We start from the raw sequence: 72,089 nt of genomic DNA, 5'->3' as shown, positions 1-72,089 counted from the left end.
AGAAAGTGAAAGATCATGCATCTCTTAGCATTTGCAACAAATCCTGAAGAATCCCTGAGGCTACCCTAGAAATTGAGGTCAAGACGTTTAGTAGCTAGGTCCTGTGCAGCAAGTCTTCTGAACGAGTGTAACAGAAATCTCTAAATATCTCATGCCATTATGTTTACATTACAATTTGTTTGTAGCACTGTGGAAAACTGATATGTAAGAGCTTTCTATGAATTCCATTTTCAATAGTGTTTTCCTTCCAGCATCCTTTTTAAACAACTGCAACAGTCAAGCAGGGGCTGTTACTTAGAAAACATGGGCTAAAACAGATTTTCTCTTCCTGTCAGAAAAAAGAAGTATGTCCTATATGATGACTGTGTCTTAAAAATCTATTAAGTCTTCCTCTGTGATCTATTTACACCAGACACCAGGCTCTTCTGCCCCCAGCAAGGTCCTACAAGCTGAGCACAGGTAGAGAAAACAAGCAAGCTGGGCAAATCACCTCACTTGCAACTTACATGAGCTACAGCTCTCAAGATTTAACCTCCTGAAATAAAGATCATTTTTCTTTACAAGAGAATTTTGGGTTCAGTGTTCATGACTACAGATCCTTGTCACATATGAGTTTTTTAACATTAAAACAGTGTAAAACACATATTTAAAATATCTGCTGCATAACCTTTCCAAAGTCCCTTACTATCCCTTCCCCCTGGCAACCATAAGTATGTTTTCTAGGTCTGTGAATCTCTTTCTGTTCTGTAAGTAATTTCATTTGTATCATTTCTTTTTAGATTCTGCACATAAGGGATGTCTAAACAGATAACCAACAAAGACCTATGGTATAGCACATGGAACTCTGCTTATGTGCCAGCCAGGATGGAAGGGGTGTTTGGGGGAGAATGAACATATGAATATGTATGGCTGAGTCACCTTGCTGTTCACCTGAAACTATCACAACGTTGCTAATCAGATATTTTGTTGTTCAGTCACTCAGTCGTGTCCAACTCTTTGTGACCCCATGGAATGCAGCGCTCCAAGCTTCCTTGTCCCTCATCATCTCCTAGAACTTGCTCAAACTCACACAATCCAACCATCTCGTCCTCTGTTGCCCCCTTCTCCTCCTGCCTTCAATCTTGCCCAGCATCAGGGTTTTTTCTAATGAGTCAGCTGTACGCATCAGATGGCCAAAGTATTGGAGCTTCAGTTTCAGCATCAGTCCTTCTAATGAATATTCAGGGTTGATTTCCTTTAATATGGATTGGTTTGATCTCCTTGCTATCCAAGGGACTTAGAGTCTTCTCCAACATCACAGTTCAAAAGCATCAGTTCTTTGGCGTTCAGCCTTCTTAATGGTCCAACTCGTACATCCAAACATGACTACTGGAAAAACCGCAACTTTGACTAGTTGGACCTTTGTTGGCAAAGTAATGTCTCTGCTTTTTAATATGCTCTCTAGATTTGTCATAGCTTTTTTCCAAGGAGCAGCATCTTTTAATTTTGTGGCTGCAGTCACCATCTGCAGTGAGCAGTGATTTTGGAGCCCAAGAAAATAAAATCTGTCATAGTTTCCACTGTTTCCCCATTTACTTGCCATGAAGTGATGGGACCAGATGCCATGATCTTTGTTTTTGAATGTTGAGTTTTAAGCCAGCTTTTTCACTCTCCTCTTTCAATTTCATCAAGAGACTCTTTGGTTCCTCTTCACTTTCTGCCATAAGGATGGTGTCATATGCATATCTGAGGTTATTGATATTTCTCCCTGCACTCTTGATTCCAGCTTGTGCTTCACCCAGCCCAGCATTTCGCATGATGTACTCTGCATATAAGTTAAACAAGCAGAGTAACAATATACAGCCTTGAAGTACTCCTTTCCTGATTTGGAACCAGTCTGTTGTTCCACGTCCTATTCTAACTGTTGCTTCTTGATCTGCATACAGATTTCTCAGGAGGCAGGTAAGATGGTCTGGTATTCCCATCTCTTCAAGAATTTTCCTCAGTTTGTTGTGATTCACACAGTCAAAGACTTCAGCATAGTCAATAAAGCAGACGTAGATGTCTTTCTGGAATTCTCTTGGTTTTTCTATGATCCAACAGATGTTGGCAATTTGTTGTCTGGTTCCTCTGCCTTTTCTAAATCCAGTTGGAACATCTGGAAGTTCTCGGTTCAGGTACTGTTGAAGCCTAGCCTGTATTGGGGATAGTCAGCTATGCCCCAATTCAAAATGCTTTTGGTGTTAAAAAATTTTAATTAAAAAATTTTTTTTTAATCTGCTGCAAAGGAAGCAATATTTTGATTATCGGCAGATATGTTATTTGGCAAGACATAACCATCACAGGGGACCTCGAATATTATAACTAACGACTGCCTATCAAAGAAAGTTCCAAATTCCAACGTAACAAGCTGGGGGCTAGAGGTGGGGGCTTATGGTTAGATCTTCCTTCTGCCAAGGAGGAAGAAGCAAGTGGTACAGGCTAGCACTGCAGTTAGAGCCAGGTCACGATCACTGAATGGAGAATTCCTTTCACAAGAAAGCAGTGGCTTCCTGTCAATAGAATTAAGTCTGTCTCCAGGGGCCCATTAATTTAAAGTCAAGGGCAGGAGTTTGGCTTCTTCACAAGTCTTGAGGTTTTCAGTATAGCAAGAAGGAGGTCTTCTCACTCATCCAGTGCGATGGGAACAATAGGACCCAACTGAAGGCCTGGAAAATGGCAACACAGACTGCCTCATAAACAAGACTGTGACTCTGGATTAGGTTATCAGAATAATTTAATACAGCAAGAGCATTTTGGGGGTGCTATTAAATACTGAAACATCTAAAATTTGCCTAGTAATTGAGAAATTTTTAAAAAAGTGTCCTATTTTGCCTTAGATATTTGATTCAGTATTGCATTACATGCAGAATATTTTAAGTCTTCCCTTCATTTCTGGCCTTATTCTGAATGCCTGTATAGGAACCTGAGAGAGAGTTTTTCAGAAGGTGGATGTACTCACTAAAGGATACTTAAAATCATTCTTACACCAAGTGACAATGAGCAGAAGCAATTTTGATTAAAAAGAAAAAAGGCATGCATACATTTTATTGCAGGTCTTTTTTAATAGGAAGCATTGTTGTGTCTCTCCTCCAGGCCACAGAGAGGGTTTAATCTTGTTGGCAACAACTTTCTAGGGCTTTGTTCACAGTATCCCCCAAAAATGTTTTGCAAATAAATAAGTGAACAAAAGAGTATGGAGGTTTGGAACCATTAGTAGCATGGTATTTGGTCTGCATGTGAGCTTACAGCACTGTAAACAGCTGTGCTAACGTCTACATCCTTCCAGATGTGTTCAGTTCAGTTCAGTTCAGTCACTCAGTCGTGTCCAACTCTTTGTGACCCCATGAATTACAGTACGCCAGGACTCCCTGTCTATCACCAACTCCCGGAGTTCACTCAAACTCACGTCCATCGAGTTGGTGATGCCATCCAGCCATCTCATCCTCTGTCATCCCCACTCCTCCTGCCCCCAGTCCCTCCCAGCAACAGAGTCTTTTCCAATGAGTCAACTCTTCACATGAGATGGCCAAAGTATTGGAGTTTCAGCTTTAGCATCAGTCCTTCTGAAGAACACCCAGGACTGATCTCCTTTAGAATGGACCGGTTGGATCTCCTTGCAGTCCAAGGGAGTCTCAAGAGTCTTCCCCAACACCACAGTTCAAAAGCATCAATTCTTCAGCGCTCAGCTTTCTTCACAGTCCAACTCTCACTCCATACATGACCACTGGAAAAACCATAGCCTTGACTAGACTATAAAAAAGATATTCACAACCAAGATAATCACAATGATGTGATCACTCACCTAGAGCCAGACATCCTGGAATGTGAAGTCAAGTGGGCCTTAGAAAGCATCACTACGAACAAAGCTAGTGGAGGTGATGGAATTCCAGTTGAGCTATTTCAAATCCTGAAAGATGATGCTATGAAAGTGCTGCACTCAATATGCCAGCAAATTTGGAAAACTCAGCAGTGCCCACAGGACTGGAAAAGGTGTTTTCATTCCAATCCCAAAGAAAGGCAATGCCAAAGAATGCTCAAACTACCGCACAATTGCACTCATCTCACACGCTAGTAAAGTAATGCTCAAAATTCTTCAAGCCAGGCTTCAGCAATACATGAACCGTGAACTTCCAGATGTTCAAGCTGGTTTTCGAAAAGGCAGAGGAACCAGAGATCAAATTGCCAACATCCTCTGGATCATCAAAAAAGCAAGAGAGTTCCAGAAAAACATCTATTTCTGCTTTATTGACTATGCCAAAGCCTTTGACTGTGTGGATCACAATAAACTGTGAAAAATTATGACTGAGATGGGAATACCAGACCACCTGACCTGCCTCTTGAGAAACTTATATGCAGGTCAGGAAGCAACAGTTAGAACTGGACATGGAACAACAGACTAGTTCCAAATAGGAAAAGGAGTGTGTCAAGGCTGTATATTGTCACCCTGCTTATTTAACTTCTATGCAGAGTACATCATGAGAAACGCTGGGCTGGAAGAAGCACAAGCTGGAATCAAGATTGCCGGGAGAAATACCAATAACCTCAGATATGCAGATGACACCACCCTTATGGCAGAAAGTGAAGAGGAATGAAAAAGCCTCTTGACGAAAGTGAAAGAGGAGAGTGAAAAAGTTGGCTTAAAGCTCAACATTCAGAAAACGAAGATCATGGCATCTAGTCCCATCACGTCATGGGAAATAGATGGGGAAATAGTGGAAACAGTGTCAGACTTTATTTTGGGGGGCTCCAACATCATTGCAGATGGTGACTGCAGCCATGAAATTAAAAGACGCTTACTCCTTGGAAGGAAAGTTATGACCAACCTAGATGGCATATTCAAAATCAGAGACATTCCTTTGCCAACAAAGGTCCATCTAGTCAAGGCTAGGTGTGTTAGATGCTAGAATTCTTATAGCAAAGTCTGAAAGGACAAACTTTCATGCTTTATGGAACCTGAGTGAAACAGGTAAATATTCTCCCAAATAGAAAAACCTTTTCAAGCATTCAGCCCATTGTGTCTATCATTCCTGTCAGTAACATCTACTCCTTGCCCTTGAGCTCCTTATAATTAGTAACAGCTTTTTCAAAACTACTGACATTTTATGCCCTGAGCACTTGCGCTTCCAAAGAAACATTCTGACTTACATCACAGGGAGGTTATATGCTGGTTATGTATCAACACCTGCACTATCATTTTCCTCCTGCTTCCAGAAAAAAAGGGAAGAAAAATCTAAATGCTAAAGGAAATTTTGCAAAAAAAAAAAAAGTCTTATTATTTCAAAGACACAACTTTCATTATTTAAATGCTTGGAGCCATGAACTAACTTCATTCAGCCTGTAGAAGTGATTTCCTGAAGGGGTGTGTGTGTGTGTGTGTGTGTGCACGTGCACGCATTCAGTCATGTTCCACTCTTTGCTGTCCCATGGACTGTAGCCTGGCAGAATCCTCTGTCCATGGAATTTCCCAGGCAAGAATACTGGAGCGGGTTGCAATTACCATCTTCAGATGATCTTCCCAACCCAGGAGTTGAACCCACATCTCCTGCATTGGCAGGCGGATTCTTTACCACTAACGCCACCTCGGAAGCCCTTCCTGAAGGACAGTCTCCATTACCTGTTCAATCAATGACAAGAAAAACTTGAGAGAGCTTACACACAGGAGTGTTTTGCAACAATATCATGGATTAAAGCTCCACATCCATAATTAGCTTGGCATAGAGACAGAGAAAAAGTTAAGCAGTTCTCATGTCTTTGCTGGAAATAGCTGGTCATAGGAAGACAGGCAGTAGGAGCTAATTTAAACAAAATAGGTTCCCAGGTCAGTACATTACTCACCAGAGATCCACTTTCATATACCACTCGTTAAATGACTAGCAACCATTCTCTCCTCCCAATAACTGGAGGCAAAAAAATACATGACAATTAGTTTGGAAGAAGAAGCAAATATTCAACTTCAACTCCTCATACTTCTTCAGTAGTTTCTTGGAGATCATCAGTCTTGCAATAATAAACCCAGAACACTTCCCATCTCTTATTTTTTCAAGTGTATTTCTAAAAGTAATATGGGGAAGAGGGCGGGGTGAGTGGGATCCTTGTATATTAACCTCCTCTTTCTTCCCCAAAGTTGATCCTATCTAGCTGGATGATAAAGAAGATCCCACCAGGATGGCTCATTAATCTGAAGACACTCAGAATCAATAGCAATCATCAAATTTTTTGTTTATATAACCTTAATTTTTTCCTTCAACTCCTCACATATCTCTATGTATCTGACATCAAGAAAAAGATGGAGTAGTTCCAAAAGATGCTAATTCTCACTGTATTATAATTACATTTAAAAATAAAACTGCCACATTACTCTTTTAAATATATCCATCGGGCGCCTGGTGGGCTGCCATCTATGGGATCACACAGAGTCGGACACGACTGGAGAGACTTAGCAACAGCAGCAGAAATCTAAATACAGTAGTGAATCCATCAGCATCTACTAAAACAGACATGAACTATCATGACTTCAAAAGTCAGAAATTGTGTGTAGCTTCTCTCTTTAAACTTACATTGACATTTCACATCCCCCAGAGAATTGCATTCTCATGTATAGGTACTTTTTTTCTTAAAACTTCCAAACTACTTTACTTCTTTGCAAAAATCTGTCTAAAATTTAGACTTTTACTTTCTGTCACTCTCTGTCATTCTTTCTGCCAATACTCACATCAGTATTTTGAATGCTCCTTTCTTTGGTCCTCCAAAGAAAGACTAAAGAATGGTCCTTTGTGGTAAAAGTCACATAACATAAGACATACTGCTTTAACCATATTCAACTGTACAGTTCAGTGGCTCTAAGTACATTCACACTGTTGTATAACTCTTGCCATCATCCATCTCCAGAATTTTTCACCTTCCTAAACTGAAACTCTGTCCCCATTTAACATTAATTCCCCAATCCCCCTCCTAAAACCCCCACCCCCTGGCCCCTGGCACCTACCAACGTACTTTCTGACTCTTATGAATTTGACTGTTCTAGATAGCTCGCATCAGTGGAATCAAACAGTATCTGTCTGAACCTAATGTATATTGGAAGGTGTTTTTAAGGTTAACTTAATATATGTCCTACAAACAGACTGCACTGTCTTTTTTCTTCCCCTGTGCTAATCTTACACATAGTAATGTCTATATGTCAATGCCAAACTTCCAATCCATCCCACCTCCCTTCTGCCTCCTTGGTGTTTATATGTTTGTGCTCTCCCTCTGTCTGTGTCTCTATTTCTGCTTTGCAAATTGGTTCATCTGTATTACTTTGCTAGGTTTCACATGTATGTATGAATATATATTTATTTTTCTCTCGACTTCACTCTTCACTTAAAATATTACTTTTTTTTTTTTTACTTCTTGGAACCACACATGATGGTGAAATTAGAGATGGGTAAAAGGTCAGTTTGTATTTTGCAGAGTCGGAGGATGGAATTTGAGAACAAGGATGTGGGGAAAGACCCCATTCCAAACACAGGTGTATTTCAGGCAGATCAATTTTATGGAAGACTGAATGGAAGCTGAGGATCTGGAAGCTGATCCTCCTGAAAGGCTTCCCATGCAGGGCTCCCTTCTTGGCCTGCCACTCAAATGTGGTCTCAGGCACTGAAATGATCAAGGAATTGGGAGTCAGACCCAGGTGGCGCTAGGAGTAAAGAACCCGCCTGCCAATGCAGGAGACGCGAGAGACACAGGTTCCATCTCTGGAGACGCGAGAGACACGGGTTCCATCTCTGGGTCGGGAAGACCCCTGGAGGAGGAAATGGCAACCCACTGCAGTATTCTTGCCTAGAGAATCCCATGGACAGAGGAGCCTGGTGGGCTACAGTCCATGGGGTCACAATGAGTCCAGACACGACTGAAGCAACTTAGCTTGCTGATATGAGAGGGCTTCTCAGGTGGTCCAGTAGTGAAGAATTTGCCTGCCAATCAGGAGATGCAAGAGGTGGAGTTGGATCCCTGGGTAGGGAAGATTCCCTAGAGAAGGAAATGGCAATCCACTCCAGTATTTTTGCTTGGAGAATCCCATGGACAGAGGAGCCTGGCGGGCTACAGTCCATGGGGTCCCAAAGAGTCAGACACAACTGAGCAAATGAGCACACACACAGACATGAGATGAAAGCACAGATCTGCCATGGGTTATCAGAATGAACTAAATCAAACTGATTAAACCTCTGGGACCTAGTTTCCTCCACTTACAGAGGAAGCTAATAATACCTGACTTTTGTGAGGATTAGAGGCAATATCCTTTTGAAGTACAGAGCACACTGCACAAAATACAACTGTTTGCTTTGCCCTGTCTGCTCTCCCCCATAGGTCATCCAGCAACCCCCTCTGCTCATCTCCCATCTCCTTCCCAAAATACACATATCTAAGTCAGTTCTACCTTAAAGTTAGGATATAAAATGGCAAGAAACAAACACTGCATTCTCTGCCGGTTTACATGTTCTGTTCTGTTCTTGTTTGATTTGGTTAAGCTTTTAAAATCAGTCATCAAAACATACATATAAGCAGTAGTTCTTCAAGGGCTGAGATCACAGGTATAGCCCAGTGGTCAGATGAATTCAAGGCAAGGAAGAGGCTCTCTGTTGCCCAGAAATCGTACTCTATTGGTTGTTCCTGACTCAGTCTGGGTGCTGGGACACCTTGATTATGACCTGGATTGATCACTGAAGTCCTCAGGGCCTGGAGAGGGACAGTCCCAATATTCACAGTGTTCCTAGGGTACCACCATTGTCCACCCCCACCCTCAGCTTCTTGACAGGGTCTGGAGCAGAGGGGTCACATGTCTGGTTAATGATGGGGCTCATACAAGTCTGTGTGGATCTAATTACACAACCTCTAAGAACAGGCAAATAGAACCAGTCTCTCTGTTCACCCAGTGTTTGATCAGATACTCCAAGTAATGGCAATATCCATTTCTACTTTATTTGACCCTCAGCATCTTAGACTCTGATGCTGGAAAAGATTGAAGGCAAAAGGAGAAGAGGGCTGCAGAGGATGAGATGGTTAGACATGAACTTGGAAAAACTCTGGGAGATAGTAAAGGACAGAGAATGCTGGCATGCTGCAGTCCATGGGAGTCACACAGAGTCGAACAAGACGTAGTGACTGAAAACAACAATAATCTTAGACTAAACAGCTTACAAACCAACAAATAAAAAATAATAATAATAAAAATAAGAACCAAGCTCTAAGCACTCTAGCACCCACTGTAGAGTAGAAATATCTATGGAACGGAAATACTTTCTAAATGCTTTTCAAACACACTAAACCTCATATAAAATTGCTCTTTTCTTCAGTTTTAGAATTAATACCTACAATTTGCTTTGTGATGTTTTAAGTATAGATGTCTTCTCTGTCCTTTAGCCTAACAAAAACGGCTTCCTTGAAAAGGTCATATGGAATTTAAATACTTATCAGAAATGGCCAATATTTTGCTTTTAGTCATATGGAATTGAATCCAACGCCATCTACTTTCTTCTTTAAGTACATTTTTCTGTTAACTGAACATTCACTTAAAAGTTTCCCGCCCCTCTTAACATTTAATTGTCTCTCACACAAAGGGATTTTATAAAACAGTATAAAGAGGGTCAATTGGAAAAAAAAAGTATAGCCTGTTTTTATTTTAAGAACACAATAAACAACTTATGCTGCTAGGTCATCAGGTTGACACCAAATTGACACTAGGTTGAATGTGTATGAACAATCACTTTCTATTTTATAAAATAACACCTTTAGAATTTTTCTTATGGCAATGTTTGTGGAAATAACTTATAATTGAGGTGTAATATGCAAGACATATATTTCCAAGCAGAATTGTGGGGTTTATACAAGTTTCAGGGATATCCCATTCTGTCTCTTTCAGAGTTTATCGCTTAGGCATTGCTTGGAATTTTTGGAGATCTACTAATATGTAAATATTGTTCATTATGAATAACTGAAGCTGCGTCAAAGAACGAAGAGTATCTCTCTTGAACTTCCTGCTAAATTATGAGGCAGAACATGCTTCTATTTCAGACAATACAAAGAATCTGAATGATATTCATCTACATTTAACTAAAAATCATACAAACACACAACTTGAAGGATATAAAGTCCCATGCTTGGAGTCTTTGGAGGTAACAGATTGAAGGACTTGGGAGATTATAGGTCTAGGATTAGCATTCATATGACAAACAAGTTTAGTACTTTTCTTTTGAAATATCACTTAGACCCTGTTAACTACCAACTTTATACAGTGTGCCCTGACCCCAGTAAGCGATGGTTTTATCTTCTGCCATGGATTAGAATTTAATATATTTGCACCTCGGTTTTTCAAACCCTTCTGAATGTGACTTGTATCTACATTATCAAAATAGGAAGCATTTACACAGAGCAGGTTTCCTTCTCAACAAACAGATGATGCTTTTTATAAGCATATATACTTTATAGAAACTGAAATAAAATTTTTTCAGCAAATCATTTTTCAGTGTCATCCTTATAACCTTCTGAATCATGATTAAACGCATTTGTTTCAATTTGGACATATAACAGATGTCCAAATACTATTATTTTTAAAATTCAAACTCCAAATTTAAATGAACACCATTTTTATAAGACAAAGCCACTTTTGGTACATGGATTGAGTACAGCTCCATAATGGTGGATACTTTGATTTTTAAAATGATACAATTTTTTCTTTAGATAAAACATCAAAATATTTTCAAACACATCTGAGTCATAGTAACTTTTGAGATAACCTGGAGCAAATAATAAAGGCCTTTAAATTTCAATATATGGTTGTTTATATGATTGATTCACTTTTCCCAAGAATGAGGCAAAATAATGTCTATTTTATTATGAAAGTAAACAAATACCTCCTGCCATTTGTTAATGGACTATCCAGCAACACACCCCAGTATTCTTTTCTGGAGAATCCCATGAAGAGAGGAGCCTGGTGGGCTACAGTCTATATGGTCACACAGAGTCAGACACGACACTTAATAGGCACACGTATACACAGGTAGACCTTCAGCTGTGAAATGCAAGGCTTTTCAGCAGATCTGCACGTTCTGTTTCTAAATCTTCTCATGCACTTGCTTATTTCCCTATCTCGGCTGATGGGACCTATATTTTTATAGTAGCTGACTTACCATCTAGACTCAAGCTCTTTGAAATACAAGATCCCTGCTTCTCATTTGTTGCCTACAGTCAACTGATTGCCAGGTCCTATTGATTTTATTTCCACCATGAACCATGAGGATGACCTTTCACGTAGAGTACAATTATTCTAGTTGACTGTTCTCATATCTCTTCCAAAGATGCTGCCATGTACCCATAAATGTCCATATCCAGATGTGCAGCTGGCAGAATAATCTTCCTAAAATACAGTTCTTGATCATGGCCTTTTCTGACAAACCATCAAACTCTTCACATTGCTGTGTGAATTTAACTTTTAATTCCTTAACTCAAAATTAAGGCTTTCCCTAGCCCCAGACTCAGCAGTCTTAACAACCATGCTTACCTCATGTCCCAGCTGGAAGGAAATACTAGTACAAATCATTCCTTACAAATACCAAGTTTGAAGTTGCCATATTGTCCTCAGACATGAAGACTGAGGAAATCTGGGTGGCTGAGGGGTCTGTCAGGTGAACAAGCCTTTGAGGTACAACTGAATAGACCACTCGGAACTACCACTAGAAAAAAAAATAAAAAGGTATGTGCATGCGTGCTCCGTCACTAAGGCATGTCCGACTCTTGCAACCTTATGGACTGTAGCCTGCCAGGCTCCTCTGTTCATGGGATTTTCAAAGCAAGAATATGGGAGTGGGTGGCTACTTCCTCCTCCCGGGCATCTTCCCAACCCAGAGATCAAACTTACATCTCTTGCATCTCCTGAATTGGCAAGCGGATTCTTTACCACTGAGCCATCCGGGAAGCCCATCAAAAAGGTATACTTTTCTTTAAATAATTTTTAGAGCAACTAGCTGCTCCCACAGCTATCTGAGAAGACAACCTTTGGCTCTGGTGTCAACATAATTATCCAGCCAAATCTGCCCTATCTGCTCATCTAAGACCACAGCTTCCAACTCAATTCTATGTTCTGACCTGTTAAACTTATCTCTAAGCCTGAGCACCACCATCAGTTCTGACCAGCTCTATTTGGCTCATTCTATCTCCCCATGACCCTGCCTTAACCCCAGTGCCCTGATGCACCTCTCCACCCAATTTAAATTCAGCCAACACAGTCCTACTATACAACCCAACCCAACCCAGAACATTCTAGCTAGAAGTGTTCTCTTTCTTTGACTATAAGAACACTTTGTACAATTCACATAAGATTTCCCACATTCTGCCTAGAGTTGTTTTTTCTTCTTTTCTCCACATATTTAATAGCACAACAACTTGAGGCCAAGCTTATGCTTTCGGCATCTTCCACAAAACCCAAAACAGTGCTTGCACACAAAAGAATCCTAATGCATACTTATGAAGTTAAATAGAATTTATATCACAAATGAAAAATATATTTAACCCTTTACTGCATATTTTGATTATGTACCTCTTTTTCCTACAAGATTATTAGGATTTTTTCCTGCTAGTATTTATAGTGTCAGGTACATGAGAGTGCTCAAGAAAAATACATGTAGAAGGGAGGAGAGGAAAGAATAAGGAAGCAAAGACACATAAAGAGATAGGAAAGGAAGGCAGGAGGGAGGGAGGGAACAAAAAGGGACAGAGAGAAAAGAAAGAAGGAAAGAGAAAAGGAAGAGGAAATGAAGGGGAAACAAGAAAGCAAAGAGGAAATAAAGTGAACATTTTATACATGAAATTTTGGCTTGTTGGTCTCACTGAATTTCAGAACAGTGAAGCCATTTGTGCTAACTTTTTAATGGAATGGAGTGAATTAAAACATAAGGGGGGAAAGCTGTGTCTTTTAAAATGATTAGGTAAGATAGCATTTAAAATGGAATTCCAGGGACTTCCCTAATAGTCCAGTGGTTAGGATCTTGCCTTCCAATGCAGGGGGTGCAGATTCAATCCCTGGTCAGGGAACTAAGATCCCACATGCCTTGCAAGCAAAAACAAACAAACAAATGAAAACATAAAGTAGAAGCAATATTGTAACAAATTAAATAAAAACTTCAAGAATGGTCCACATCAATAAAAAAAAAAAAAAAGGAATCCCATGCAGGTGGTCAGTGTGTCACCAGGAGAAACAGCTGCTCAGCTACCCAAGGTCTCTGGGGGACGGGAGGAGAGGTGACGAGCAGATTGACCTGGATAGGCCCTCAGCTCCAGAGGCACGTGTGAACTGTGTCTCAGGCGTGGTGTGAGTGTGTGTGTGTATGTGTTCGTCACTCAGTCGTGTCGACTATTTGTGACTCCATGGTCTGTCCATGGAATTCTCTAGACAAGAATACTGGAGTGGGTTGCCATTCCCTTCTCCGGGGGTTCTTCCTGACCCAAGGATTGAACCCGGGTCTCCTGCAATGCAGGCAAATTCTTTACCATGTGAGCTACCAAGGAAGCCCCTAAATTTAGAGTCTAGCTCAGTGTAAAGTGAAACTGATAATCGCTCAGTTGTGTCCAATGGACTGTAGCTACCAGGGTTCTCTGCCAATGGAATTCTCCAGGCAAGAATACTGGTGTGGGTTGCCATTTCCTTCTCCAGTGTCTCAGGAGGGTATTCAAAATACCAAGCTCACAGAAGTCAAATGGTAGACTTAGGATGCAACATGACTCTTCTGATGTACACTCAGAAAAGAAAAAAAGAAACTATGGCATAACTGATGAGGCCATGACCCCCACACACTCTTCTGTGGACACACCTGCATGGGTTGGCCAACATTAAAGTGAAAATTTCTTGGTGAACGCTGGGATCAGAACTAGGCATGTTTGTCATAGGATCTGAAAAGGTAATATCATGAATCTAGGATCATTTGCAGTGTCTATCTGCTTACGATGTCATTCATCCTGAACATGGAATTCTATTATCTGGCTCTTTGGCCAAACATACCACTCCACTAAAACTAACAGTTACTGAATGATCAGTGTCAAAATTTTGACACTCTGATGCTTCTTTTTCTATGCTCTATGGCCAATCAATACCTTTCTCCACCCCATTCCCCCATACACACTGCCTTCTGATGATCGGCATGGATAAAGCCTGTCTTTATCTTATGAAAATATTCAGTCAGGTATTTCTTTGGCTGGGAAAAACTATCTCATTAAGGCTTTCATAGCTCTGCTCGTTCTTATTGCATTTTGCTTTAATAGTCCAACTTATGGAGCTGTTTTATTGCTCTTAATTCTAAGCTCTTGGGACATATCCAATTATTACCCACTACCGCATACAGCCAAAGGTGGAAAAAAAAAAAAGTCCTCCTTTCAAAAACTCAAGAAGTCTGAAGGTCATCAAAAGGTACAAACTTGCACTTACAAAATAAATGTCCTGATAATGTAACATACGGTGTGGTGATTGAAGTGAACAATACTGTATTGTGTATTTGAAAGTTGCTGTGAGAGAAGATCTTTAAAGGGCTCATGACAAAACAAAAGCTGTGTGGTGATGGGTGTTGATTAGACTTACTGTGGTGATCTTTTCACAATGTATACCCAGTGACACCACCACACTTACATACTGTGAGATTTACAGGCTGTTAAACAGGCATTTTTAGGGAACATGCAGAGAGAGACGATCGGCTTCCACTGTCTCTAGAAAGGAAGTCAAAACTTGCCCTTTGAAAAAATTGTGGCATCTAGAGGACATGAAAGCAACTTAGATGTCCTTTAACAGATGAATGGATAAAGAAGTTGTGGTATATATATATATACACACACACACAATGGAATATTACCCAGCCATTAAAAGGAAAAGAGCCTGATGCTGGGAAAGACTGAAGGCGGGAGAAGAAGGGGACAACAGAGGATGAGATGGTTGGCTGGCATCACTGACTGGACATGAGTTTGAGTAAGCTCTGGGAGTTGGTGATGGACAGGGAAGCCTGGCGTGCTGCAGTCCATGGGGTCGTAAAGAGCCAGACACAACTGAGCAACTGAACCGAACTGATAAAAAGGAACAAATTGGAGTTAGTTCTAGAGAGGTGGATGAACCTAGAGTCTGTTAATACAGAGTGAACTAAGTCAGAAAGAGAAAGACAAACATCAACAGTAAAGCATATGTATGGAATCTAGAAAGATGGTACTGATTAACCTATTTGCAGGGCAGCAGTAGAGACTCAGACCTTGAGAACAGACTTGTGAACACAGCAAGGGAAGGAGAGGGTGGGACTAATTGAGAAAGTAGCTTTGAAACATATACATTACCATGTGTAAATAGATAGCTAGCGGGAAGTTGCTGTATAGGGCAGGAAGCTCAGCAGGGGCTCTGTGATGACATAGTGGGGTGGATGGGGAGCAGGTGAGAGGGAGGTTCAAGAGGGAGGAGAGACATGTGTATACCTATGACTGATGCATGTTGATGTATGGTAGAAACCAATACAACACTGTAAAGCAATTATCCTCCAACTAAAAATAAATTTTAAAAAATAGCGGGATCTACGGGTGCATTTGTCAATAAGAAACAACAAAGACAGTGAGCACTCCGTGAGCTGTTCTGGTACACGTTTATTCTAATTAACAACTGTATTCCACACTGAGATGAATTTTTAAGGTGGCTGCAGTTTTTGCAATATCCTTCTGTCAAAATTATATCCACATATATTATGAAATTGGGCTTTCTGGTGGCTCAGTGGTAAAGAATCTGCCTGTGAAGCAGGAGACGTGGGTTTGATCCCTGGGTTGGGAAGATCCCCTGGAGAAGGGAATGGCAACCCACTCCAGTATTCTCGTCTGGAGAATCCCCATGGACAGAGGAGCCTGGTGGGCTACACTTCATGGGGTCACAAAGAGTCAGACATGACTGAACACAACATATTATGAAATGCCCTAACTCTAATTCTATTTTCTCCTAAAACCCAATTTCTGCTGAATGATCTCTAACCATTAAAGCTTTAAAGTCATATTTAATAGAAATATGTTTTCAAAATAGTTACCAGCAATAAAAATGGATTTGTAACTCTGAGGATTGATAGATTTTAAAATGCCTTAAATGTTGTATAATCAAGGGTGAAGGACATACTATGGTAAATATGATGCTAAGAATTCAGTGTTTATGGAGAAACTGTTCTGTGCCAGGCAATGTGCTATTTCCTTTCCAGACGCTCCTTCTGGTCACTGAAATATCCCATAATTATTTCACTTCACTGACCCAAAGTCACACAGCAAATGAAGCTCAGAACCTGAGATTTAACCACATTTCCCTCCCATTCTTGGAACTATAACTGAGACTTCCCAAAGCAAAGTCTGGGTCACCTAAGAATGGATGTTCTTGTGGTTCATTAAGTAGCTTGTGCTGACCTATGAACTTCACCATGGACAACTATACACCAAGGACACAATCACAGCAGGATGCTGTGACTCTAGGCAAGTTAGAACGGAGGCAGATATTTTCCTACGGCATCCAGTGGTGCTTAAACACCTTATAAATGAAACAATTAAATCCAGACTATTAGTCCCAGAGTGGTTATGTCATCAGCCCAGGGCCCAGGTCAATTAGCAATAGTAAGACTAGCCTTTTACACCTGCTGGCTCTCAATGCCTTGTGCCTTCTTCATTCTAATTGCATAAACATTTCCGCAAATATGTGTTACATGTCTGTCTGCCTGTGCGAGGTAAATCAGCTTTGATGATTCACTACGCATTTGAAAATAGCTTCTCTGGCACTGTTTTAGGACAAAGTGAACTGGACCTCCTCTGTCCCCTGATGGGGATGGCAGAGCGCTCATAACTTCCAGCATTGTTTTCCTTTCTGCTGGATTACATGCTTAAGCAGATGGATTTGGACAAGTAGACAATTCAGCAATGCATTTTCATGCCATCCCCTGGGATGTATTTCTGTAGCTGACTATGCTTGCCCTGTGGGCGTGTGCATATGTTTCGGTGTGTTAGTTGCTCAGTCGTGTCCGACTCTTTGTGACTACATGGACTGTAGCCTGCCAGCCTCCTCTGTCCATGGAATTCTCCAGGCAAGAATACTAGAGTGGGGAGCCATTCCCTTCTCCAGGGGATTTTGTTGAACCAGGAATTAAACATGGGTCTCCTGCCTTGCAGGTGGATTCTTTACCATCTGAGCCACCAGGGAAGCCCAGGCTTGCCCTATTCTACTTTAAATATAAAATCAATGATTTGCTCAAGTTCCTGTAACTGGCTGGGGACAAATAAAGTCTGTTCTTTTTTATACTTTCCTACAAATTCTGAAAAAAAGCAGCTCTAATCACACTTAATTTTAAAATATGAAATCAGAAAGAGAAGATTATTAGATACTCCCTTGAAAATTAAATCTATAAAATTGTAACTTTTGTGATTCTATGTTGGTTAGTTTTATTCCATGCATTTATAATCCTGTAATACTAAATTAAAGCATTAGATTTTGTGTTTTAGATGTTGTATTATTTTTATTAATCAATCAATATTTCCAATATGTATTGTACAAGATTCTGCAATCCCAATAGCTTAGAATTTGAAGTTATTTTTCAAGTTTAAATTTTTGAAAAATAAGTTGATTCCAACCTAAGATGCTTTATATTCAAGTTGAGAGAAAGCACTCAAGAAGAGTGCCTGTCAGGGGTATGTGTTAGGAAGTCAACTATTTTCTCATAGCTTCCACATCATGCATTTAAGTTCATTCACCACATTAAGCTACAATTTCCAAAAGGGTCCTCATTTCAAGGCAATTTGTTCTGCAATTAACATGATCTGGTCCCAGATAATGCTCACCTGGGTACCTTGAAGCATAGTTAGGTGTTAGTAAACACCTGTTTTGGGGGGAGAATCTTATTAAAAAAAATGAGTGGACAAAAACTGCATCACCAGTCATTGGCTGTTTTTCAAGAGTCCTGTGACCACTTCAGCAAATTGGAATAGGAAGCCAAACTTACGGTGGAATTCTTCCAAGGCCATGAGTCTCATCCAGAGATCATTCAACATTTTCACACATTTCATTTTAATTGTCACAGAATCCATGACCAAAGAACACGATTGTTTTCAAAAGAAACAATCAATCATTGGAGAACACATTTCCCCAGTTGTCCTTGAATTCTACACCTGATTTTTAATAGTCCAAAATCATGACCAAGGCACAAAACTTCTTTGCTGCAAGCTCCCTCAGGCCACTCCAGCTCAGGCAGGCAGCTCAAGTGATGTGCACGATGAACTTGTTACCACGCCATGGCTTCTCCAGAGGCACAAGCGGGAGGGGTAAAGAGTCCAAACCTCCATGTACCATCCTACTGTAAAAAAGAAACCCCAGGGATGAGCAGCAAAAGTAAATACGAATCTTCTGACAAAGATGTCCTAGATACTGTTTTCTTGTGATCAGATTAAACCCAACCATCACTAGTTTCCTCTACCGCATTTGTTTACTAAGAAGAAAACAAACTCTGTGACATGTTCTCTGGAGGTGTACTGTTAGCTTTTCTCACCTCTGAAAAAATGCAGTGGACAGGATTCACATCTTTAGCTGACGAATATTCACTGAGTGCTTTCTGTGCACCTGGCACGAGGACAAAAGCCAGAAATCGCTATCAAATTCCCAGGGGACAATACTGACGTCCCTGAGAGGCTCAAACATGGGCCACTCCGCAACTCTAACAGAGGATATAGTTGGTCAAAATGATAGTTTAAAATTCATGATTATATTTTCCTTGTTATTGATACAGCTTCTAAAGAGAAGCGAAAGAGAAACCGAGCTTTTGAGTAATGCACTTTTATTACTTTTCTGCTTAGCACCGAAAAATAATGCCTAGTCTTTGAAATACAACCTGTAGATTTTCCTTTGATAAAAAGGACGGCAGAAGAAGTTGGGAACCCAGCTGAGGAAAGAAGAAAGGTGCCTTTTATCCACATGGTTTAGGGGAGTAGAAGAGACTAATCAAAGGATAGAAAGTGCTTTCTTCCTAATGAATAGATGACCCACGTGAGTGCCCCTGGTCTACCCACTTGGCAAACCAGACAGAGAAACACCGCCAAGCCATGCCTCCATGAATAGCTTCGTTAGAGAATTCTGAGCATGGCAAGGGGCATTCTTGAACATGTTTTTATTCATCTTGGAAGCCTTGTAGGGTAATTAGGCAAGAGAGAACACTCAGACTGCGTAAGGAGTGGTATTCAGACTGTTTGTAGGATAGCCTGTGGTAGCAGCTGTTGAAAACCACAATAAGGCAGAAACATAACCCTACTGGAGAGGACGTGAGGAGGAGCATGGATGGGGACGTACCTGGAGGTTTGAGAGTGAGTGGTTAGGGTAGCTCAGGCCTGACTTTTATTCAGTGTATGAGAAGCCATTAGTGACAAAAGGACCTCAAGTGACTCATAGGAATCAGAATAACTACTGTGAGGAATGACAATGCACACTCTTCAGAACAAGAAAATAATTCCCCTGACAGTTGTATGTTGCTGTCCAGTCACTAAGTCGTGTCTGACTCTTTATGACCCCATGAACAACAGTACAGCAGGCTCCCCTGTCCTTCACTGTCTCCTAGGGTTTGCCCAGATTTATGTCCACTGAGTCAGTGATGCTATCTAACCACCTTATCCTCTGCCACCCGCTTCTGCTTTTGCCTTCAGTCTTTCCCAGCATCAGGGTCTTTTCCAATGAATCAGCTCTTTGCAGAGTTGTATGGGTCTAGCTAGATGGTAGACTCCAAGTATCAGCCACAAACTACACAACAGTGTTATTTTCTTCATAACATTCCAAACCAGAGTGCAAGTGGAAGGAAGGCTAGACTGACTCAGGGATGATGACTTGTAGGGTAGCTGTAGCAGACTGATAAAGGGCATTGAAAGGATGGATGAAAGAACAGCTGAACTCTGTATTCACAGGAAATGTAGAAATGGAAAGTATTCCAAAGTGAGAAAATAAATTAGGAGAAGAGGAAGGTGACAAGGGATTTGATGTGGAATTTTGATGAGGTTGAGAAGCGGGGGTGGTGGGAGTTGATGTTGAAGCAGTGGAACAGAATATAAGATGTTAGAGCCTGGACAGTTCCCAGTGACACTCGGATGTGATTAAGACACAGGATGACTATCAGGAAGGGAGTAGGTCCCTGCAGAAGGATATCTTTGCCATCCTTCATGAAGTAAGAACTCAAACCTCCCAGGGTTTCCAATGAGGAGAACTGTGAGGACCAGGGGAGCCAGCCCTGATGCGCTGACACCTGTTCCCGGTGACTTTCGCTGCCACACACCTCTGATCTCTTCTGCCCTCACATCGCTGCATCAAGTGAAGACTCAATTGTGTCTGACTCTGTTGAGAGCAGTTCTGAAATAGTAAGACTATTACAGACTTAGTGAGACAAAAGGGAAATTGGTAAAGGACCATCAAAACCAGATACTTTTCTTTTCTTTTTGCTTGGCTTTTCACTTTGTTTTATTTTTTACTGCAATTCCAGTATGCCAGCTTTGGTTCTCCCTACATGGAGATCTTCCTGTCTCATTCCCTGCTCCAAGGAAGTCATTAAGACTCCCTACACCTTGGTTCCCTCACATAAAAATATGGCTAAGCCCTTCAGATCTACGCCACACAACTTGTGAGAATCAACTCAATAAAATGAATCCTAAAGCACATTAGAAATTTTTATTGTTATAAGATGCACTAGGTTATCACTAATTTATATTATCTCCCATTAAAATATTTTGATAATGTAAAAAAATTTTCATAAAGTATAATCTTTACAGTTAAACTGTAATTGTGACTTTTACTTCCTGGAAGACATGGCAGATAAACTAATTTTGTAACTGTATAGAGCAATACAAACTCATTGCTTCTGCAGTTTACACCCTTTCCCAAAGTGCAAGCCTCTGCCCATCTGACCTCATCCCTCCCTCTACTAGAAAAATTAAGTCGTCCGGAAATCCGGCTGAAGTTATCACTGTCGTCATCATCAGTGTCATCGTTGTTAGTGCTTAGCGCCCAATGTGTTTAAAAGAAAAATCATAAATCTTTACTAGAGAGAGAGAGAGCTCAGACTAACCCACAGGGACCTGCAGTGGGACAAGGAGAACCCTCTTAAATGGGGCAGCATTTTTAGAAGCCATAATTCTTAATTATAGGATCCTTCAAGTGAACCCAGGAGTATGTCCAATGGCTGAGTCACCAAAAATAAAGAAGAGTAGTAGTCCCGGTTTCTTATCCCTTAGGACTCAAAATTCTAACTAATACGGAACATCCATTTTTTTAATCCATTTCAATATCCAGTTCACCTCTTTAAACTAGCATTTCAGGGTGAGATTGAGATTTCAAATTTTCCCTTTCAACCTCTATTTTTGGGTAATGTCACTGGTCACAGATGTAATTAGGGCCAAGAATCAAGAACCACCATGCACCTCCCTATTTGATTGGCATTTCTCATCGCAAAATATGCTGTTCTTTTGACACACGCCAGTTCTTTTCAGGAAACGCCTATCAAAAGAGATGCAAAAGCAATTTCTTGAAAGTCAGCAACCAAAAAGATCTATTCACAATAATATATATACAAATGTGTACATTCTCATATTTTCAACATTAGCAGAAAATAGGTTCCCAAAATGTATCAGTTCCCAAAGCACTGTAAGATGCAGATGATTAGTCATGTCTTTTTCCCATTCATGAAGTCATAATATATATTCTCAGGGCTGCCTTAAAAGTTTCCTAGAAAGGGAAAGCCATTGACCACATGCACATATCACTGCAGTACTACTTATAATACCGAGGACATGGAAGCAACCTAAATGTCCATCAACCGATAAATGGATAGAGGAGATGCGGTACATGCGTACAATGGAATATTTCTCAGCCATATAAAGGAACGAAATTGTGTCATTTGTAGAGATGTTGTCAATTGTCATTGCTATAGACTGTCATACAAAGTGCAGAAAGTCAGAAAGAGAAAAATATATATAATAAATACATGTTAAATCTAGAAAAATGGTAAAAATGATCTTATTTGCAAACCAGAAACAGACAGAGACACAAAGAACAAACGTATGGACAACAAAGGGGGAAGGGGTTGGGGTGGGATGAATTGGGAGATTGGGATTGACATACACACACTATCAATATTATGTATAAAATAGATAACTAATGGGAACCTACTGCACAGCACAGGAAACTCTGCCCAAATCTCTGTGGTGATCTAAATGAGAAGGAAATCCAATAAAGGGGAGATGTATGTGTATGTAAGGCTGATACATTTTGCTCTGCAGCAGGAACTGACACAGCAATGTAAAGCAACCATCTAGTCTACAAGGTTTCCTATTCATCCTTCCCTACATTTCTTATCAGTTACTGCAGTACCACTCACTAAGTAATCCACTTTACCTTCTTTGTTTCGTAAGACCTTCTTCAATAATCACTAACTTCTAACAGTTAGTGCAGTACCACTCACTAAGTAATCCACTTTACCTTCTTCATTTTGTAACACCTTCTTCAATAATCACTAACTTCTAAACTCTGAAGAAAATTTCTGGGAACACTCTTCTGTTTCATAGGTCTATTTCTGTGCCTAAACCAGACAACTCTATAGATTAATTTGCCTTTTACTACATCTATGCTTGTTATGGAGATGTTTCTCTTAAATAACATTTAAATTTTAAAAAAATTACTAATGTTTTCTTCAAGTGAAGTGAAAGTAAAGTCTCTCAGTTATGTCCAACTCTTTGTGACCCCCTGGACTGTAGCCTACCAGGAAACCTCTGTCCATGGGATTTTCCAGGCAAGAATACTGGAGTGGGGTGCCACTTACTTCTCCAGATCTTCCTGACCCAGGGATTGAACCCAGGTCTCCCGCATTGTAGGCAGATGCTTTACCGTCTGAGCCACCAGGGAAGTCTTTCTTCAAGTGAACTTTAGAATAATTTCTTTGAATTTACAGAATTTCCTTGTTAGATTATGACTTAATATCATTAAACTTATGAATTAGATTTCAGAGAATTCATACTTTCATATATTGAATATTTTTAAAATAAAGCAATGACCATTCTGTTTACATGCTGAAATCTTTATTCTTTATGAGGTTTGGTGGTCTTATGTTCATAGGCCTACACAACAGCTACTAAGTTTACTGTCAGAATGTACATTTTATTTGCTTATAATATACTCTTTCTCATTATAATTGGTACTTTATAATGGTTAGTATATTAAGGGAAATTCAAAATCTAAGTGAGAAGAAGCAAAAGTACACATTTAAGGAATAATAATGATACAATGAACCAAATGTCAGCTTTTTGACCCCAATGTACCCTCTCTGCTTCACCAAAAATGTTCCTTGATGGTTGACTACAAATTCTCTAAACCTTTCAAATTATTTATGTGAAAAATATGCCTTGTCATTTTTCCCATTTGATGTTAAAAGTTAAAATTTACAATAAACTGTAAAAATCACAATAAAAAACATACTCTGGCTGAATCAGTTCAGTTCAGTTGCTCAGTCGTGTCTGACTCTTTGTGACCCCATGGACTGCAGCACGCCAGGCTTCCCTGTCCATCACCAACTCCTGGAGCTTGCTCAAACTCATGTCCATCAAGTCAGTGATGCCATCCAGCCATCTCATCCTCTGTTGTCCCCTTCTCCTCCTGCCTTCAATCTTTCCCAGCATCAGGGTCTTTTCCAATGAGTCAGTTCTTCACATCAGGTGGCCAAAGTATTGGTGCTTCAGCTTCAGCATCAGTCTTTCCAATGAATATTCAGGACTGATTTCCTTTAGGACTGACTGGTTTGATCTCCTTGCTATTAGAGGGACTCTCAAGAGTCTTCTCCAACACCACAGTTCAAAAGCATCAAATCTTTGATGCTCAGTTTTCTTTATATTCCAACTCTCACATCCATACATGGCTCCTGGCTGCTGATTTTGGCTGAATAGCACACTTTTTAAGCTCCTTTTATTCATTCCACCTGTACTATTTTTGTTTCATGATTGATTTAGTTTTAATTACTAGAACTATACATTTTAGCAGTAGCAATGAAATTATAATTGAACATGATTTTTATTTTTTTCTAATTAGAAATTAAACTTTTGACTGAAGTCTGTCCTTGCTTTTCCATTTGAGAGGATAATCTCATTGCCATCCATACCTACCTTTATCAAATTACATTCCCCAGACAGAGGTAAGTGACATATCAGTAAGATTATAATTTCATTTGTTGCTTCTTCTTTAATTTAATTTTGATAATACAGCTGTTCCAAAAAGGGCTCTTCTTGTCTATTTTGAATTAAAATAATAGAATTATGTTTGATGTTATTATAAACATCTTTTTCATGTTTATTGCAGGTTACCTCTCCAGAGGGATTTCCCCCACCCCTGCCAACTGACATACAAACACCACCCCTCCATCTCACATGTAAATTCAGGTTCAACTGCATGATACAAATGAAGCCTCTGGTCAAGCAACAACATGTCACAGCTGATACAAGATGCAAAAATCATTTTGCCACTCAGATTCCATTAATGACAGGGAAATAATAATTCTTCTGATTATAATTGTTGGTAGATAGCACCTCCATTCCTCAAATTTCTAATTTAGAATTAACTGATCAACATTCAAGTTCAAAGTCACACATTTTTTAAGCTAAAAATATATGACAAATTGATAATGAAATACAGTGTAGAAATGCTGCAAAGGCAATAAAATCATGGTTTTCTAAATCTACATATTGGACAATTGGTGTCACATGCCAGGGCGTGCATGTGCAGTTGCTCAGTCGTGCCTGACTCTTTGCAACCCCATGGACCATAGCCCACCAGGCTCCTCTCTCCATGGAATTCTCCAGGCAAGAATACTGGAGTGGCTTGCCATGCCCTCCTCCAGGGGATCTTCCCTACACAGGGATGGAACCCATGTCTCCTGCATTAGCAAACAGATTCTTAACTGCTAAGCCACCTGAGAAACCCATCATATGTCCAAGAGTAACTTAAAAAAAAAACCTTCTTTTGATATATTAAATGTGGAAATTACTGTAAAGTCTGTTAAATAAAGGAAGCAACAAGACATGGGGTAATATACAGGGAGACTTTCCTTTCTGAAAGATTATTAACTTCTAAATTCACATAGCTTTTGTTTTTCTCAAATTATCTTGACCACAGATCCTATCCGTACATGAAAAAGTGTAATGATAAAATTCATTTACATTAAACTCTTCTGTGAAGGGGGAAATGTTCAGAGGAACTGCACTTCAAACATAAAGTATTAATAGATAACTAATAAGGACCTATTATAGCACAGGGAACTCTACTCAGTACTCTGTAATGACCTATATGGGAAAAGAATCTAAAAGAGTGGAGATATACATATATATACTGATTCACTTTTCTGTACACCCAAAACATAACACTATAAATCAACTGTACACCAATAAAATGTTTTCTAAAACAGTAGGTGAAGCAGTCATAGAAAGGTGGACTAGTGGGTGGAAAAGAGAGACCAATGAGATGGCCCAGAGATGATGGAAGGCCTAGTTGATGGTCATATTTTGGGATGGGTGAGAGTGAGAAGTGGGGCAGAAAACGAGGTATAACAGCCTGGAAGGTCTGAAGAAGGTGGAGAAATGTATGGAAGTCACTGCAGTTTGAAAAGTCAGAGAAAGTTAAAGACCCTCTCGAAATCAGTGATAATTTATAGCAGCACCAATAAACCCAGAACTTCCCCAGTGGCTCAGATGGCAAAGAATCTGCCTGCAATGCAGGAGACCTGGTTTCAATCCTTGGGTTGGGTAAATGCCCTGGAGAAAGGAATGGCTACCCACTCTAGTATTCTTGCATGGAGAATCCCATGGACAGAGGAGCCTGGTGGGCTACACAGTCCATGGGACTGCAAAGTGTCAGACATGACTGGTACTTGCACCCACATGTGTGTGGGCACACACACACACACACTCATACAGACACACACAGTCCAAGTGCAGATAAACGTCATTGACTTGTTTCCATGAGTTGCTTCCATGAAAGCACCTAAGTGCCTCAATTGTGCACTGAAATGAACAGGTTTCTATCCAGTTAAGAACACAGATCAGGCTCCTAACCCACCCACCACTGAAGGTCAACCTTGCCTCTTCATGTCAGGATTGTTTCTTTAGTCAAAATCACTGACTAGCTGGGCTACATGTACTTGTTAGAGACTCATGAACTGATCCGTGCTGGGAATTTGCCAAGAACAGTAATATTTGAAAATGATAGTTTAATAGAGATTCATTCATTTAAATTATACAAGTTCTGTCATAGTAAATTGTAATATAAATAGAAGATTCCTGAACAGTATTATCTCTGGTCCACAGAGAATTCCTTCACTGAAATGGGATGGTGTCGTATTGTGCCTTCTCCATTTGAGAGTGGGTACATGAGAATTGTTCATTTAAAAATATTTCTGCATCTTCTTTCATACAAATAGAAAGAAAACATAGTCAAGGATACTGACCATTACATTTCTTCACTTCTTTACATGAAACACGCTTAGATAAATTTTATATTCTCCTTATATCTTTTCAAGGTAAGGGTTATATGCTGCTTTGTCAGAAACTAAATCACGAACAATTTATCACAAAGGGAATAGTGTGCACAATTTAGGAAGCTCAGAGGCAAATAATGGTCCAATGACAACATTCTGTTGCAGACATTTGGTATGATCATTTCCTTTCTTTAAACTATCTTTGCTCAGTGGAGGCAGGAGAATAAGAGTTGGGGATTAACTTATACAAATTACTACATAAAAAATAATCAACAAGAACTTACTGTCTAGCCCAGAGAACTCTACTAAATATTCTGTAATAACCTACATGGGAAAGAACCTGAAAAACAATAATATATGTATATGTAAAACTGAACCATGTTGTTGCACTCCTGAAACTAAAACAACACTGTAAATCAACTATCAGTTCAGTTCAGTTCAGTTCAGTCGCTCAGTCGTGTCCGACTCTTTGCGACCCCATGAATCGCAGCACACCAGGCCTCCCTGTTCATCACCATCTCCCAGAGTTCACTCAGACTCACGTCTATTGAGTCCATGATGCCATCCAGCCAAATCAACTATACTCCAGTATAAAATTTGAAAATATTTAAAATGTATTTTAAAAAAATCTTTGCTCTACTTTAGGCTCAATTTGATTCCATAAACATTAATTATCAGCAGGATACCAAGAACTTGGCTAGACATTTGGGATGTATATATAAATAAGTACCTTATCTTGCATTTAAAAAGTATGTAAGCTAACACAAGTCTTGGAATGGAAGGGTGTACACCATAAATAAATACGCCCACATGCAGAATACACAGATTCAATTTTCTTGGAGAAAAGTTATGTCTAATTTAGTCTTTCTTTCCAATAAGCAAGTATAGAAAATTGAGTTGATAAATCATGTAAAATCCTAAGTGAAGAAAACTGCAATTGCTTTCAAGCTTCCTAGTATAGATATTTCCATGGGGTGTGTGTTATCCTCGTCTATCAAGTCCAGATAGGGGCTTCCCTGGTAGCTCAGATGGTAAAGAATCTTCCTGCAATGCAAGAGACCCAGATTCGATCCCTGGGTCCAGAAAATTCCTGGGAGAAGGGAATGGCAACCCACTCCAGTATTCTTGCCTGGAGAATCCCATGGACAGAGAAGCCCTGTTCTGGGCTAGGGGTTGCAAAGAGTCAGACACGACTGAGCAACTGAACAACACATCAACTCCAGAGGAAAAGGAACTGAATGGCGATGGATTCTGAAGGCCCTCAGGTGTCAAGTTTCATTCACAGTTTAGGAGGTGGAATGAAAAAGAGGCAGTGGGGTGAATAACAGTGGTGCCACAGAGAGCTCTAAAAGCCACTAGAAGGGGAACTCTAAATCCTACTGCAGAGCCCAAGTGGGGACACCAGAGAGACCAGGATGGAAGTCAGGGAACCTCTGATGAACTGCTCCCTAAAATCTACTCCAGCCTCTGCTGGTTTAGGCTCAGACTCTTAAACTCTAATTCTCATTCCAGGGATACCTTAAGAGATTCTATTAATAATAGTTACTAATAATGGGATATCCCAAAGCTAGTATTTCCAAGAGAAAGCAGATGGCTATGTTTGTAACTGAGCACAACATACATTTGTGTATTCTCTCAACTTTCCTTCATATCATAAAACACACAACTCTATAGAAGCATTATTTTGCCAAGATTTCACAGCCAGCAATTTCAGATCAATGGCTTAGAAGACATCCATTCTCGATTTTCCAATGATTTTGTTTTCTCTAGTGAATATCTATATTTTGGTGGCTTTAGCATTTGTGAAGCCTGGGCTATACCAGGAGAAAGATTAAAGGAGAAGTTTTATGGTGCATATTGAAGAGGGCTAGGACAGTGTCTCTTTATTTTCTAGCAACAGTAGTATACTTGAAATTATAGAGTCATTCTAGTGTAGTCCTGGACCAATGCTTTAAATCACTGTGTTGCTATTCTTCACTAAAAAATCTGAAAACTAAAAGGTCAGTTTCTCTGCCAGCTTATTCACAGATGTATGTCTAAACCACTGAACTTAGATGTCCCTGAAGCCATTTGTACCAAACTTATCTAGGAATTTTGATTGACTTCTATTTAAATAATTACATATATGGGATTTTCCCATTTGGGGAGTTTATTTTTGCATCTCATTCATATTTTACCCTTTTCCTCTTGGTAAAATCCTACCAACTGTGTATCATTGCTGCTGGGTCTTGAATGAGCCATACTCTCTGAAACTAAGCACCATACATCCACCATCTTAACCAGAACAGGAAGGACAACACTAAAGAAAATATAAGAAGACTGGACATCCTTCTAGTGGAAAACCACTAGACCATTCAGGCATGACCTAAATCAAATCTCTTACTATTATACAATGGAAGTGACAAATAGATTCAAGGGATTAGATCTGATAGACAGATCTAATGGATCTGTGGATGGAGATTCGTAACATTGTACAGAAGGCAGTGATCAAAACCATTCCCATGGAAAAAAAAAAATGCAAAAAGGCAAAACGGTTGTCTGAGGAGACCTTACAAATCGTTGAGAAAAGAAGAGAAGCTAAAGGCAAAGAAGAAAAGGAAATATACACCCATCTGAATGCAGAGTTTCAAAGAATAGCAAGGAGAGATATGAAAGCCTTTCTAAGTGAGCAGTGCAAAGAAAGAGAGGAAAACAACAGAATGGGACAGACTAGAGATCTCTTCAAGAAAAGCAGAGATACCAAGAGAACATTTCATGCAAAGATGGGCACAGTAATGGACAGAAATGGTATGGACCTAACAGAAGCAGAGGATATTAAGAAGGGGTGGTAAGAAATCACAGAAGAACTATAGAAAGAGATCTTCTGACCCAGATAACCATGATGATGAGACCACTCACCTATAGCCAGACATCCTGGAGTGTGAAGTTAAGTGGGCCTTAGGAACCATCACTACAAACAAAGCTAGTAGAGGTGACAGAATTCCAGTTGAGCAATTTCAGATCCTAAAAGATGATGCTGTTAAGTGCTGCCCTCAACATGCCAGCAAATTTGGAAAGCTCAACAGTGGCCACAGGACTGGAAAAGGTCAGTTTTCATTCCAATCCCAAAGAAAGGCGATGCCAAAGAATGCTCAAACTACCACACAATTGCACTCATCTCACACACTAATACAGTAATGCTCAAAATTCTCCAAGCTAGGCTTCAACAGTACATGAACAAAGAACTTCTGGATATCTAAGCTGAATTTAGAAAAGGCAGAGGAACAGGAGATCATATTGCCAACATCCACTGCATCACAGAAAAAGCAAGAGAATTCCAGAAAAACATCTGCTTCATTGACTATGCTAAAGCCTTGACTGTATGGATCACAACAAACTGTGGAAAATTCTTAAAGAGATGGGAATATCAGACCACCTTATTTACCTCCTGAGAAATCTGTATGTAGGCCAAGAAGCAACAGTTAGAACTGCACATGGAACAATGGACTGGTTCCAAATTGAGAAAGGCATATGTAAAAGCTGTATATTGTCACCTTGCTTATTTAACTTATATGCAGAGTACATCATGTGAAATGCCGGGCTGGATGAAACACAAGCTGGAATCAAGTTTGCAGGGAGAAATATCAATACCCTCAGACATGCAGATGACACCACCCTTATGGCAGAAAGTGAAGAGGAACCAAAGAGCCTATTGATGAAAGTGAAAAAGGAGAGTGAAAAGCTGGCTTAAAACTCAACATTCAAAAAATGAAGATAATGGCATCTGGTCCCATCACTTAATGGCAAATAGATGGGGAAACAATGGAAACAGTAACAGACTTTGTTTTCTTGGGCTCCCAAATCACTGCAGATGGTGACTGAAGCCATGAAATTAAAAGGCACTTGCTCCTTGGAAGAAAAGCTATGACCAACCTAGCTAAGTCACTTCAGTTGTATCCGACTCTGTGCAACCCCATAGACGGTAGCCCATTAGGCTCCCCCATCCCTGGGATTCTCCAGGCAAGAATACTGGAGCGGGTTGCCATTTCCTTCTCAGTGCATGAAAGTGAAAAGTGAAAGTGGAGTTGCTCAGTCCTGTCTGACTCTTCACGACCCCATGGACTGCAGCCTACTAGGCTCCTCCGTCCATGGGATTTTCCAGGCAAGAGTACTGGAGTGGGGCGTCATTGCCTTCTCTGATGACCAACCTAGACAGCATATTAAAAAGCAGAGACATTACTTTACTGGCAAAGGTCCGTCTAGTCAAAGCCCTGGTTTTTCCAGTAGTCATGTGATCATGTGAGAGTTGGAGCATAAAGAAAGCTGAGCACCAAAGAATTAATGCTTTTGAACTGTGATGTTGGAGAAGACTCTTGAGAGTCCCCTGGACTGCAAGGAGATCCAACCAGTCAATCTTAAAGGAAATCAGTCCTAAATATTCATTGGAAGGACTGATGCTGAAGCTGAAGCACCAATACATTTTGGCCACCTGATGCGAAGAACTGACTCATTGGAAAAGACCCTGATGCTGGGAAAGATTGAAGGCGGGAGGAGAAGGGGACGACAGAGGATGAGATGGTTGGATGGCATCACCAGCTTGATGGATATGCGTCTGAGCAAGCTCCAGGAGCTGGTGATGGACAGTGAAGTCTGGCGTGCTGCAGTCCATGGGGTCACAAAGAGTTGGATGTCACTGAGTGACTGAACTGAACTGAATGTCCCTCAGGGACACCATCTTCTTTCCCTAAGTCCTCTTCACAAGGGTTATAATGACCAAAAACTAGACAACTTCCCAGAGTCCCACAAACACAATTTTCTGAGCCAGTCAGCACCAATGCTATGTTAAGAAGAGATCTCCTTTCCATACTCTTTCAGGGACCACCCTTTCCGGTTTGAAAGTCATCCAGAAGTAGAGGAAATAGGTAGCATTCTGGACTGTGGTCTCAAGATCTAAGAAAGGAAAAGTAGAATAAGGAATCCATAGTGAACAGTTAGGGAGGCACTGTAGCTTTTCCAAGTATAAGAAGAATATCTCCCAACTCTAATTTTAATATATCAACCTTAATAATTATTGCTACTTTTGTGCTGCTTGCTGTATGACTTCTCTTTAAGTCAACACATTATTAAAAATAGACAAATATATCTCCAAAGACATCAAAGAATTTCATGGGGCTGTTATATTTATTCCCAGAGTACATAAAACACAAAATTTTAAAAAGCAAAATGTTTGCCTACGTATCACCAAAAATGTAGACTATTTTAAGTCATGGCTTGAAATTAAGCACTTTTCAATCTTTAAGTTTTGGCAAGTGTAAGCATAAATAGCATCACATTATTTGAAAATTCAGGAAACAAAAACATTCCAGAATATTGGTTTCAGGAAGGTATGTAATGAGCACGGCTTCCATTATATTTGGTGTGGTTTCAGCAGCTCTGATTTAAGCACTATCATACTTCTCTTCTCTTCTCTTTTGATCTGCAGAGCCATTAAAGCACCACAGGCATCTTCCTTAAGCAGGCCTGTGTCCATGTATATATATTCTGTCAAACGATTTGCCTAATAAGCAAAGTATTTGAAACTCTAAGGGGGATTACATGTGTGTATTCCCTATAGCCTAAAATCCTCAAGACAAACAAAAAGCAAAGCCAGACCTTGAAAGGAAGATCATCTAATTACCCGTTTTTCAGGAGTCCATGAGAAATTTATTAGCAATCAATTGGTCATTACAGAGAATGGACATTACAGTTAACAAGATGGAAGAAATGGTCTCTGCACTAACATGCTTTCTACTGAAAGGACAGAATGCAGAGCTGACTTAAAGGCGTGCTTAGCCACTCAGCCGCTTCCGACTCTGTGACCCCATGGACTGCAGCCTGCCAGGTTCCTCTGTCCAAGGAGATTCTCCAGGCAGGAATACTGGAGTGGGTTGCCATGCCCTTCTCCAGGGGATCTTCCTGACCCAGGGATCAAACCCAGGTCTCCCACGTCGCAGGCAGACTCTTTACCATCCGAGCCACCAGGAAAGCTGACTTAAAGGCTGAAAGTGAAAAGTGAAAGTCACTCAGTTGTGTCTGACTCTTTGCAAATCCATGGACTATACAATCCATGGAATTCTCCAGGCCAGAATATTGGAGTGGGTAGCCTTTCCCATCTCCATGGGATCTTCCTAACCCAGGGATCGAACTTGACTTAAAGGCTGCTGACAGTGAAATGTCTGCAGTCATCAAAACGAGGTACTAGGAAAGCTAATTAGCAGGTAACTGAAATACGTAAAGATAATTTTTATCAAATGAGAAAAACACAAAATTCAGAGCTTTAAAGTGTTAAGAGGGAATCTACACTGAACACTTAAACATATGTTTGAATGAAGAAACACACCAGAGAAATGCAAAGATCTTGTTTCTACAATTACATGCAATGAGTTGTGACAAATGTCTACAGCCCTTTAGCCAACCGAGATAGACCTTTCTCCATTCCCACTTGCCACCTTCCATAGCTTCTTCCTGCTCCCCCACCCAAAAGGAACCACCATTACTATTTCTATTCCTATAAAAGTTCTTGAACTTAAACATATTATGCAGTAAGAACTCCCAGTAAGAATCTTCTAGAAGATTACGTCTGTCTCCTTTCCTTCATTATAGTATTTTTGAAACTCACGTTCATATTATTGAGTTCATCAGCAGTTCATTCAGAAATTTGGGGATATTTGGGTTGTTTGTAGTTTGTGAATATTTTGAATAAATCTACTATAATAACAATTGTGTAAAAGGTTTTGTCTTGATGTATATTTTTTTCTGTGTAAACACATATGAGTGTAATTCTGGAATCAAGTAAGGATATGTTTAAATTTCTGAGAAACTTCACATTTCTTAAGTTTCCCTTTTTACAGTCTTCCAACCATATATGAGCCTTCCAGTTGCTCCACACCCTTACCACCATCTGTGTTGTCAGTCTTTTAATAGCTAATAAATAGTATTTTGCTGTAATTTTAACTTGATTTTCCTGATGAACAATAACTGTGAGAATTTTTTCATATGCTTGCTGTCATTTGTATATGTCCTTGAGTGTTTATCTCTTCAACTCCTTTGTCTATTTTTAAATTCAGCTTTTATCTTTTAATTATTGGTTTGTATTAGTTCTCAAAATATTCTAAATGCAAGTCCCTTCTTAGGAAGGTGTAATGCAAATACTTTCGACATATGTCTTATCTTTTCATTTATAAAGTTTGTCTTTGGATGAACAGAAGTTTCTTATTTAATGAAGTACAATTTATCATCTTTTTCCTTTTATCTTTTGTACGCTGTCTCTGCCTGTTCAAAAGTTTCAATGCTATTCTCTCAAGTTTACTTTCAGAAAGTTAGAAGCTCAGCCTTTATGTTTATGTCTATGATCCATCTCAAATTAATTTTTGTGAATGGAATTAAATACAGGTCAAATTCATATTTTTTCATATGTTTATCCAATATTCCAACACCATCTGTTGAAAGGTTTTCTTTACTCCCTTGAATTGTCTTGGTGCCTTTGTCAAAAGTTAATAGACCAATTGCATGCAGGTCTGTTGTACATCCTTTATCCTAATTAGTATCATAATGTTTTTAGTAAAATATAAGAATTTTACAGTATAATTCCATCTATTTGAACCACCCTTTTCATATATTTTATATCTATATGTGATATAATACCCATAATACAATGCCATTATTTTTATTGCCTTTTAAAGAGATAAAGAAAAAACACTTATCCAACTATTTATAATTTCTGATGCTATTCTTTGCTATTTGTGGCCCAGCTCCAGCCAATGTCTTGAGATGTAACTTCATCAGCTCCTCCTTTCTCAAACCATGCATCTCATTCTGTGTTACCTGCTCCACAAATTTCAGCTCTGACCTCCAACACCTGCCTCTTCATATCAGCAACACCTCTGCTGCCTGGGTGGGCTCTAGACCTTGCTTCTCATTCAGAAAGTACCATGTAGAGTCTTCCCTTTGTCAAGGTCATGGTCCTGCACTACCTGTTGCCTGGTGCCTGAGAACCACGGTCCTAGCTCTTCTGTCCAGTGTTACAATTGTTTATGTTAAAGAGAAAATTCAGTACCAGTTACTTCATCTGCCAGAAGCAGAAGTTTACAGATAATTAAAGAAGGATTTTAAAAATAAATAAAGTGAATTGTATTCAAGTATACATCCCAAATCCATGCTGTACTGTGATCAGTCACTTCAGTCGTGTCTGACTCTTTGTGACCCCATGGACTAAAGCCTGCCAGGTTCCTCTGTCCATGGGGTTCTCCAGGCAAGAACACTGGAGTGGTTTGCCAGTTCCTACTCCAGGGAATCTTCCCGACCCAGGGACTGAATCCTCGTCTCCTGCGTGGCCTGTATTGATAGGCAGATTCTTTACCAATATACCTATACATCACCACAAATCTGCCCAGATCTCAGTTTAATTTTGCAGTAATCCAGAAGTTTTCAAAAACACAAACCTCTTTCTGTCCATTACAAATTAGAAATAACTACACAGGCCCAGAAGATACCTGAAGAAAAAGGTATTTTGTTTATATAATATTCTATGCAATTACTGTTGACAGATTCATTAAGAATTTAGCTAAAACACATCTGCTTTTTAATTTAAAAAAATTAAGTTGTTTTATCCTTGATTTTAAAAGTAGTTGGTTTGGGGGCATTTCAAAATTGAAATTCACTGATCAATAATATTTGTTATTACTAGCAAATAATTAAATTATACAAATCAAGAGAAAAAATAAGCAAGTCAAAGATCAAAGGAATAGAATCTTTTGTGGCAAAGTATGGAGTATCAGAAAAAATAAAATTCAGAAAAGTGATGAGAAAATATGTATTTTATTCACCATTGCATAGAAATACTAAGTGAATTCTAAAGCATAGACATATTAGCTGAAGTCCAAAGAGAGAGTCAAAATTTTATTGTGATGACTGACTTGAACAAATTGAAACTATTCTAATGAATAAAGCATTCAAAATTACCATCCTCAATAATTTATGCATGACTGCTAGTAATTATAAATTCCTGGCCTTTTAATTTTAACCTGTCTTAGCACTCTATTGAATACTGCCTGAAAGAAATAGATGAATTAATAAATTGGAAAATTTGCCAACCTAACACAAAAAAAGTGATTTTAATCGACAAAACTGAATATGGAGGTAAATATAAAATTAATATGAAGCATATACATACTTTATAGCATACCATCAATCATTTTTATAACTGGTCATTAGGATAGAGCTTGAGATAATCAGAAATACAATTATTGCTTCATTTCTAGTTTTTCTTCATAAGTCTAGCAATGCTGCATAGCAATGTAGAGCCTTGTCACCACTCAAAACTACTTCTCTTCAATTACTGATTTAAAAAAATAAAAATCAGAACTGACATAATATACTAGTTACATGTCATTCTCTCAAATATGAATTTTTTCCCTACATTTCTAACATATTGGGTCTTATTTAAACTCAAGGAAAAGACACCCTGATTTTCTACACAACTAAGTTTCAGCCTCAAATAGTTTATCATTTTTCAGCATCTAAAAAGTCATGGGAAAACCTAAGAAGAAAATGAATGATAAGCTTCAAATTTAGAAGAATGAATATTGTTCAATGTCCATCAATCAATATATATTTAACACTAAAATAAATTTAAACTAAAATTTAAATTAAAATATTTAAAATATTCATAAGAAACATTTACTAATAATGGAATTATATTAGAAATATTATAACACTACAAAACTTGTACCTTGTGATTCATAAAATTATATAAACAACACTTTAAATATAAATTATAAAAGGTTTTCCTACTCCTTTAGCACAAATAATATTTGACCCCTTTTACAGCACTTACTCTGTTCTTCTGGTCTTTAAATTGGAAATGGCAGGATTTATATAATTAAAAAAAAAAAAAGAAGTCAGTCTGACTGTGGAAGTAAGGGGCTTACAACTTGAGGAAAATGGCAGAAAAAAATTCAGATTTACATAAAAAATTCAGTTCTACTTAAATGAAGATGGAACATGAAATAATATTCCAAACACCTTAAAAGAAAATTGAGCTCACAAAATATGTAAAGCAACCAGAGACTTCCCTGCACACACTCCCCCCGCCCCCCCGCCTCCGCATCCCCCATCCCCCGACACACACACACACACTGCCTCAGAGCATCTATCTAAAAAGTAATGGTCTTTACACTACAGGTCTCAGGCCCAACTGAATAGTATCACAGTACAGAATCCTAGAGTTTAGTATCATCACAGCTGATTCAGGGCGATCAGAGATCATACACAGCACCCAACTTCACTAATGATTAGTGAAGGATACTGACAAAGATGCTCTTTGAAAATTCTAGCCAGGCTCCTCTGAGCCTGCTTCTTGAATAGGCCAGTCAACTTTGGCCTACAAGGACTTGAATAAACACTAACACAGTTTCTAACAGCTCAAGGCTGCGTCCCAAGGATGACCCTAATTTCCCTTACAGTGCCTGCCTGAGAAAACTCAAGGTTGCTGGAAGAGTTTAGTGTCTGTTCCAGCCAAAACCTGAAAAGAAAGCAGGATTTAATCTTATGCAGCAGTTAGCAAACCGTTCCCATGGACCAACTATCCCTTCCCATTTTTTGTAATTTTTCACTTCCCCAATCTACAGAGCACCCCTCTCACCCACTCCCTGGATTCTCATCTCCCTTTAAAATGCCATGTTGCCTCTGTACAAATCCCAGTGGAGCTCAGTTCTGTGGACCCACTCCCTATTGTAATACCACATCACTGCTTTACTCTTTAACAACACAAGAAACAACAGGCACACTTGAAACCGTGAAGAACCCTGAACTATCACAGCTTCAGAAAATCCTTTTTCCCAAAAGGGATACAATTTGGTATCAGAGCAACAGATAAGTGCCAAGTACGTGTCGAGTGCAAGCTACCTCAGGAAAAATAAGTTGACGGCCCTCTTAGTTTTCATATTTCATTCCTCATGCAGATAAAAAACTTACATGACTAACTTCCACTCTCTGGCCACCTGTACCACATAAATTTCAGGTTTATTTATTTATAACAGGTAATTAATACAGAGAATATTAAATAAATGCAAACTTAGATATGAGCTTCTTAGTTTACCTTTCTGTTACTTGGAATGTCTGCAGGATGTCTGACGGAGATCAGCAATGATCCAGGAAGTCCTTAAGAAGGAAGAAGGATGCTAAGACCCTGTTAACTCTTCCTCCTCTACAGAGGGTTTTAAGAGACCCATAACTGTGACCTCAGAAGCACAGTCATGCTACAATGGCATGAAAACCCCATTTGGGCAAATACCTCAAAAGGAGCAGGCATAGGGGTGGGACTCATGAGATTTTGTCTACTTTCAGCAAACTGCAACAATATATGAGTAAACAATTAATTTACTATAAGCCAGTTTTATATGAGAAATATAATTTTGTTGGCATTAACGGAGTGGAATGGCAAGAACTTGTAATAGACATACATCCTGATTTCAGGAAGAAAATACACACAACCCCCTCATGATTCTTATAAAGAAAAAAAATAATTGTGGTGGATAATGGAATTTTGGTGTGAATTCATGAATTAATTGATGAAATTATTATAATCAAATATTTATCATTTAGATGGCTAGTCATCATAAGCTAAAACTTGCTACATAGTTAGGGTCTATTTCTGGCTTTATTCTGCACAAGGTGTCTTTGTTCTGGGTGTGAAGAATGACTAGATAAAAGCACAGAAGTGACATATTAGGTGATACAAAGTGAAAAAGAACCTAATTCTTACTGAATAACAGAACTTGAGTAATTAGAATTCAAGAGGTGCTCAGATGGTTTGTATGATTTGGCTGAAATCAATACAATAATATAAACAGACATAATAAATAAAGTACCACATTTGGATTTTAATCTAATAAATCTTTAAGTACAAAACAGGGGTTGACAAACTATGGCCCAGGAGCCAAATCTAGCCCACCACCTATTTTTGTAAAGAACATAAAATTGAAACACAACCACACTCGTGGATTTATATCATGTCCACAGTTGCTTTCTGGCTACAAAGGCAGAGTGAAGTAGCTGTCACAAAGGCCAGCCGGCCTGAGAAGCCTCAAGTATTTATTATCTGGTTCTTTATTGAAAACGTTTGCCCACTCCTGATGATGGAAATTCTGATTGTCAATGGTTGATGTGAATGAGATTGGAATTTTTAATGGTCAGCTGATAAAAATCAAGAACGATAAACACAGTCTTCGGTTATATTCCTAGAAATAACAGTAACAGCTGTGACTAGGTGAGAAGTTAGCCTCAGTCACTAAGGCCCCAGGCGCTTTTTATGCTGTGCAGTCGAGCCATAGTCAGAGGACAAGGTCAGGTTCTAAATGTTCCACCATAACAAGGACAAAACAAAACCTGTCCAAGCCTGAGGAAAGTAATCAGAATGGGGACGGTCAGTAAATGAGTTGTATGAATAACATTAGAGGAAGCTAACGGGTCTCTCCACTCCTTTGGAGGACAGAGCAGATACCAATGGGTGAATTTTCAAGGCTTTAGCTAAGCATCAGGAAATCTTTTTCTGAATGTTCCATGTCAGCTGAGTGTTGAAGAATTGATACTTTTGAACCTGTGGTGTTGGAGAAGACTCTTGAGAGTCCTTGGACTGCAAGGAGATCAAACCAGTCAATCCTAAAGGAAATCAATCCTGAATATTTATTGGAAGGACTGATGCTGAAGTTGAAGCTCCAATACTTTGGCCACCTGATGCAAAGAGCTGACTTATTAGAAAAGACCTTGATGCTGGGAGAAACTGAAGGCAGGAGGAGCAGAGGAGGATAGAGGATGAGATGGTTGGATGGCATCACCACTGACGGATGCAATGGACATGAGTTTGAACAAGCTCTGACAGATGGTGAAGGACAGAGAAGTCTGGCGTGCTGCAGTCCACAGGGTCAAAAAGAGTTGGACACGACTGAGCAACTGAACAACATGTCCAACAAGATATTTGGCTAATTGAAGAAGTGATGACTTCTTGTCTTTGACCTTCCTATCAGAGAACCCAGATGGAGATTCGGTGCTTCTCAGCAGGATGTTAGCTATCATTCCCACTGTGCAAGACTTCCTATTCACTGAAGGATCATCTCTGCCCTATGGGAACCTAAATGCCAGTAGCACCTCATCCCTCCCCCACTCCCATCACCAGGGCAACCAAAATGTCACCACACAGGTCCCAATCCCCCAAGTGAGTGGAAGGGTGAAGAACGAGGGGAGATGAGATGCTGTGGGAATTCCAAAGGAAAGGGAGTGACCTACTGAACTTAGGACCCACTTCCACTCCAGAAGACCACCGGTTCACTCCCTCCTTTATTCACTTGCACTACAAACATTCATTGAGCACTTCTTTTCAGAGCACTATGATCCCATTGTTTCATACGAGGCTAGCTGGAGGGCAGACTTTTTTCTACCGTTTAACCACCAGTCACTGCCTCTGCTATTAGCCACACATTTTTATGAATTGCTCGGCTGAGCTCTGCAAGCAGAGTAACCCAGTCTTCAACCACAGCCAGGAGGCAGGCTGCCTAGGGCTCACCGCAGATCCTTGTGGTCTTTCCCTAAGTGTGGTAGAGCAGAAAGCTGACAACCACAGGAGTTCAGCAACACAGCTCACCCTCCGAAGAAACAGGAGAGTGGAAATTAATTCTCTCTCTTCTCAGAAGAAAGGGCTTGTGGTGGATGATCTCTAGAACATCATTTTTTTAAAAAGGAAAAAGACTCTATGTCCTTTCTAGTGCTATTATACAAATGGACCAATGGCCCCCTTGGTATCCTGAAAATATTAAGATACAACCCTCGGACTTGCATCATATAACTTTATTTATTCTTTATCTTTAATCTATTGTATTCTTTGACTCTTGAGAGTCCCTTGGACAGCAAGAAGATCAAGTCAGTCAATCCCAAAGGAAATTAACCCTGAATACTCATTGGAGGGATACTCACTGATACTGAAGCTGAAACTCCAATACTTTGGCCACCTAATGCAAAGAGCTGACTCATTGGGAAAGACCCTGATGCTGGAAAGATTGAGGGCAAGAGAAGGGGGTAACAGAGAATGAGATGGTTGGATGGCATCACTGACTCAGCGGATGTGAGTTTGAGTAAACAGTCAGAGATAGTGTACGACAGGGAAACCTGGTGTACCTCAGTCCATGGGGTCGAAAAGAGTCGGACACAACTTCGCGACTGAACGACAGCTTAGTTTCTTGTGACAGTGAAAGTCGCTCAGTCTTTGCGACCCCATGGACTATACGGTCCATGGAATTCTCTAGGCCAGAATACTGGAGTGGGTAGCCTTTCCCTTCTCCAGGGGATCTTCCCAACCCAGGGACTGAACTCAGGTCTCCTGTATTACAGGTGGATTCTTTACCAGCTGAGCAACAAGGGAAGCCCCAAAACACTGGAGTGGGTAGCCTATCCCTTCTTCAGAGGATCTTCCCAACCCAGGAATCAAACCAGGGTCTCCTGCATTGCAAGTGTATTCTTTACCAACTGAGCTATCAGGGAAGCCCTTCTTGTAGTTTCTTGTAAAAAGTATATATTTCGGTCTTCTTACTTCATATGATTTTACAGTCTCTATGTTTACACCAATAACATTCACTATAGTCATTGGTGTGACTGAATTAAAATCTACCATTTTCTTAAATAAATATATAAAAATACAACCCTTGGTAGTTCTTTACTACATGGAAAATAGAGCATTATGAAAACATTACATTCTTGACCTGGATAAAATCATATTGAAATTCTTACCTCACGTAACTTGCATGCCTCCTAATACTACCAGGCCAGAGCTGGTGTTTGTTTAATGCCTTAGCTCTTAGGCACACCCTGCTACTGGATCCCAGACAACCATACCAAGATGTTTTCCATTTGCTCCTTGAGTCAGTCCCATGTAAAGCTTTCTTTCTGAAATTCCCAGTCTCTGGGTCTGCCACAAACCTTGGCCTTAAAGACAACAGTAAGAACAAATAAGTCCAAGAGCTGAGTGCAATAAAAGAGAAAACACCTCATTTGTGGCCCTCTCTTGCTGTTATGAGCTATTCTGTTGAAAGTCTGGGTCACGGTAAACCTTATTCATGCTGCATTCCAGCCCTGGCAGAAGCGCATCTGCTGGGATTTATCATCTGACCTTTGTCTCTGCAGCATTTCTAACGAAAACTAAAACAGTGTGTAAATACTTTGAAAAAAATGTTAGCGCGAATACTCTGAATATGTTTCATGTTTGATGCTAAGAAAACAGGAGAAATATGTATGTTTTTATGAGTGACATCTAAAAATGTTAATTGGGTTTTTAAGACCAGTTTTTAAGCTTATCACAAATTTTCAAAAGAATAGTAAGAATAAATGATTTCACAAGGCACTGTAAACTTCAGTACTATAATACTAATATCACATTATGCTCTCAAAATAAAAACTTGATATCTGGGTTACCAAACAATGGAGAAAAGCATGAAGTCCTCCACATGAAGTAAAATAAAATTAAACTGTTTTGGATTATTTGTGCTGCGCTGTGCTTAGCTGCTCAGTCATGTCTGATTCTGTGATTTGTACTTCAATGTTAAGTATTACTTTTTGTTTCACTTAATCTAAAGTACATAGAAAATTTTAGAAGATAAATGGGTCAGTTTTGCTTCAAGTTTTCTTTTTTATGACTTCTCATGAAATAGTGAATCTGATGAGAATGTTTAATTATGTACATGCTGGGGTCTTTCATACAGAGGCAGTCAGCAACATTAATGAAATTATCAAATGCCACATGAGTCAAAGTTGTTGACCTGAATTAACTTACAATTGAGTATAATTGACATTATGAGGCTGTGATAGGAAAAACATATCTGTGAGTGGACCCACATAGCTTGTAAGTGCCGAAATTTTCAGAAATGTGATAATGAAGTCTACATATTTGGGTATTAAAGATGAATGTCCCAAAGCTTGTTTTCAGAGCCTTGTACACTTTGCCATGATGTATGCATAAACTAGAGGAGAATATGTCCTTCAAAAAGGAACATAGTCAAAGATAATTAGGATCGTATGCCCAGCTTCACAGTAGAATGAAAAAAAAAAAAAAAAAAAGGACCACTCCAGAGATATATTGTCTCATTTTTCTCAAAGCAATTTTCTAGGGAATTGGAATATGAGAAACTATAAGATAGAGAGAAAATTCCATAAACTGGGCAATTTTCAGTTTACCAAAGAGCTCTGTTGCTACGAAGTGTTTGAATGTGGTTGCATGGCCCTCTTTGGGGTTGAAAATAGTTTTTGGAACCCTAGGTAAGCTGATCTATACAACAGTATTGCCATATTAGGAAAGTTTCAAGCTATACTTATCCACCATGGACAGGGGCTTATTGAACAATGGTCTTCTAGATTGCAGAATTAAAGGGAATATATCTGTCTATATATTGCACCCAGTCCTATGACAGTAGAGGTGACCTTTGACCCCCAGGGCAGTAATGACAGTGACAGACGTTGTATAGGGGATGCCTTTCAGATAGCAGCAAAGAGGCTTCATGTTTTAGTGACCAGATACGAAAACAAGTGTAGGCCTACATTCCAGAAATCAAATTACCTGGTCACAGATATGCTAAAGTAGTTCACATTACCTAGCTGAAAGAACGCATCACTCAAGTCAGTCCCCCTGAGTCAGACTTTCCCAGGTTTTGACATCATCTAAACACAACGGACAGCAAACACGAATAAGCTTTGTCAGCAGAGTAGAAAGAATCTGAGTCTAGACATTCACAGTGTAGAGCTTGATTCTCTCCTCTGCTTTGCTCCTGTATGCTCAGCCACTGAAGTCATGTCTGACTCTGTGACTCCCTGGACTGTAGCCCAACAGGCTCCTCTGTCCATAGACTTCTCCAAGCAAGAATACTAGAGTGGGTTGCCATTCCCTTCTCCTTGGGATCTTCCCAACCCAGGAATCAAACCCAGGTCTCTCTCATCGTGGGGAGATTCTTTACCATCTAAGCAACCAGGGAAGCCCCACAAAAGGGCTAAGGAAAAGAGAATTTGCTCCCTCTGCCTGAGCTAGAACATCTATCTTCTCCTGTCCTTGGATGTCAGTCTTCCTGGTTCTCCAGCTTGCCAACAGCAGGTGGGGCCTTCTCAGCCTCCATAATCACGTAAATCAATTCCTGTAATAAATTTCCTCATATACATATATAATACATGTGTATATATATATATATATATACAAAGATATACAAATACATATTATAATGGTTCTAGTCTCCTGGAGAACACTAATACAGGCTGAATCAATACTCTTAGACAAAAGTAGCCTCAATCTATTCTATTCTTTAAATCATCACAGAAACAATTTCCAAAATCTTCTTCCAGTAAACTTCACAACTTATTCAGATAAAAGTAGATACTGAGTTTGATCATCCCAGCCATTTAGTAGAAGAGTATAATTATAGTCACCACCATGGCTTTACACTGGAGTGAAAAGCAAATGGAGTGGTGGAAAGAAACACGCATCTACTCTCAAGCTCCTACTTGAGAGTAGGAGCTTGACTACTTGACTATTCTCAAGTAGTCATTTTAAACAATGATTTGGAAAGTAGACAGTTAAGGACTGATCACCTGTGCACCTAAATTAATGTCAAACTGGTTTTCTGTAATAGCACCTTTTATGCACCTGTTTTAACCACCGTGCACTGCCATAAGGTATGAGTTTCTGATACCACTTTTCTCTTATGTCAAGGAAGTGACTGTTTTGGAAATTTCACACGGCTCCTTCCTCAGCTACATGGGTGGGAAAGTCCAGATCATAAAACACTGCTCCAGGTGGCCTCTGAGAGGCTCCATAAGAGCGTCATGCTCACAAAAATACAACTGAGGAGAGAATTCACGACGTGACACAGGCAGATGGTGGTCACAGGAGCAGCAGCACAGACACCATTAGGTTGTAATTTTACCGTCATAATGGACAGCTGAACAGATAAAGCTGCAGCTGGGGTCGGCAGAGAGAGGGTCTCCAGGCTGAACGTCAGTATGTCAACCTCAGTGTCTGCATCTTTGTCTGCAGGAAGAGACGGATGCGGAAAGCACGAGCAACAGATGTAACTAAACATGGTGCTAAGTTATCGTCAATTGGATCTTATTATATGAACAGGCCCAGTGCAATAATATAGGTTAGAAGCACAAGCTAGCAGTTGTCAGATCTTGGGAAGCACCAAGAAAGCTTGGGAACCAAGTGGGCAAGGAGGAATAAGGGACCATCTTATAAGGTGTCCAAGTTTCTCTTGCTGTACTATTAGCATCTTGCTATATCATTATCTTTCACTCTTTCTACTTCTAAGAAATAGAGTTTTACAGGGCTCCCCTGGTGGTCTAGTCATTAAGAATCCACCTGCTAATGCATGGGATATGGATTCGATCCCTGGTCCAGGAAGATCTCACATGCTGTGGAGCAACTAAGTCCTTGCTACTGCTAAGTCACTTCAGTCGTGTCCGACTCTGTGCGACCCCATAGACGGCAGCCCACCAGGCTCCCCCATCCCTGGGATTCTCCAGGCAAGAACACTGGAGTGGGTTGCCATTTCCTTCTCCAATGCATGAAAGTGAAAGTGAAGTCACTCAGTCCTGTCCGACTCTTCGCGACCCCATGGACTGCAGCCCACCAGGCTCCTCGATCCATGGGATTTTCCAGGCAAGAGTACTGGAGTGGGGTGCCATCACCTTCTCTGAACTAAGCCCTTGCACCACAACTATTGAAGCCTGCACGCCTAGAGTCTGTGTGTTCCACGACAAGAGAAGCCACCGCAATGAGAGGCCGGAGCACCGCAACTAGAGAAAGCCCCAGGGCAGCAACAAAGACCCAGGGAAGTAAAAAACAGACATTAATTAACTGTCTATTAACTAATTTTTTAAAAGAAATAGAGTTTCACACATATGACTTAAAAGTCTTAACTGTAACCAATTGAAGGGCTGAAAATGACATACCTACTATTCTGTCAATATTGGCTCAGTAACTGGGGTGGATCAGAATAGGTCGAGGACAATGATTCCAGGAATGAAGGAAACAGAGATGGAAGCAACAGAAGATGAGGTGGGGAAGAGAGTATTTTCCTTTCAGCATTCTGCAACAGCTCCTTGTGATGCTAATAATCCACCATTAAGCTAAACAATCCAAATATCTTCATTTTTCCTTCTGAACAATTTCCGAATTAGCATTCCCTTGAAGTTGAACTATACATTTCTCAAAATGTTTCACTCTGAGAAAAATGAAACTATCACCTTTTTGTTTGTTTGTTTAAATATATCTGATCAACGCTGCCTAGACAGGATTGCTACATATCACGCTTACATTTATGCATTGCAATATTTGCTGTTTAAAGAATATTACACTGCTGATTTGGCTTTTGTCTGTTGTTTATTACTGTTCAAATTCTTATCTCCAGGACTTTCTTGCAAATTGTTACTGCTGCCTGCAATGGAGTTTATACATGAATATGTAGTTTAACCCTGTCAAAAACATCATTCCCCCTATATTTGAATGTGATGGAAAAAAATAAGTCCAATTACCAAGAACTCCCAGAAATGTCGGAGGATTTGATTCCTCAGGGTTACAGATGAAGCTTATGAAATCTGCCATGACTTACTGCACTATTTTTTCACTCATATTTACTGCAATCCAGACAATCTGTTCCTAGTATCATCTGACTTTCCACTGCTATCTTGGGTTAAGTTACATCGAATTAAATGCTGCCTTTACAGCACTAATTCCGTCATGTGGCTGTGAATTCCCCTCCATAAGGTGAGCCTCCGGTACTCACTTGAGCAGCTTGGAGAAAATTTTGGCTACTTGTCCATCAGTGTAATTCTGATGCCTGTGGAGCGATGGTTCTCTGCTGCTTTCCCTTTCATTACATGTCATGGAAACCACGCAGGCAATGCAGGCGAAACTGGACCCAAATCTAAACTTCAGATGACTTCTTAATTAAACATAATGCAAAATACATATTAAATAAAGAAGTGTATTTCTATTCATAAAAAAGAGCTCGAACTACCATTCTCCTAAAGGACATTTTAAACCTTTCATTGTTTTTTTTTTAATCAACATTTCAAAATCAAACTAAATTTTATGATGACTAAAAATATAAAAAATATAAAACTTAGATGTCTAAAATACGTTTAAGTATAATTATCTCTTCAGCTTTAGTATGGTCCTCTAAAATATGCAAATAGTAAAATTTCTTTAATACAATGGAACAAAAATAAAGCATCATGAATTAGAATCTATCCACATGTTAAAATACCAAGCTAGTTTATTATTAATAAAGGAAAATAAACCAAGAAAAACAATATCTTGTACTTGTGTTGTCTTGAAAGAAAATTGAGCCATTATTTATATCTTAATACCCCCAAATCCCTGCCTTCCAGTAAAAGTATCATCAGTAGTGAAGGAGTTAAAAAGTATGTACAAAGAGACTCTAGGACTAGTCAAACTAACATATTAATAATAGATGACCAATGGTCCTCTGTATGGTGTAGTCCGTGAAATGTTACAAAACGTGAAGTCTCCCACTTGTGAAACACTTCAACAGACAGATCCCTGAGGATGACTCCATCTATATTTCCAACCACAGCTCTCTTTTAGATGAAAAGGCTGTGAGGAACCTTTGCAGGCTTCCTAATGGGTCAGTGGCTTTCTCTAATGCTTTCCCCTAATTGGCCCTGCATTTAAGACACTCAGTCAATGATGTGGCTGCAATATTTAGATCTTTGACAATCATACCCTCCCAGGCCAGGAAAGAGTTTCCCATCAGAAAGCAAAAAGGATTCGTGGCTTCAAGTCTTAGAGAGAGAGAGGATAGTTGTTAGTAGGGGTCCCAGTGGTATTAGAAGATTCTATCTGGAGAGTGCAAGCATTGTCAGGAGCGGTTCATCTGTTGAAGAAAGTAGAGCATGCAAAAACTATAGAATATCTGGTGTGCATAAACCTTGCATTTCACTCCTTTGTTTCAGGAGAAATTGGGGTGCCTCCTGAGAGACTCTAAAAATACATATCCATCATGAAGAGAGCCACTTCTACTATCAGAATTGGAAGAGAAAAGAAGTCTGCAGTGCTGCTTCATGTTACTTAGGTCACTTTGATCATGGTTTAAAAATCACATTTTATGTAAAGAAACAGCTTGCTTAAATAACTACTCTTTCCCGCAGGTTTGGCCTGAGCCCATAGAAACAACTCTCTTTTTAAATTCAGTCTTAAGGTAACACACACAAAAAATTGTTATCCTCATTTCTATGGCTTAGTTGTTTAGTCACTAAACCGTGTCTGACTCTTTATGACCCCATGGACTGCAGCACGCCAGGCTTCCCTGTCCTTCACTATCTCCCAGAGTTTTCTCAGACTCAAGTCCATTGTGTTGATGATGCCATCCAACCATCTCATCCTGTCTCCCCTTCTCCTCTTGCCCTCAATCTTTCCCAGCATCAGGCTCTTCCCATGAGTCAGCTCTTCTTATCAGGTGGCCAAAGTATTGGAGCTTCAGCTTATGCATCAGTCCTTCCAATGAATACTCAGGGTTGATTTCCTTTAGGATTGACTGGTTTGATCTCCTTGCTGTTCAAGAAACTCTCAAGACTCTTCTCCAACACCACAATTCAAAAGCATCAGTTCTTTAGCACTCAGCCTTCTTTATGGTCCAACTCTCACATCCATACATGACTACTGGAAAAACCATAGCTTTGACTATATGGACCTTTATCAGCAAAGTGATATCTTTGCTTTTTAATATGCTTTTTTTGGATGGCTTAAGCCATATCCTAATATATGATTTCAATATATAGCAGAATGTCTCCATATTTTAGTTTTCTCATCAGTAAATGGGAAAAAATATCAACATCTGCTTCATGGAGGTGCTGTAAGAAAGAAACAAGTGAATTTAGGGGGCAACAGGGTTTTATTCCAAATTGTAACAATGATTACTTTTTAAAATTTGGAATATAAACTTTATGAGCCAAACATATTTTAGTGTGCTCTCAAATATTCTTGCCTGAAGAATTCCATGGACAGAGAAGTTGGAAGGCTACAGACTGTGGGGTCGCAGAGTCGGACACGACTAAGCGACTAACACACACACACACACAAGTAAATCACCTTTTCACAACCTCCTGCAAGATCAAATATTTAGTATTTCAATATGAGGACAATAGAAAATTGAAGCTCATCCCAACCCTGGTGGAAGAGGGCATTTTGCTCCTTTTGTCATTGACTGCAGGACTTCATGGAGAAGGCAATGGCACCCTACTCCAGTACTCTTGCCTGGAAAATCCCATGAATGGAGGAGCCTGGTGGGCTGCAGTCCATGAGATCTTGAAGAGTCGGACACGACTGAGTGATTTCCCTTTCACTTTTCACTTTCATGCATTGGAGAAGTAAATGGCAACCCACTCCCGTGTTCTTGCCTGGAGAATCCCAGGGACGGGGGAGCCTGGTGGGCTTCCGTCTATGGGGTTGCACAGAGTCGGACAGGACTGAAGCGACTTAGCAGCAGCAGCAGGACTTCACAGCCCTGGGGAAGATGTGAGGACCAACAAGTAGACAGGTGGGGCAGCTGGGCTCAGGAGAAAGTCCTCCTTCTGCCCCATGAATCCAGCATCACTGATCAGGCAGAAACAACTTTCCTCTCAGTGGGGGATTCTAGAGTCTAGTCCAGAGGTCCCCAGTGCCTGAGATCTAATGCCTGATGATCCTAGGTATAGCTGATGTAATCATAATAGAAATGTAGTACATAATAAATGCATTGTCCTTGAATCATCCCCAAACCACCCCCAACCCCCAGTCTGTGGAAGAACTGTCTTCCAAGAAACCAGTCCCTGGTGCCAAAAAGGTAGGACCGCTAGAGTCACCTAGAAGTGAAACCATGATCAACTCTGGATCATTTAGTCACAAATCAGTTATCAACTCCAATGTTTCAGAAGGTCCAAAAGCTATTGTAATAAAAGGAGTTCATAGTGGGATTTTTGAAAGTAAAAACTTCTCCATTGTGTATACAATTTTGCACAGGCACTGGAAGCATTAAATAAAACATTTAGGTTAGGAAATATACTTTTTACTCAAGCATTAATTAGTTCCATTAAGAGCTTATAAATCAGTTCCCTACATGTCCAAGGGAAAAAAATAGGCTTTCTTCTATGCGTGCCCCATCCCAGTGTCAGTTGGTAAATCATTAGTAACTGGTTCTAGGGGGTGAGAGGAGGGCCCTGATTGGAGTTTGTGTATCTCTACGATGTGAATACTTACACCATAATAGATTTTGAGCTACCAATATGATGTCACTGGCTGTGGAATTGGAAAGTGATGCTGAGCAGCACAGTGTTACATAGAATTTCTACCATACCATCATAGATGTAAAATCACCCCTAAAGTACAGACAACAGAGCAATGCAGTAAAATAATTAGAAAGGATTGAATTTGGGATACTTATTACTTCTGCTTTTAATATAATTTAAAATTTATATAACTAATGTTTAATAAAGGCTGCACTTAACAACTGGCTCACAGAATTTCTGGAAACATAACAGTAAATTTTCCCCGGTTGGTGTGAGCTGGCCCTAGTACGATACTGCCTCCAGCTGCTACTCATCATCCAGATAAAAGGCAAATATATAGAAGACAGAATAGAAATCAAGTATGAGAAGTTCCACTCAAATATAAGGAGGATTTGGCTACTTGTAAAAATTTCCATTCTCAGAGAAAGTTTAAGAATCAACATCAGGGTCTTCTGTATAGACGATTCAGACATTGACTTGCTATAGTGATAAAGACAGATCTAGAGAGAGGGCAATGGCACCCCACTCCAGTACTCTTGCCTGGAGAACCCCATGGACGGAGGAGCCCGGTAGGCTGCAGTCCATGGGGTTGTGAAGAGTCTGATACGACTGAGCTACTTCACTTTCACTTTTCACTTTCATGCATTGGAAAAGGAAATGGCAACCCACTCCAGTGTTTTTGCCTGGAGAATCCCAGGGACAGGGGAGCTTAGTAGGCTGCTATCTATGGGGTCGCACAGAGTCAGACACGACTGAAGTGACTTAGCAGTAGCAGACCATTTCTTAGAAAACAATGAGAGCTGCTCAATCACGTCCAACTCTTTGCAACCCTATGGCCTGTAGCCTGCCAGATTCCTCTGTCCATGGGATTTCCCAGCAAGAATACTCCAGTGGGTTGCCACTTAAGGACCCCTGAAAGCTAAGATATGATACCTTTCATAAACTATAATTTGAAAGAGCTCCCTCATCAAGAATTTATATTTTAAATACAAATTGATAACAAGTTGCCACTAATGAGAATTTTATATTTCCCAGTTTCTTAATTATGATCAGTCACAGCTAGTTATCAGGACAGGAAACACAACTTGAGTACAGAGCATTCCACTCTGTACCTTAATTAACCAATTAACCAATCAACCTCTGTTGCCCGGGGCTTCCCACATGCAAGCACTTATTACACCATATATTAATCAATACCAAACTCCAACCATGTCTCTAATGACTGCAATAGAGAGAAACCATCAGAAATAAATTTAAAACTTATCATCCCACCCATTGAGTTCCTATCTCTTACAAGAATCTGATAGCTACAATCCTATTCCAATACCTGTTAATAAAGGAACTGGGCCTCTGTATGAAGCCATTTTTAGTGCAAGTACCTGTAGACAGAGTGAAGAAACTCGAACATTTAATTCTACTCTATGAAATTAATCAGGAAAACCATTCTAGGAAGTGGTCCTCTAAGCAGAGAAAAAAAAAAATCAACAGAACAAGTTCATCAACATTGCCATGATCTTGCCCCTCCTTCATTAAACAAAAGACCCTTTAATTTTTGCAGTCAGAGCCCATGTTAGTACCACCACTCCTGCTTGCTCACCAGCCTTCACCCTCATCTCTGTTTCCCAATAAACAGATGTGTGTGTGCTGTGTCTTCATTCGTGTCCAACTCTTTGCGACCCCCTGGACTGTAGCCCACCAGACTCCTCTGTCCAGGCTCCTCAGTATTCTCCAGGCAAGAATACTGGAGTGGGTTGCCAGCCCTCCTCCAGGGGATCTTCCCGACCCAGGGATCAAACCCATCTCTTTTGTCTCCTGCATTGGCAGGTGGTTTCTTTACCATTGCCCCACCTAGGAAACCCTAACTCAGATAATTCTCCAAATTGAGGAACTAGGGATGCTCTTAACAAAAGTTAAACAGAACAATCTACTAGTTCAAGGATTTCACCTTCCCTAATTCCATGATCCAGTAAAACTCAAGGTTTTCAACTGATTTTTTTTTTTTTTTTTACTATGCCCTTCTTCAGAGAAGGCAATGGCAACCCACTCCAGTACTCTTGCCTGGAGAATTCCATGGATGGAAGAGCCTGGTAGGCTGCAGTCCATGGGGTCTCGAAGAGTTGGACATGACTGAACGACTTCACTTTCACTTTTCCCTTTCATGCATTGGAGAAGGAAATGGCAACCCACTCCAATGTTCTTGCGTGGAGAATCCCAGGGACGGGGGAGCCTGGTAGGCTGCCGTCTATGGGGTCGCACAGAATCAGACACGACTGAAGTGACTTAGCAGCAGCAGCAGCAGCAGCAGCATGCCCATCTTAAAATATCTGTTCTCCAATATTTTACATACACCTACAAAGAATTTAACAAAGAGTGGTTATATGTATATGTATAACTGATACACTTTGCCATACAGTAGAAAATAACACAGCATTGTAAGTCAACTATACACAGACAAAAGTTAATTCAAAAAAAGAATGTTTCATTAAAGGACATTTAGGGTCTATCTCCTGTTTTATTTTAGTATCTGCCAAATATATCAAATAAAAATGTAAATTAGATAGTTTGTGCTATGTGTCATTTGTTTGTTCCACTATTTACTGGCATTTTGAATACGAATCTTTGATGAAGTGCTATCTTTTAGTCTAATGTTGCATTCTGTTATAAATGCATAAAGATTCACACACATTAACATCAATTAGTGTAAATGTGCATTAAAAGCATGAATTTTTGATGCACCTAAGAAAGAGGGTCCACTTTAACTTCATCAAATATTTGTCAGTTTCCCAAAATTGACACTCAAAATATCTTCAAAACTGTGTGAAAAATCTCTTTTCAAAATTAATGTCAAAATTATTTTGAAGTGTAACATAAAAAGTATTATAAGAAAATCAAAATAAGCAATTAAAAAGATAATCATTTGTGGTTTTCTTCTTAACCTTCTCATTTTTTGCCTAAATTACTAGAAAAATTACTAGTAATGTTTGCCTAAATTACCTAAGAATGAGCTTTACTTTTAAAATGATTAATACATTTATTCTCCTATTTCATGTCATCTCCACAATGATACTCATCAGCTAACTTTCAAAATGCAACACTTAAAGGGACCCAGTTCTTCAGCCCCATGCCAGAATGCTCCTCATGGCAAGTGGATAGAGTTGGATTTCTGCCCAACATATGATACCTGTGCTCACACAACACACACATCTTTCTATTCAGACTCTGATAAAATATGCTCTGCTTCTTATCTTCCTGGATTCCTCAGTTTTGCTGGTCATCTATCTGTTCCAGTTTTCTCTCCATCACAATTATTGCTTCATTCTTTGGGACCTTGGGAAGAATGGAAGGTAGATGCTTCTATGATTTGTCATCTTGTTGTAAAAGCCCTCAAATTTTGTGTTTTCCATTCTTATTTTTATCTAAAGAGTACTTTTTATTAAGCATTTGAATCCTGCTTTTTAAAGCAGGATATACTTCACTGATGAAAACAAATGCTTAAGAAAAATGTCAAAAGATACATAAATAAACCTGCTTTATTTTCTACTTTTGCAAAGAAACCACACAGTTATATTAATATGTATCTAATGCCAAAATCTTAAGTAACTAACTCAAAATTCCTTATGCATACATTTGAAATCCTTCTTTTATATAATCTGGATATTGTTCAAATGTTTCCTTGAGACCCAAAATGGACATTGTAAAATTTGTGAGAGAAAAAATGAAAAAAACTAGACAAAGCAGTTCATTTTTTTAAAAAAGAAAGTACTACCAAAGTTCTGGAGAAAGAAAGCAATTTATTTTTAAGCATCTTATAATTAGGATTATCCTCTTGGAAATAATCAGAATGGAAATGATTTTGTTAAAACTAGGGACAATTGTTCAGGATGGGGAACACACACCCATGGCTGATTCATGTCAATGTATGGCAAAACCACTACAATACTGTAAAGTAATTAGCCTCCAATTAAAATAAATAAATTAATTAATTATTTAAAAAAACCCAATAGCACTTGATATGTGCTTCCCAGGTGGCTCAACAGTTAAGAATCCATCTGTAACGCAGGAGACACTGGAGATGAAGGTTCGATCCCTGGTAGGGAAGATTCCCCTGGAGGAAGGCATGGCAACCTACTCCACTATTTCTGCCTGGAGAATCCTACAGACACAGGAGCCCAGTGAGCAAAAGTCCATGGGGGTCACTTGAGCATAACAATTTGTGGGGAAAACAATTCAACACAGATACCCATAAGAATACATTTCTTAAGAAAATTTGATATTCTGTACACATAAATAACAAAAGAGCTACAAAGGGTTTGTAGAAAAGTGGCTAATGCAGAATATTGACTTTAATACCTATCACATTTTAACGAAAGTCTCTTCATTAGACAAGCATTTAATTTCCCTAACCATTTCTAAGTTTTGTAACATGAACCAGACTATTTAAATGTAGAAAAAGAATAGAAACTAAATGATTACAAATTATACTGTTCAGGAGAAGAGAAATAGCTGTTAAAAAAACATTTTAAGACAAAAGTATCAGTTTATCTACACAGTAAAATAAATGTATTTCTGCATTTACTGCCAGATATCTATGATAACTGAGTGGTTCATTTCATAAAACTTAGTTTAAAAACATGTTACCACAACTATGCCACCAGGACACCTCTCATCACCTTTTGTCTCAGCATCACAGTAACACATGTGGTCACAGATGGTCTGAATGTGGAGTAGAGAGAAAGTTAACTGATTTTTCATGGCAAGAAAGAAAAATCACTAGCTTGATTTCATTTGACAGGATGTTCTCTAAAATAAAAACATAGAGACCATCGTGGTGTTAAAAGTTGCTTGTTTTTTATAAAACCTCTAAAGACTTCTGTTACTGTGAATATGGAAAGTAAGAGTTGGAAATTTTCAGTCCTCATAAAAATATGGCAGTCACCTATCCATAGTGATGCAATGGAAGATGCAATCAATCTCTCCTGGTAATGTCCACCTCCAGGGACAAAGCTGCCCCCGTGATGTGGAGAAGACGTTGAAAGTTCTGTGTGTATAATCTCAAACTAAGTTCAACACTTTACCGAGACAACTTTAAGCTGCAGCACTGTTTACAATAGCCAGGACATGGAAGCAACCTAGATGTCCATCAGCAGACGAATGGATAAGAAAGCTGTGGTACATATACACAATGGAATATTACTCAGCCATTAAAAGAATGCATTTGAATCCGTTCTAGTGAGGTGGGATGAAACTGGAGCCTATTATACAGAGTTAAGTAAGTCAGAAAGAAAAACACCAATACAGTATACTAACACATATATATGGAATTTAGAAAGATGGTAACGATAACCCTGTGTGCAAGACAGCAAAAGAGACACAGATGTAAAGAACAGTCTTTTGGACTCTGTGGGAGAAGACGAGGGTGGGATGATTTGAGAGAACAGCATTGCAACATGTATATTATCATACATGAAACAGATCACCAGTCCAGGTTCAATGCATGAGACAGGGTGCTCAGGGCTGGTGCACTGGGATGACCCTGAGGGATGGGATGGGGAGGGAGGTGAGAGGGGGGTTCAGGATGGGAAACACATGTACACCCATGGCTGATTCATGTCAATGTATGGCAAAAACCACTACAATACTGTAAGGTAATTAGCCTCCAATTAAAATAAATAAATTAGTTTTTTGAAAAAGAAAATGGCTTGAAAATGCATATGGAGGAAATTCTGGATTTAGAAACATGACATTAAAACTCCTTTAAATGTGGCAACTAAAACAATTTACTAAAAGCACACAATCAAGTGTTTCACATGTATATAAACATTATTCTAAAACAAGCAAAATTAAAAGCAGGCTTCAAAAATGTGTCTTAAGTTCTTGGATGACTTCATGAATCTGTTACCTGGAACCGCTTTTTCAGAAAAGATTTACTTCGCACAGTTTTCTATGGGCATGCTTTTCATATTCTCTCCAAGCTCATCTAGCAAAACTAGGAATATGAATGTGAAATGTGAGGCAAACACTCAAATGTGCTTGAGGTTAGAAGCATAGTAAGCATGGGAGGTGGCCAGAGCAGTGCAGTAAAGGAAGCAGAATGGAGACTGAGATTTTACAAACCAAAGCTCATTCAAATACACTAGCCTTAAAATGGTAAATTCTCTCTAATGATATCCCCAATCTGGGGAGGAGGAAGGTCAGAAGCAGTGTGAATGAGATGATAAAAACCTTTCATTTGTTTCTTTAACTTTTAGAAGGAGTTAATGGACCATCTTTTAATGGTCCACATAGTGACTTAGTCATCAGCACTCAGCTTCTCTTCAGCAAATGTGTCCTCTGAATGCCATTCCCCCTCAACACCCACATTTATTTTAGTTGCTTCATAACCCCTATCTTCCAACAGTTGGTGGGAGCAGAAAAAAAACATGAAAGAGGAAAAAAGACAGCTGGATTCAGTGGAAAGAACACTAGATCTGGGAGTCCTACCCGGTGGTAGGTTGGAGGAGGCTTACACCAGCTCATCGAGTTAAACTTGGAATTTAATGAGCCAGCTGTTAACATAACCATTATTTTAAAATAAATAATAAAAACTTTAAGTCAATTGCATTAAAAAACAGAGGGACTAAAATATCTTAAGCACATCCTTTCCTCATTATTTTACTGTGCTTTACTTTCTTTATGCTGTTGAGGTTATTTATGCTTATTTGGGGGCTTCCTTGGTGACTCAGATGGTAAAGAATCTGCCTGCAATGCAGGAGACCTAGGTTCGATCCCTGGATCCGGAAGATGCCCTGGAGAAGGGAATGGCCACCCAAGTCAGTATTCTTGCCTGGAGAATTCCATGGACAAAGGAGTCCATGGGGTGGCAAAGAGTCAGACATGACTGAGTGACTAACACTTTGCACTTTTCCCATGCTTATTTTATCTGTATGATGGAAGGACCTTGTAATAGTCTACTTCAAATTGGCTGGTGTGGGAGTATTGACACCAAAGAAATGGGCAAATGCTAAAAATCATGGTGTAATATTGTTTTGTTGATTGTCTAGACTTAAGAAAATGATAGAGAAACTTTTTTCTAGCAATGTGTCTTAAACTTAAAACGTGTCAGGTCTTTATATTCCCAAAAGCACAAAAGAACTGAAGCAACCCAATCAAAAAATGGGCAGAAGACCTACATAGACATTTTTGCAAAGAAGATACACAGATGGTCAACAGACACATGAAAAGCTGTTCTGCATTGCTAATTATTAGAGAAATGCAAATCAAAACCACAATGAGGTAATGCTTCGCATGGGTCAGAATGGCCATCAACAAAATGTCTACAGATAATAAATGCTGGAGAGGGTGTGGAAAAAAGGGAACCTTCTTACACTGTTGGTAGGAATGTAAATTGGTACAGCCAATAAAGAACAGTATAGAAGTTCCTTAAAAAAAAAAAAAAAAAGAATAACCATATGATTCCATTCCTGGACATATATCCAGAAAAAAAAAATGAAAACTCTACTTCAGAAAGATACATGCACCCCAACGTTCACAGCAGCACTATTTACAACTGCCAAGACATAGAAGCAACCGAAGTATCCATCAACAGATGAATGGATAAAGATGTGGTACATATATATATATATATATATATATACACACACACACACACACACACAATGGGATATTACTCGGGCATTAAAAAGAATGAAATAATGCCATCTGCAGTAACATGCATGCAACTAGATATTACCACACTAAGTGAAGTAAGTCAAACAAAGACAAATATGATATCACTTATATGTGGAGTCTTAAAAAATAATAATACAATTCAACTTACTTGCAAAATGGAAACAGACTCACAGACATAGAAAATAAACTTAAGATTACAAGAGGGGCAAAAGGTGGGGGGATAAATTAGGAATCTGGGATTAACAGATACACAGTATTACATATGAAATAGATAAACAACAAGGACTTACTCTATCGCACAGGGAACTATATTCAATACCTTGTAATAACATGTAATGGAAAAGAATCTGAAGCTGTACCTCTGAAATGAACACAATATTGTAAATCGACAGTGGTTGATTTAAAAAAAAAAAGAAATGAAGAAAATAATTTTCCAGTACTTGAAAACTATTACCCAATTCAGCAAAGAATCTGCATATGCTGGAAGAGGTCACGGAACAGACCTGACCTCCAGGTGACTCTGAAGAGGGACTCCAGGCAATGGGAGGCTCCTCCTGCTCTCCCAGTCCTTGGAATGCAAGTCCTGCCCACCACTCCCTCAGTAGAGGCTGAAACCATTTCAAGGATGCGGTCTTGACAGAAAGAAGACATCACTGAACCCAGAAAAGGGTTCATCAGATTCATAGAACAAAAGAGATCCTGCCAGAATTAATTGGCTATGTAGAACTTACAATCAAGGTACTGCATATTTTATTACTGTGTGTGTGTTTGTGTATGTGTGTGTGTGTGTGTGTGTGTGTGTGTGTGCTCAGTCGTGTCCAACTCTTTGCAACCCCATGGATTGCAGCCTGCCAGGCTTCTCATCCATGGGATTCTCCAGGCAAGAATACTGGAGTGGGTTGCCATTTCCTACTCCATGGTATCTTACTAACCCAAGGACCAAAGCTGTGTCTCTTGTGTCTCCTGCATTTGCAGGTAGATTCTTTACCACTAGTGCTGCCTGAGAAGCCCTATTTTATCATTATTATTATTTGTCAAACTGAGTGCTGTGTGTTCAGTCGCTAAGTTGTGTCTAACTCTGTGACCCCACGGACTGCAGCACACCAGGCGTCCCTGTCCTTCACAATCTCCCAGAATTTGCTCAAATTTATGTCCATTGAGTCGGTGGCTAATCTAACCATCTCATCCTCTGTTGCCCCCTTCTCCTTTTGCCTTAAATCTTTCCCAGCATTAGGGTCTTTTCCAATGAGTCGGTTCTTCAAATCAAGTGGCCAAAGTACTGGAGCTTCAGCTTCAACATCAGTCCTTCCAATCAATGTTCAGGGTTGATTTGCTATACATCCTTAATAGACACAACATTTATAACATATTATGTAATAATGTAATATATACATATATGTTTTGTTTGTCCAAGACCTAATCATCAAATGTTTACCATCAGTCAGCTGTCTCTACTATTTAAAAACTATTAATTTGAAGAAGTCCTTGAACTCTATGAGCATCACCTTCCTCTTCTGCAAACTAGAGAAATGGGTGCCTTCCTCAGAGGGTAATTTTAAGGGTAAAATAATGTTCATGTAAAAACCCGGTATGGATCACAAATGTTAATTTACCATCATCAATTCAGCCATATGTTTCAGCTCCTAATACAAGCACTCCTAAAGAACTGCAGGATTTGCAAAGATGAATACTGTTTGATCCTTATCCTCAGGCTGCTTACAGTCTAGTAATGTGTAAATCACTAAAAATAACGAAGAGGATGACATGCATTCTCACAGAGGAAAAAGCAATATACTGTGCAATTAAAGGAAAAGAAGTGATTGATTTTACCTGGAGCACCAGGAAAGACTCCACAGAGACGGTGGAAATTTTAGATAAGCTTTGAGGAGTAAGTTGCATGTCTATCAATTAAGGTGTATATGGAAGATGGAGGCATTCCAGGCTGATACATGAAATACCAAACACATTAACATCAAAACAAATACAATATCAACTAAGGACATCATAACTGCATTGAAAAATCTGCTGTATCAAAAACCTTTCCATATCATTTGTGTGTAAAACAGAAGGGTTGATGCCACTATAGATCACACAATCCAGTGTGCCCATCTACTATTTTGCATACTCAAAGGCTGACTAAATATTTCTTGTTTTCCCAGCGTATAAGCCATGTGCACTTCTAATAACCAAAGTGTAAATGATCCTCGGCCCTTCTTTCCTTAATGAAAGAAAGCATTCATGTTCCAGCGAATTTTAAAATTATTTTTCAGGAAAACTCTAGAAAATACATCCTATTTAATAGGACAGAAGAAATGTTCCAGAGATTTAAAGCAAAGGAGTCACTGATTTCAGATCTATAAATATGTAAATTATGCTCACATTATGTAAACAATGAAGAGAACCTCTCAAGTGAGGGTTTAATGGGAGGGTCAAACACTGAGGCAAGAGAAAAGTGAAACCTCTTAAAACATTCATGGGTACAAGGACTAACTATTCAAGAAAGAGCATTATTTTAACCCTCAGTAAAGGAGTCTTGCAAGGGTTGACCTTATGCAGTCAAGCTCACCAAAAACCTTTTTAAACCTTCTGATGGTCAAAACAGGCTAGTAATGTTGGTGACTCTGAAAAACAACACTTGGAAGAAAGCTTGACATAGCATCTAAACAGTCAGTCGTTAAGTGTAATAAAAGGGAGATGTCTATGAATATCTCACACATAGACGTCTCACACATCGGTCTGTGGCCTGGACCTCAAACGATAGACCACAGGGCCAGTCTAGGTCCCAACAGGACATGCGTCAAGAGAGGTGTTCGTCCCACACTGAAAGCCCTTTCACTCTCCGCTCTGGTCCCCAGCTTCTCACTCCACGCACTCCCTGGCAAGCCACCACGCCTTCTGTCCCACAAGACAGCTGTCAGTCTGTCGCTCTCTGAACACGCCACATTTCAACAAAATCTAAAGAGAAATTGGAAGGTTGGAGGCTGAAACCGTCTGTTTCAAAACACACACAGCGCGACCTCCTATCCTTCCTGGAGATCCAAGGCTCCTCAAACACCGGCTTTCGACCGCGTTTAAGGTACGAACACCTCACTCTTAACTAAGACTTGGGGGCGAGGGGCGACCCCGTCTCCCCAAGACTGGGCATTCCCACGCTCCTTCTGATGACACCACGTTACTGGAAACCATCCCGAGAAGAAAGAGCCCACAAGCCCCCGTGAAACTTCAGCGGGAAGGCGGAGGGGCTAAAGCCCGCTGGCCAGCCCAGGGGCGGGGGAGTCGCTCACTCCCCCGGGCACCCCGGGGTAGTAGCCCCTGGACCGTGTGGCGACGCCGGGCGCCCGGGGCCCCAGGGAGACCGCGCCCTCGCGCAGGGCAGGGCCACCCGGCGAGTGCCCGCGGCTGGCGGGGAGGGTAAGGGCCGACGGAGGGAGCCGGGGCAGGAACTCACCAGCTGCAGCGCGCAGAGGCCGATGAGCGAGCAGCGCCCGGTGCAGCAGCCCATGGTGCCCGCGGCGTCCGAGCGGCGCGCGCCGCCTGAGGTCCGCGTCGTCCGGCGCCGCTGCCTCCCGACTCCGGAGCGGCCCCCTCCCGGCGCTCGCCCGCCCGGCCCCGGCTCGCGCGCCCCGCGGCCGCCGCTCTCCGCTCCCGGGGCCGGGCTCGCGCGCCGCCTTTGTTAGTTTCCCGGGCGGGCAGAGGTCAGTGCGGCGCGCACAACCCGAGCGTCTGGCTGGGGTCCCTGCGGCCCGCGGGGCAGGTCTGCTTCTTGGGGAGGGGGAACCGGGCGGGCGGGGAGGGGGCGGACTGGAGGGAGGGAGGCTACAGATGGTGAGTGGGTGGAAGTACGTTTAGGGGAGGGGAGTGTGTGTGGGGGAGTGGGCGTCTGAAAAGTGGAGTGGGCTGTGTGTGCGCGCGTGTGTATGTCGGTGTGTGCTTGTGTGAGTGTCTGTGCGCGCGCGCTCGTGTGTGTGTGTGTGTGTGTGTGTGTGTGTGTGTGTGTGTGGCGGAGGGGATGAATGAAAGGGAGTGGCGGGGGGAGGATCGGCCTGTCTAGTTAGGAGTCTGGAGAGAGGAAGAGAGAGAAAGAGAATGAATATGAATGAGCGTGAACTGGGGCGACGGCTGGTGCGGGAGACCCTCGGCGCGGTTGGAACTGGGGAGACCCGGGCGGGGCTTTCTGGCCCGGGGCTGTGCTGGATTGGGAAGGTGGTCCTGGGATGTACGAAGCAGGGGACCAGGTTTGACTTTGATGCCCGGAGGTGGAGAGGGTGGGAGTTGAGACCTCTCGGTGGAAGACGATCCCGGAGGCGAGAAGCCGAGCGCAGCGCCAGGCCGAGCTCCGAGACGGGCTGCGGGCGCGGGCGCGTCCAGTCGGCCGGCCCTGGGCGTGGGGCTCCGGGGTCTCGGGGCCAGGGTCACCCCCGGCTGCTGCGATCTGCTACCCCGGAGGCCAGCCCTGCTGGAGTCTCCGGGACGAGTTGACCGAGTTGGATCCGGCAGAGGCGATGCGGCGGCAAAGAGATGCGCTGGTACGGAGCGCGGGGAGAGTCGGAACCGCGAGGAGACCCGGCGTAGGTTTCTCAACTAAAAGGATATTAGAAATTGTCACCAGGCATGAAAGATAAGGACGCGTGGCTTTTCTAGGAATGAGAATGTTTCCGGCTTGAAGATAAATATGATTTCTTCCCAGAGATAATTAAATTGTCTGAAAGGAGCTTGGAAATAAGCCCTGATCCCGGATGGTTAAGATCCAGGACTAACTCTCCAAGAACCCCAAGGAGGCTCTGTTGCTCGCTCTCTCCCCTAGTAGGTTAGAGCCGAGGAGTTCTGCTCAGGATTCGGTTTCTTCAGGCTCAGTGTCAGTTTTCACGCGCACTTTTGCTACCTGGTGAAACAACGCGCGGAGCTCGCGCACTTGGAAGAGCAGAACAAGCCTCCTAGCCGATTGTCTCCAAAGAGGCTCTGCGGAACTTGGTACAGAAACCCCATCCAAACCCAGTGCTGCCCTCCTGGGTCCTTAGTGGTAGGTTAGTGAGAGGAGAAAGATCTCTGCGTTTTTAAAAATTCACTCCACGCAGGGAAACTGCTCAAGCCATGCCTTCAGGCATTACAGGGAGTTGTGGTTTTATTTGTCTTGAAATTAACTGGCTCTTGCTGAACTGTTCCTTCAGGACTGGTGTTTGTAACTTAAAGCATAGTTCCCAGGAAAATCGCTGCGTGATGTCTCTGAAATGGTAGTAGGGACACACGAATAACCTGAGGATTTGGGTCAAGGAGAGGGTAAAGCACATTTATTGTTAGGTTGCACCTCTCTGTCCATTGTCTCTGAGAAGGGAGTTAATAGAGTCAGAAGCATTAAAAAAAAAAAGTAAGACATTAGAGATCAAGGATTATGAGGACATGGTTCTTCTATGCACAATAAACAGCCATCACCTTTCATGATGAATGAAACCAACAGGAAAGAATAGGCACTGACAGATAGGTAAGTTAGCATACAAGAAATGATGGGGCAGAAATTCCAGACCACTGATTCCCCTCTAAAACTGTAGGAGGGAGGCAGGGCATGAACCACCTGCAACTTCCAGAAATTATCATAGCTTCTTCACCATCAGGGATTTCAGTAAATGATGATAATAAACATAATGGTCCTTTCTTCCCTCCATATTTACATACGTTCACCCCAATATCCTTTTTTTAATCACTTTATTTTTCAAGAAGTACCAAATTTGCAGCTAAGATGAACTGGATCCTTGCCAGGCACCAGGCTAAGTGCTTTATGTACATTCATTTATTCCATCCTCTCAATGACCTATGAAGTAGGTGCTATGAGCCTTCCCAGTGAAGAGATGTGAACCGAGGAACAGGCATCCAGTGGTCACTGAATGGATGAAGAGGAAGGGAAAGCCAGGTTGGACTCAAGAGCTCCTGGATTTACACATTCACTGCACTACCTTTGAATCTTAGGACACGAGTGACACCTGCAGAGGAGCTAACTGTTTGCTGGGAAGGAGACATAGTCTCTGCATTGGCCCCACCTCCAGAGCCAGTGGCACCATCCTGGTGTGATTCCAGGGGACCAGGGTGGTCCTCCTGCACCTTTCCCCTTCCCACTGCCCCATTTACAGAAGGAACCAGATTAGAGTCTTCCTTGTAATAATTTAAGATAGTTGCAAAATGCTTTTGGCTTTGAAAGAGAGGAAGAGAGAAGACACAGCGCTAGGGAGAAGTCTAGAAAGTATGTGACGCTACCTGCTTTTCACTGCAGCCTCTCATTCTTGTTTTCTAAAGTGATTTGCATCATGAGCTAAAAATCGTCCTCGCCCCCTTCTTTGTTTAGTTTCTTCCTCAGTGTCACCCTCAAGTATTTCTTTCTTGTTTCTTTTGCCAGTTGCTTTTGTCAAAAGCAATGCTAGCTGCCAGGTTTGCAAAGCTGAGTGATACATTCTGTCCCTTCCCCTCTAGGGTTTGGAGGTAGAAAGGGAGAGCAGATGGGTCAGGGAAGCTGAGCCCACCTGGGACTGAGCGCTGTCATCAACTTTTCTCCCTCAATGAGGGACGCTAAGGGAATGATCTGATCTCTTGGGGAGGGGGGAAGAGGCGAAGAGAGTAGAAAACAACTGAGCAATGGAAAAGGGTGGGGCTAGGGAGGATTTTGGAAAAGCTGATGGAGGAAGAAATTATAATCTAAGGAACAGCCTGTACCACTTCCTCACTGTAGAATCTCAGGCAAGTCACTTTGCTTCCTTGTTTTCCTGTGTAAAGTCAGCATGATGTGACTTGCCCTGTAGGACTAAGCCGGACATTTGTTCTTCATCCTCCACCTACGTGTGTCTGGCTCCCTCACTTCATGCAGATCTTAGCCTCATGTCACATCCTACAAGACCTTCGCTGACCACACTGTCTGATGTAACACCCTAGCCAATCTATTGTATTTTCTATCAAAACAGTGATTTGTTCATGATTTCCCATCTCCCCCACTCAAAAACAATGCTATTTCTCCAGTGCTTACAATAGTTAAATTTATTATTTCTTGATTGAAAAAATATAACCTGTGGACATTTTTAGCATGTTTCTTACACAGTATAGGATATATATGTACACACACATGTATAGAGCACAGTAAATACCTGTATTAAACATATACGTATAAACATGCACACATACCCTAATGACATGTTTTTGTCTTTAGTCTATCTTTTCTATTTCTCAGTTTCTTGGTAAAATTCCTTTTGAGAAACTCAAGTCCTGTTTCCCTTAAAGTTGAGAGAGAAGCAAATTATTTACACATGGGGAGAGTAACATACCTGGGTTAAGAGAGCACCCCTAGAGAACAGACCCAAAACTGCAGATTTTCAGACTGCATAATAGAGTCCACGGGTCTTTCAAATACTAGGATTTGAGACACCAGCTTGTAGGAACTGAAGTTCCTCCTTAATTATTTCACTGCTTGTTTTTCTTTTTTTTTTTCTTTCTTCCTGTTTGGCACTTTTGTTTGCATGAAGTGGTGTTCAGAATGATAAGTGTTTTCCTATCTCCACTGAGAAAAGTTCCTAAACATGCCACTAAATAAGTGTCTTTTCCTGCTTGATTTGGGTGGGGGTGGGGCCCTCCTAGGCACAAGAAAATTAAAATCCTCCACACCTGCTGTCGCTGGCTTAACTTCATGGATATCTGACAGATATTGAAAGGACAGTATGGCTGCTTGGTGGGAGCAAAGATAAGGTTCATACTAGAGAGAAATTGGAGACCTACATGTGGAATGTGTGAAGCACGGTCGTGAAGACTGTGGTACATTAGTGTGCTGTCCAATGCCTGTGGAGACCACAATCAATTCTAGTTAGAATTGATTCACTTGTTATGCATAGCAAAGAATGCCCCAGTATGCTGGGGACACCAGAGAGATGGCAGTTATAATTTCAATAGTTCCTTATTCCCTACAAAGAGAGATCCTTCTTGCTATAAGCACTTTACATCAAAGCTTTAAAAGTGACCCACCCTCAAGGGGCTGTTTTATTAGGAAGTAAGGTGAGAAAGAAGTGGCAGATGGATAGGGTGTGTGGGAGTGTTTTTAAGAAAACCAGAAAGGCTTGAGGATGTGAGAATTACAAAAGGAGAAGAATAAGAAAATTTCTTTGAAGCATTTTGCTTCAAGAACTGTTAGTAATAAGTAGTTTAAAAATTTGAAAGGGATGATTTGTGTTAAAAACTAAGCCTCAATTAATATTTACCTATCATATGCTTTATTGGTCTAATAACATTGATTCTGTGCTTACTATTATCATAACTACTACTACAGTGATACACATATAAGGTGTTTCTAATATCATGCCCTGAGATGCCCCTACTGACACCAGGAGCTCAAGCATGTCTCACTTAGTACTTTATTGCCAAACATTGGCAACCACTGGGGATTTTTATGCAAGAAACGCCACTGCATGCATACTATGTCAGAGCCCTCATATCAGAGACTCAAACACTTCCTTCCTACTATTAAAATCTGCTCTCCTGCCCTCTGCTTTTCTGAAGATTCCAGAAAATCAGATTAGACTTCTCTGCATGGCAGCTTAGCTAGACCCCAACAAAGAAAGAGAGAAGATGGCATGACTGAAAGCAAAAAGATAACATTAATACAAAGTCAGTGAACCCTGCTGCCTCCCAACTTGTTCTTTGTATGTATTTATTACCTATCTACCTACCTATCTATTGGATTACATTGTGTTCCAAAATAAAACAATTTTTCTGCTATTTTTAAACCAAGGATGGTAAATATTTTTATCCATTTCAGCATCATATGTGGAAATCATATCTCTACAAAATGATGAACTTTTGCAGCAGATCTGCTCACATCTATCTGGTTCCAGAATCAGTCCTATATTATTATATAATGTCATGCATTATCATATAATGTCATATTTTATTAAATAATGTTTCTCTAAGATGTTAACATTAAGGGAAACATATGGGATCTCTGTAATTTACTTTTGTTGTAGCCTAACATTACTTTAAAATAGTTAAAATTAAGTAATAACCATATTAAATATGCTGCCCATGTAACAGCAGGCATATGCAGTACTGGACAGTAGTCCATCTGAAATGTAAAACCTCATATAAAGTAGATTAGCTTAGGCTTATATTGAGCAAACCATTTTTTAGTAATATATAAATGATGGATTTTTTTATTTGTCCATGGTATTATACTATGCATATATGATCCCCTCAAAATATACCAATGTGCATAAGTATTGATGTGTATCTTAGTCGCTCAGTCGTGTCTGACTCTTTGTGACCCCATGGACTGTAGTCTGCCAGGCTCCTCTATCTATTTGGATTCTCCAGGCAAGAATGCTGGAGTGGGTGCCATTTCCTTCTCCAGGGTATCTTCTTGACCCAGGTATTGAACCTGCATCTCCTGCTTGGCAGGTATTTTCTTTACCACTTACCTAACTGGGAAGCCCAGTTTGTTTCATAATCCACCTTTTATTGGCCCTTCCCCTTCTTGGTTTCATGTCCTACTCCCTTCTGTAATTTCCAGGAACCATCTTCCAAACACACTGCTTGCATTTGAATTTTTATCTAAGAATCTATTTCCATAAAAGTCCAAACCAAGACACACTTACACTCACCTGGTGTTCCACTCTTGGCACTGGTATCTTAAATGCAGAATTGGTAAGATTCAACCCAATTTTTTATACATGAAACTTAGTGATTCTTTAGATTGATTTCATAAAAGTAACAAAAGGATGAGCAGATAACGAGTTAACCAACAGCATAGGATCAGAACAGCAGGCAGCTCAGGGTCGTTAGCCTAAACACCACCGTTGTTCTGTGGGCCATCACGGTATACTACATACTAGAAATTTCACACTGAGATGCTGACATGAGTTTCCTATTTCCTCCTCACTAAGGATTAGTGTCATTCTTAGCAACAGGTGACTGCAAGAATGAACAGTTTGATTGAGTCTGTATTTCTCTTCCAGCATTGATGTGTTCCACCAAGTCTACTTCTAGATATGCTGTAACGATGATCTCCAATGAGGCCAACTTGCCCTTGCATCAGAACTCTCATTCTAATTATATGCCAATTACGCTCAGTCTCTGCTTGTGTGTACTCAAAATCTTCTTTCAGTACGAAGTTACCATCTCTTATATTCAGAAAAAGATCCTTCTGACAAGGGTTATCTTCTGCTTGCCTCTCACTTGTCCCTTACGCTTCCTGGGGCTTCTTTTTCTATTTGGAAGAACTTAGTTCTTTGTGAGGCCTCATTTTGAAGAGCAAAGATGAGCCTTTATGTCCCTACTCCTTTTGGTAGAAAGTACAACTTCTGGATGCTGTTGAAGCCTGAAATGGAAGCAGAAGACTAATACACCTGTGATACTTGCTAATGCTTCAATGCAGAGGTTGGACTGCTTTCCTGTTTAATTCCAGTCATGTGATGACATACTGATGAATGAGCTGGGTTTTCTTTCTTGAGTCTCATTGGATAAAAGGCATTACCATGGTTGAAAGATGGAGAAAGAGGCCCATCTCAGAGACAGTTAAGCTTGAACCTTTGGGAATACGTGTCAACACCCATTGAAAATAAAAAAACTACCAGAAGAACATAGTGTCATGGTTCATCTACCATAAATGCTTTCTATAAATGCCTGCTCTAGGTAGACAGTCTCCATAGCATGAACCACCCCTTCAATGGGGCATCATTATATGTTAACATTAATGCTTTGCTCAGATTTATAGTGCTAAGGTGTTGTTCTACCTTTTAATATACTTGCTTCTCAAAATAGCCACAGAGATATCTAGAATAAGCAACTAACACAGCTAGTCAGTGACTGTTCATCTCTTTTCCTGCCTAAGTAGCCATCACTTACCATCAGCATGATCCCATGATAACTGTTCTATAGACCATTGCTAAGTAAGTGATAATGGATTTTGACTTTTGCTATTCCTTTAGCACAGTAGGGAAAGTGTAGGGAGAAGAAATATTAACATATTTAACTGTTTAAATACTATGTCTTATTTCCTTCTATCATGGTAGAAAAAAGAAGAGGAGATGATCATAAGAACACTAAGAAATTTGTCACATCTATGAATCACAATAGGTAGGGAGGTTCAAAAACTTAAAAAGAAAAAAAGGAGTTGACAGTAGCCTTTACTTCAAACACAGTTATATCCCAAAGTACAGGCATAGTGTGTCAGAATCCTCAAGGACTGCTTCAGTTTGTCACAGACAGCAGTCCTGGCTCATTCTTTGTGTTTGCCCTGTTCCTAGTCTAGTTCCTAACTTTAAAAATGTTTGTAAGGGACTTTCCCTGTGGCCCAGTGGTTAAGAATCTACCTTGCAACGAAGGGGACGTGGCTTCAATCCCTGGTCAGGGATCTAAGATCCCATGTGCCGTGAGCAACTGAGCCCACATGCTTCAGCAGCTACTGAAGCCCACACTCCCAGCTAGAGAGTCCATGCACCACAACTAAAGGTCCCACATGACGCAATGAAGATCCGACACAGACAAATAAATATTTTTTGAATGAACAGATGTGAAAGTGGACAATGGTGGGGAGAGATTTCTGCTGAGCACAGGTAGGAATGATTGAGGATGCTAATCCAAAAAGTTATGCACAAACATTTGCTACCAGAAACTTTGCCCTTTATCCCTGTCCAAGGAGGGTCTCATGTTCACACCCTCTGCCTGAGGCTTCTTAAGATGCCCATGAAAATACGTCTTCTAGAGCAGCCTGCCACTTCCTCAAGTGCTGGCTGACCCTATTTCTGATCTAAGTGCTTCAGAAGATTTCTGTCTGCTGTTTCCTTTTGTATGAATGCCATTGAATATTTTACAGTATCGTTGGTGTTTCTAGCAAATCCTATTTTCAATATATCCTTGAAGAAACAGACATAAAGATGATCTCATTTTAAATTCATGTATGCTTATATCTCATGCTAGGAAATAACATCCTTCATTGAAATGGAAGCAGTTTATGTAAAATGACTAAGTTACTAAGTATTTGTAAGCAAACTGAGAGGAAGAGTTTTATCTAAATGCTCTGCAGAAGCACAGTGCAGTTGAAAAAGCACAGCCTTTTTTATCATAACCAACATATGAACCTGCTGTTAATCTATGTAAATTTAATTTATTCTGCAGAAAGTAGGAGTGGATCCTCTGAGCTTAACCTGAAGAAGACAGGCAATTTTTTTCTTCTCATTATTACTTGATCTAAGTCACAGGGATTCAGGCAAAATTACCTGTCATTACTATGCAATCTAAGTCGTACGGTGACGATAAAAGTAAATACAACAAATACCCTATAACACTCCACTGTTATTTGTCATCTTAAGCATAAGCATCATTAAGTAAGTGAAGTCGTTCAGTTGTGTCCAACTCTTTGCGACCCCATGGACTTAGTCTGCCAGGCTCCTTTATCCATGGGATTTCCCAGGCAAAAATACTGGAATAGGTTGCCATTTCTTTCTCCAGGGGATCTTCCTGACCCAGGGATCGAACCTGGGTCCCCCGTTTTGCAGGCAGACTCTTTACCATCTGAGCCACCAGGGAAACACCTGTAAACATCATTAGACAGTTTAAAAAAGGAAATGCAAGTGGCTTGGTCTTCATGTTGAAAAGCAAATGATAATGCTAACCTTGGCCTTGAATGAGAAAGGAAAGCTCAGGGCACTCCAAGCAGTGTTGTACCCATAAGTCTGGCCTCAATCTTAAGGTTCCTTACTTTTTTAAATGGGCTTCCCTGGTGACACTAGTGGTAAAGAACCCACCTGCCAGTGCAAGAGACATAAGAGACGCAGGTTCGACCCCTGGGTTGAGAAGATTCCCCGGAGGAGGGTGTGGCAATCCACTCCAGTATTTTTACCTGGAGAATCCCACAGAGAGAGGAGCCTGCAGGCAACAGTCCATAGGGTCGCAAAGAGTTGGACATGACTGAAGCAACTAAGCGTGCATTTTTTTTTAATGCCTGGAGCAAAAGCATATCTCGTGATGTGCAGCAGCTCTGCCCAGAAGACAGTCTTATTTCTAAAGTGAAAGTGAAGTCGCTCAGTTGTGTCCGACTCTTTGCGACCCCATGGACTGTAGCCCACCAGGCTCCTCCATCCATGAGATTTTCCAGGCAAGAATACTGGAGTGGGCTGCCATTTCCTTCTCCAGGAGATCTTCCCGACCCAGGGATTGAACCCAGGTCTCCCGCACTATAGGCAGATGCTTTACCGTCTGAGCCACCAGGGAAGTCCTTATTTCTAAAATTTTTAGCTACAAAGGGCCTGGATTCTTCACCCTGGTCTACTTGTCAGATATTTCTCAGCCCAGGGATGCAAGTTTCAGAACAGCAGACCAGGTTGAATTTTACCTTCCCTATAGAGGAGATGCAGGAGATGTGGGTTCAGTCTCTGGGTTGGGAAGATCCCCTGGAGGAGGAAATGGCAACCCTTCTCTAGTATTCTTGTCTGGGAAATCCCATGGACACGGGAGCCTGGAAAGCTACAGTCCATGAGGTTGCAAAGAGTCAGACATGACTGAGTGACTAACACTTCCACTTTCTTTCTCCCTGGCTTGCTGAGCCGTGGCTCAGGTGTGCAGTGATATCTTAGGATGGTTTACAAGGCTGTTTATCATCTGTCTTCATCTCCCACTGTTTCTCCCTGGCACGATACTCCAACAAGGAGTCCAACAATATCCAACAAGTTTTCCCCCTCCACTACCAAGCTCTAAAAGGGCACAACACCTCTCCCCAGGGAATTCGTCATCAAATTCAAGGATAGACTCCATGTCCACTGTGAAGTCTTACCTACCTGCACCTCTTCTACCCAACTTCGCCAACCTCTCCTTCAGGTCTTCAACCAAAGTGAAGGTCATCCAGAGGGGCAGAATTGGATGAAATTAGATAGACGTGAGACCAGAGACCCCTGAAGGCATGACCAGTGTTCATATCTCATGGAAGCAGCGTTAACAGCATTTGACTAAATCAACATGTAAACATATGTATCTGGAAAACAAGAGCTATTAACATCTGGTAAAACCTCCAGATGCCCATTGCCTGGACTCAAATCTTGCTCAACCAGCTCCATGGCCTTGAGAAAATTATATTACTTCTCTTTCCCTTCTCTGTGAAATGAGAATCTTGATAAAGGTTTGAAACAGAAAGTGTTATGAGAATCAGATGTGTAAATTAGCATAAACCCATTGGATCTGCTTCAGACCCACAGTGAATAGATGGTAAGAGCTAGGTATTTTTGATTAGTACAATTTTTAAAATTCTCTTGATTTTAATTGAGAATTAATGTTGGGTTTAGTTACATAATTTATTTTGGTTTTGCTTTGTTTTTGTTCATCATTTTATACTTGTTTTTCTCTTTCTTTTGGAAGAATTTAAGCAATGAAAATAAAGAAAATCATCAGGAAACACTTTTTCTCCCTTAATATGGCTCAGGGCTTCCTTGGTGGCTCAAACAGTAAAGAATCTGCCTGCAATGCAGGAGACCCTGGTTCAATCCCTGGGTCAGGAAGATCCCCTGGAAA

This window comes from Oryx dammah, unplaced genomic scaffold (assembly GCF_014754425.2).
Source record: "Oryx dammah isolate SB20612 unplaced genomic scaffold, SCBI_Odam_1.1 HiC_scaffold_19, whole genome shotgun sequence".
NCBI lineage: Eukaryota > Metazoa > Chordata > Mammalia > Artiodactyla > Bovidae > Oryx > Oryx dammah.
The sequence above is the reverse complement of the archived record's forward strand: the minus strand, read 5'-3'. Positions refer to the sequence as shown.